The 72,089-nt window shown below is 42.0% G+C and overlaps 2 protein-coding genes across 2 annotated transcripts; both read right to left on the bottom strand.

Annotated features, from left to right (window-relative positions):
* Positions 1 to 13,347: 13,347 nt before the first annotated feature.
* On the bottom strand, positions 13,348 to 48,799 carry CDC5L (cell division cycle 5 like). The gene is made up of 16 exons (XM_082757783.1): positions 48,665 to 48,799; positions 45,161 to 45,264; positions 43,064 to 43,225; positions 42,411 to 42,538; positions 41,466 to 41,565; positions 41,000 to 41,218; positions 39,466 to 39,610; positions 38,799 to 38,987; positions 37,743 to 37,891; positions 34,973 to 35,135; positions 33,423 to 33,587; positions 32,008 to 32,088; positions 31,421 to 31,666; positions 28,594 to 28,791; positions 15,035 to 15,247; positions 13,348 to 13,852 (listed from the first exon to the last, which is right to left on the bottom strand). Exons 1-16 carry the CDS (start codon positions 48,707 to 48,709, stop codon positions 13,748 to 13,750), a joined length of 2,412 nt encoding a protein of 803 aa, XP_082613909.1. The 5' UTR covers positions 48,710 to 48,799; the 3' UTR covers positions 13,348 to 13,747.
* Positions 48,800 to 50,488: 1,689 nt separating this feature from the next.
* Positions 50,489 to 57,415, bottom strand: LOC309876496 (uncharacterized protein). The gene is made up of 3 exons (XM_082756847.1): positions 57,299 to 57,415; positions 56,268 to 56,894; positions 50,489 to 55,471 (listed from the first exon to the last, which is right to left on the bottom strand). Exons 1-3 carry the CDS (start codon positions 57,354 to 57,356, stop codon positions 52,869 to 52,871), a joined length of 3,288 nt encoding a protein of 1,095 aa, XP_082612973.1. The 5' UTR covers positions 57,357 to 57,415; the 3' UTR covers positions 50,489 to 52,868.
* Positions 57,416 to 72,089: the final 14,674 nt, after the last annotated feature.

Here is a 72,089-nt window from a genome sequence, read left to right as displayed (position 1 = left end):
AAAAATGTTCCTAGGAATTCAGAAACTTTACCAAACCGTTATACTGACTGCTTTCCAGATTCACTGTTTTGTTTTGTTTTGTTTTGTTTTTTTTCTCTCTCTTTCTTTTGGTTGCTTTAATTTAGTAGAGGAAGTGAAGGCAAATAGTTTAATCATAACCATCCCTAGGGGCAATTTAGAATCATTTTCTCATTAGTGCATATAATATGCAGTATAAGTAATGTTCAATCAGATGGCTGCTACAAAGGCCTGTGCAGACACTCCAATGAAATGCACTCCAGTGCTATGAATAGCTGAATGAGAATAATCTTGTCTTTTTGCATCTAGCCTCTTTGTTGGTGGGTGAATTGGATTTTTTCTTTCTTTTCTTCTCCCTCTCCTCCACCCCCTCTTTTTTTTTTTTTTTTTTTTTTTGATGGGGGTGGAAGATCAACCTTTGTTCCAAATATAAGTAAAATCAAATTATAAAAGTGGAGAGACTGCAAGACTATTTAGACTCCAGGGAATTTGAGCCAAAGGCAGGAAGCATTTGAAGGGGGATAAGAAAATAAAAACACAAGAGAACAGGAAATACGTGCTCCATAAAAATGAGTTAATTGGGAGACACGTCACACATCCACAACAAGGGTCCAACAGGAGAACTTGAGGATATCTGGGGGGAGGAAAGAGCTTCAAAAGCTCCTCCTCCCCCCAGATCTATTCAGCCTATGAAGCAACCCCTCCCCAACTTCATCACACCACCTGGTGTGGGTCAGGCTTTCTGCTGGATCATGGAAATGACCCCAGTTAAAAAGCAAGCCCTGAAGAACCAGGATGGTGGTTGCACATCCCTCCTGCAAAGCTGACACAGCATGGGATTACAGCCCACGTTTGTAGATGGGTAGGTAAGCAACATCAAAATGCCTAGCAGTTGGGTGGCCAGGAGGCTCCATGATCACCCCATTGCTCCTATCGTCAGGGACAGGCTGCTCAGTGACAGCTACATCCCATAACCGGGGGCTCGTTGACCATACTGACCATAATGGCAAGCCCAAAGAGCACTGCCTTTGATTTCAGCTGAGGAAAGTAAATATTTTGCTCTTTCTAGAGGAAGTTAGTAGGATTCCCGGTTGTGTGTCTCTCGCTTCATTTCCCGTTAGGCTTCATTTGGTGCTCAGGGTGGTACCTGCTGGCTTTGATGGACCCTTTCTGGCAGAAGGGCAAACTCTGGGTTTTCCTACTTTCCAGCTGGCTCCAGGGCGGTGGCTGGGATTAGATGTTGTCTCTTGGATATCAAAGTCTTTGCATAAAAATATGTGGCTTCATAGTGCCTTCACTGGCCTGTTTTTTATAGGCTGGAAGAGACACAAGTACTGCTCCCAGCATCCACAGAGATCAAAGGTATGAAATAGGACTCCATAGCAAGGGGTTTTGCAGATCATTTTTCAGGAGCATTCAATAACGGTTTGAACCTCCCAAGTTTCACTTAATTCTTCATAACTGAATAAAACCAAAAATTCAAAGTGAAACTCAACCCAGAAATCCACGTTCAGCTTGGTTTTGGATGGAAACCAAAGGAAATCATTTAATCCCAACATGGTTTCCACCAGAAGCTCGGTATTGGTCTGGGTTTGGTTGAAACTCAGCTTTTGCTTCCCTTTGCTGAACAGTTCATGTAAACTATGGGCTAAGAAGAAACAAATTCGGGAAATACTTGTGTATTTTCCTTTAACGGTTTTTAAAAATATCTTTTGAATTCTATCAAACACATCAGTTCCATGAATCTCCAGGAAATACATCAGTCCAAATGCTCTGTAAATTGAAAGTAAGAGAAATTTATCACTATTTCTCTTCCACACAAATACAGATATCCTAGCACTGGAAGAACTAGGAATATGTAGCCTGCAAACTTGTCCTATAGGAAGAGAAAAAAGGCAGCTCCAAAGTATATTCTGTCTAGATAACAATGAAATGCCTAGACAATGTGATAAACTAGTTTTTCCTCTCATTTTTCCAATGTCTGGAGGAAGCAAAAGCATCACTCTTACTGCTACAGCAGGCTTGGAGGATATTTTCTGGACTCATAAAAATGAGGGGCTTATACCAATGTCCTGTTATACAAGAGGTTCTGCGTGGTTAAAGACAAATCTAGCTATTGTCTTATCTCGTGGGTCATTGCAAGAAAAACTATTAAATATGATGGGACCGTTCAGACAGTGTGCTAATAGTGACTAGTGGGTATTGAAAATAGATGTTTCTTATTTTAGGATATATAAATCCCATGAGAGACTGTCATACTATGGCAAGTTTACTAGACAGGCTTGTCTAGCTCATATCCTCTAGACCATGAGAACATGATGTTTCATAGCAAAGGACAGAAAACCATAATTTATACTTATGGGATGAGCAGTCCTGTGCAGAAGTATTTTGTTAAGCCAGCAATTAGGGGTTGCCTGAACTCTGAAGTATTTGCTGCTTTGAGCTCATGGATGAATTGGTTTCGGTAGGTCTGCAATGCTACTGTAAATCAGTATTTCCCTTTAGGCGTGTTGGCTGACAAAAATACTTGTTGCCAGAGTTCGGGGTATGATAGTTACCCCATCGGGAGTGCTCGGCATCTGCAAGCTGTGCGCAAGGCAAACTCACACCTTGGAGGGATTTCATGGAAATTTCATGCTCACTGACTTTTGGGTTGTTTCTCCTCATATTCCTCATTAATATATTCCCCGCTAATAAATCCTTTCATTGCTCAACCAGCTCTGTAGAAGACAAAAGTACTGCTGGGGGAATGTTTGATTGCAACATTTTTTCTGTAAAAATAATTATAAGCCTATAAATTTGGAAGGAACTTGGCAGAGTTAAAGACTCCACAGGGATTGGGTGCTTCCTCGTTGGAGCCTCTTGAAACGACTCGGATTAATTTTGCCTTTGCAGTGGTTTGATTAGCTCTTGTTTCAAATGTGGTTGAGCTTCAAAACAGATTTCTGTCTGTGCAGCTAACCTGTGTAATAGCACTTGTTGCTCCGTTTCGCATAATTTGATATATTAAGTACAGTACATAAGCATATTTTAAAGACATGACATTAAAAAAAAAAAAAAAAAGATTAAAAATGTAGCCGTGCACACATGATGTTGTTGTGCTTCTCTCCTCTGACTGTTTGCAAGAACATGATGTGTTTTGGCCGGGCCATTGTCAAAACAGACGCAGATTAATTACCATGGCCATTTGTTCTGTTACAAAAAAAAAAAAAAAGATAAAAATAACTCATGAGTCATGACAACAGCGAATATTGTGGAGCCAAATCCTGCATCCTGTTTGCCATTTTCTAGCCTCAGCGGAGAAGAAAAGATGTGATTTTGAGAAATGATCTGGTGCTAACTATAGTACCTCTGCAGTGTTTACACAGCGAGGGAAGTCGATGTCTGGCATTGCCACGACATAGCGACAGCAGAGATGGTTTGGGAGGAAGGTGTCCTGCGGTGGGGTGCTGGATGGGGCTTGGAGGGCTCTGTACATCAGTAGATACAGCTGCAGGGCAGAGACGTAACCTTAAAATACTTCAGGACTCAGAAATGAAGGGAAAGCCATGGCTTTGCATGTCCTTCAGCACATCCTTGGCATTTATTAGTGTGGTCATTGGGTGTTGACCATGTGCTTAGGTGCTATGTGATGAGGACCTTCAGTCTTAAGGCGAACTTTGGACATGTTCCCCCATGAGGTAAGATAAATAAATAAAATAAAATAATAAATTAAATTAAATAACACAAATAAAAATGTTCTTGCCCATTTGTTGGTAGAACCTGATCCATTTAGAGCCTGCTGCCCTTGTGTCACCTCAAGGGCATGGATTTCACCTCTGAAGCATTTCCACAGCTATAGATGAATATCTTTGCAAGAAACCACTGTAGCCTCCCAAGGAATTTTGTCACCATCTTCCATGCAGTCAGCACTTCAAATCCACCAGTGGTGCTGCCCACAGAAATATCTCAACACTGCAGAAATGTCACAGAAACATCAGCCGATGGTTCCTCCTGCCACAGGCTCCTTATGCTGATGGAAAAGGAGGGACACAACGGTGGTCCTGCAGCTTAGTCCCAGGGGGATGGATTCCTGGTGAGTAGTGGGCTTGCCAAAACTTGGCTCTGGGAGTACAAACAAGCCCCACCTCCCCTTCTGCCTTCCACAAGAGAACGGCAACTTGCTAAATCAGCTCCAAGTCTTGGAATATGCTGTGAATGAAGATTTGGGTGCATGGAGGAAGAAATCTGTCAAATCTCAGGTACAGTGCACTAAGCCAATGTTCTGATAATACTGGCAGCAAAGGGAGCATTTAAAAATGCAGGCTAGACAAGCTTGACACAACCTAAAACCTTTAAACTGTGCTGGAAAAATAATTCACTGCAACGCTCCGTTTGGAGAGGTCTAGCTGTCTCGCAGCCGTAAATGATCGTCTTTTAAGAGAGCTGAGTCTGTCACAGATTAATCACGCCGTCCTACCTGCTTGCACTGTGCCAGCATCTGCAGAGATGGTCATGGACTCAACTGATGCTCTCTTGCGAGGCAGACACGAGCCAGCACAGGTCTGGGGGCTGCACGTGATAGCAGGTTGATGGACAAGGTAGCTCTGCAGTCCATGGGGAAGGATGCTCAGCCACAATAAAGGCTCCTATCACCTTACCACTCTCGGGGGCAGCATCTGTCCCTCCCCTGCTGCTGCAGCCCCACTTTCCATCACGCAGTTGCAGATGCAGGTGGTGAATGAGCAGCATGTTGGACCAGGGGGGCTGTAATGTTTGGCTGGTGGGATGCTCCCTCGTATCACCGATTCCCAAGTGTTAGCAGGGGCCAGGGCCAATTGTTAATGTAGTTAAATAGGAGGCTGAAATTAATAAAAATATGCCTGTACTCCACCTTAGGGGTAGAAATAGACATGTTTAGTTTCCTGGCATGGATGCGTCCATGCACTGCAAGCAGGACCCTGCACCCAGCAGGCATTGAGCAGCCACAGGCTCTGCAGTCAGGTCCAAGAAATGCTTTTTTTATTTTTATTTTTTTTTATTTCCATTTAACAGTCACTGGATATATTAAAGAGCCATCAAGGAAAAGACAAGCCCCATAAGAGTCTCCTGAGCTCTCCCTTGCAGTGCTTCTGTCTGCCTCATCTGGGGAAGGAGGGAGATGAGCTCAGTGCCTTGCTGCAAAATTGGGCAGCTCAGGGTCCAGGCAGTGCAGCTCAGCAGGGAGCTCTCGGGATGAGGCTCTTCAAGCTAAGGGTGTCCCTGCTCTTGGTCTTTATTGGGCCAAGTGCTCCACTGAGGAACTTGAGCCAGAGATGGCCAAAGACCAAACATGTCACCTGAGTTCCATCATCTCTGGGAGCGTGGCAATGCCAGACAGAAGGCATTCGAGGTCAGCCCTGCACATGTGTCACAAGCAGAAAAGCATCAGGACATGCTTCTTTCTTTTTTAATTTCCCTGGCACACATCTCACATGTCAGGTCATTCCTTCACACATCTGCATGCGTGCAATTTGTTACAGCCCTCATCTCCCTCCCTTCCTCTTGCTTTGCCCCACAGCATCCTCCTTCCACCCTGGGGCTTGGAAGCCTCTGCAGGAAAACTGCTTCCAGCCGTGGGCTGTGACAGGCGCCCAGCTGCCATGCATCTGCTCTTGGGCTTCTGCTCCCCAGACTCACAGGATGGGTGGGAAAGGCTCACTCACAGGCTGCAGGCTGCCTCCAGAAGCAGTCACCCCCCTGGGAGTTTGGAGGTCACCTTTGGATGCTGCCAGCAGCAGGCACGGGACACTTCTGAAGGGCTAAATCAATTCACAGGAGGTGAGGGAAGGTGTCAGCAGGGTGGGTCAGGGCACTCATCCATGGTGTTAATGCAGGAAGGGTCTAGCAGCTGCTTTGGGGAATCTCCACAAGGATCTTGCATGTGCTGTGCCCATGCAGTGGGCAGCTCTGACTGTGGCTCCTGATTCTTCCCATCTGACTCCTTTTTTGACCCATTTCTGACTCAGGCTGGTTGGTTGCCACAAAATATCAAACCCTGAAGGAAGCTGTCCAAGCCTCCTTGAAGCACTCTCCGTGGATTTGGGCTATTACCATGATGGTTTTGGGTACTGTGGCCTCAGCAGATCAAAATGCTCCTCCCACAAGGCTAAAATCCCTGTGAACCCAGCTTCCTGAGGCAAGTTTCCTCTTGTGTTAAGAGCAACGCTCAGCAGGGTCAGACAGGTGGGGTGTCTGCTGCTCCTTGAAACCAGCACAGAGGTGCTGGATCGGTGCTCCTGAAGGAACCAGAAGCAGCCTGGGTGCAGTTTCTGGGATCAATGGGATGGCTTAAGTCCTTCAGATGGGACTTAGAGAGAATTTAGCTTCCAAAAAAAGCTTAAAAAAATATAATTAAAAAAAAATGCTCCTGTGAAAATGGCCCTGACCACATTCATTCTTACACTTAGAGTCTTTTGGAGGTCACAGTCTGTATCTCCACATCCCAAGGCAAGGAAAATGGGAAATTTCTCACTTGGAAAAATCTGTCCCTCAGAAATGTTTCTGCCCTGCTGGATGATCCTTCCCTGTAGGTAGGTAGGTGCCTCCCAACCCACCAGCATCCCTCCACCTCTCCTCACCAAGTCTCCGTCATCATTTGTGGTTATCTTTTATTCGGTGTTTTAGAGACGTGCGCCTGCCCAGCTCAGGCTTGCTCTGTGAACCCTTGTGCTTCTTTCTGGCTGATTCAGCACTTCTTTTAATCCCTGTCGCAGCCACCCCTCGCGTGACCGCCTCGGCTTGGCCGCGCTCCTGTGTTCACTCGTTAGACTGTTGGAAGAAGGGAAGGCAGGAAAACACTTGTGTGTTCTCTGCTGGGGCACAATCTGTGTCCTGTGGTCACTGAGTGACTGTAAAATTAAAACAGATCCTCACTGTTAACCCAAAGGCATCTGCAGTAAAGGAAAGGGAGCAAAAGGCAGTGCTGGAGGGGTTGTTTCGCTGCTAATAGTACATTACGGGAGCCACTAGGAGATTGGATTCACGACTCAGTCATTGCCCCCACAATTAAGCTCACCACCAGATTAATGTGATTTAGGACTAGGTGGGATATTTTATGTTGGTGCTAGATTCAAGGATGCTTTTTGTCTGGACTTCAGTAGCGTTGCCATTATTAAGGGTGACAGAATAAAATCCACAGGACGTGTTGTAGCAAGCCTGTGACACACATGAAATACAAGCCTTAATGTCCTTTCCTTCCCCAAGGTTTTCTAAAAAGCTCTTTACAAGGCTTTCTAAAAGACCCTCCTCTTGCTTTCTCCTTTTGTGAGGCAGAGGATGGGTAGCTAATCCCACCGTCCCAGCGAGAGACCAGGCAGGAGGCCCGAGACAAAAAATCCTGCCTTCACTGGAAATTAGGATGCCTGACAGAGGAGCACACAGCCCAAAGAGAAACTATGGAGCCAGGCAAGGAGGCAGGGTTTTGATACACCAGAACCCCCAAGGCTGGATTTAGACAGGTGAAGATAAAGCAGAAAGCTAAACCTTTGGATTTAAGCTGCAGAGCTGAGACCTGACAAACCCCCCTCTCCCACTGCTCTGGAGCCATGCTAAGCAGGCTTAGCATGGATGGGGAGGTTTTGTGTTCTCTTACTACAGCCAGTGGAGTAACTTCTGATCTCCGAGAGCTGGGGACGTAGACATTTAAGGAACTCCCTCCTCTTTTTCCACAGGACTTATTCCTCCTGAGTTTCATTGTGCTTTCCTCTAAACTTAAAGGGAGAAGAGCAGAATTGGATCTTTTCATCCAAAGCAGCAGGTAAAAAGGAATGAAAATCTTTGAGGGCAGTGTTGTAGCCAAGATGAATTACGGACATAAAAGAAGCATGACTTACAGGGAGAATATCTTTGAATAAAACATTTGGAAAAGGGAGATGAGATCTAATCAAAGAGCCTACCTACCCCCAAACCCTTGAAAATCTTTGGATGAAGCTCAGGCCAAGGAGGGACAGACCTGTTCTGTTCTGGAGACTGATTTGGCTGAGTCTGAATTAAGAAAGAAAAGAGGGGGAGACAATCTGCGGAATAATTTAGCTCCTATTTATAATCATTTTATGGTCTGCCATGCAGATCAATTAACGTAGTCAGTAAACTTGCTCTTTTAAGATCCGGCTACAGTGATGGTCCTGCCCAAGTCTTAAGATAATTCATGAATGTTAATAGATAAGAGAGAGACAGCTTTGAAATCAATGCTTTACATGTACACAGGGGCTAGACACTATCAAGATCAGTGCAATAATTAGTTAAAAAAAATCATAAGCTGAATGACTCCAGGGGTGCCTTTGTGTCTGAGGTTCAACCGGTGGATTCAGTCCCTTTAATCAGAATTAGTTCTGGAATAGATTTTGCTGGCCATTGAGCTAAAATGTAATCCTGGCTGGCTTGTTCAGCTTTATTAAGCACCTATGACTATTTTTCAAAAGAGGATCTTTTTCTTCTCCTGACAAAAAGGCTTATCAAATACAGACAGGAGAGGAGAGGAAATCTCAGCTTCATTGAAGTTGAAGCCAAATCTTCCATTGACTTCACTGGGGTCAGGATCTCACCTAAGGTGCACAACATGCTTTAAAAAGTTACTGGTGTGATAATTATACAAAATAAACCCCACGTTTCTTTTGAGGAGGAGGGAAGGGAGTGGGAGAAATGGGAGGAGAAGAAGAGGGGAATCTAACACACTCTTCTGTCTGATCCTATGAGGCATTTACCTGTAGCACATACTTGGCAAAAGATCTGATATATGAACTGGATAAATAAGAAAACAGTCTGTGTTTCCTTGCGTCACATGTCATAAATGCTTTCAATGTGCATAAATGATCTGAAAAGAGGTACTTGCATTTCCTTTGAGGAATCTTTAAGGAATCTGAATACATCAGAACCACAGTTGTAACGTGGAAACCTGAAAGTGATCTAATGAGGCAGACCCTGTCTGAGCTGATACGTGAAAAACTTTTGACTGACTTGAAAGCAAGATCTTTCTAACCCTGACACTAAGGCATCTCTTAATAAAGTATAAGAAAATTGACAAAACACCTCCAACAACAGGCAAATAAACCCTCTAAGAGGAATCCCAGGAGCTGCAGAAGCAATGCTGTGAAGTGCCCACTTCTGTATCTATTCACCTATCGTAGCACTCACAGTTGCAAGCAAGGTAGTAGGAATTGGTTAGAGACGTTTTTTTTTTAATTGCCAAGAAACTAACGAGCTAGCTGGAAGGAAGAGGAGAGGAAACCTAACAGCAGTGCTTGCCTGCAGCCAATATTGAGGTTCCTCTTTTTAACCCCTTCTACTCCTTTTCACTTCAAAGTCATTAAAGGACCTGGTTCAACATTGACCATATTAAATTTTTTAAGTGATGGGACGACTGCATGTACTTCAGTGGAGCTATAGGGATGGATTGGCTTACATATACTTTAAGCATGTGCTTTATGTTCTTTTCTGAGTCAGGGTCTGATCTTGCTCCCGTGGGAGCTAATGAAAGCACAAGTCTTCGAGACAAGCAGAACCACATCTTCTGTTGTTAGTAAGCAAAGATCCAAGCTGCAGTCCTGGACAGGCAGAAAATACAAGTCTGGAATCAGTTATAAGGACACTTTGCTTTTAGATGAGTATCTGGCTATTTTTCAACACGCATTTCACTAAACGAAGAAAATGGGGGAAATGCTATTTGATACTTCACTTTAAAACCCTGCTTGGAAGACAGGTGTTGCTTTGAACCCGCAGCATGGAAGATAACTGCAAGCTGGATTCCTAAGATGAATGTGAGGCAGATTAAGTCCAGACCACAATAATGTCATCTTCTCCAGCAGCATCACTGTCCTGGGAGATCGAGGGCAAGCCAAAGTTCACACACTAGTTTAAGACGCTGCTAGCTAGTTTGCAGCCAAAACAAAAAGTTCAATCATGGGTTTTGATGCCTTTTATTTAGAAATCTATGGTCGGGCTGTGCTTGCAAAATGCATTAAGTCTCCAGCGTTTACCATCAGGGGTTCAGATACAGTAAATCACTTAAAGTGCCTGATTGTGGGCAGTTGCCTCACATTAGCTACTTGGAGCACTGCAGTCCCTGTTTCAGGCACTTGAATCAGACAAAGACGTGGCACAGCCTCTGAAAGAGGCAATTCTGCCCCACTTCCACGTTTGTTTGCACTCTCAACCTTGAAAGCTGGCCCAGCTGGTGTCCGTGCAGTGGATTGGACAAGTGAGCTGGATTAACACATTTTAAGCCAAACATGCTCCAATGCTTGTCTCAAGCAAAGGAGAGTGCACAAGCAGAGAGGGCAAATACAAGATGTTCGGTCTGTTGGCACCCTGAAGTCCCTGCTGAAGATAGCCAGGGAACTACAGCGAGTCTTGGCCATTGCTGGCTGGAGTGACTAATTACAATGTCAAAACAGGGCTCGTTTTCCTGGAAATCTGCCATGTTTTGGAGGGCTGCCTCCAGCTCTGTTAGATGTCTCACAGGGAACTTAGAAAAGTCTCCCCCTTTACTTCAGCCCCTTTTTTTTTTTTTTTTTTTTTCTAGTTGCTATCTGCAGGGTATGGAGGAGACACTCAGCTGTTACAATTTATGCTGCCCCATTAACTCTGCCAGGTACCTGCTTCCAACTGCACTGAAGTGAGCGGCAGTCTTATCAACTCCCCTGACTTTGAAACAGGCTCCAGCTGCGGGATTGACCCAACATGTAAACGCCAAGTCTGATTCCAGGAAGGGAAGAAAATCATCGGCTCGAAATTCTTTAAAGACTTGCAGATAGATCTTGGCATGCTGAAAGGCAACGAAGGAATTTCTCAGGGAGAACGTTAAATAATTCGCAAAATTGTTAACACACACACAACACAACCCCCATCCCACCTCTGCCACTCCATCGGGTTATGCTTTCCCCACTGCAGTAAACCATTAACTAGCTCGCGCTGTTCATGGTTAAACTTACTATTGTTCTTGGAAACAAAGACCAAATTAGTAGCTAAACTCATAAGGTTGAAATAAAAAATTGTTTCTGAGGTGTGCTGGTTACTCTGCTGTCCACCGAACATCTGTGTCCAATAACCAGGCGTTTTAGAAAGAGATTCAGGGAGCATTGTTTGGGATATAAACTGGGGCTAAGTCCAAGAAGGGGATCTAGAAAGCCCGAGCTCCATCCCTGCCTGCTGTTGGAAGCACTGGTGGCTGTTAGCACCCAGCTTTGGTCAGATAAATTTCCCAAGTGCTCCAATTTGGGTTACCACGCCAGAATTCCTTGATCTAAGGGTGTCCTGGCCAGGTGCTGCTCCACTCCCATCTCTACAGCACCCCTGTGATATTTTGGGGGCTAATTCAGCAGATTTCAGCCTCCTTGCTGACACCTTCAAGGCAGGTGAAAAAGCCAAAGCAAGATACAATCAAACTTTGAGGCAGGAGACCTCATTCAATTATCTTTGTTTCACTGTGGAGATAAGCAGAAATTTCAGGACAAAACCTCTGACTACAGACAGGGAAAACCACAAACTTGCTTAAGCATAACCTACCGGAGAAAATTCCTGCAGGTACCTTTCAAATATAGCAACATCAGAGATCCTTGATTGTAGCAGGTATGCATTTCAGGAAGGAAAAGTCTTCTGTGACTTATCAGTCCTTCTGAATTTGCTTCTGAGTATTTGCTAGGGCAGAATGTTTGAATACCTGTCCAGCTCTGAAGCTGTCAAAAGTACAAGAGACATCAAAGATGCTCAGCTGCAGCCTTAAAAAGAAAGAAATAATTGCAGTTGTGGTATTGGTAAACCTACAAGGGTTTTTTCCTTAATATTTCTAGCTACCACACAACCACAAGAACTGTCATGATATGCATTTATGTAATTTTTCCTTTTGGGTATAACCCATCCAAGCTAAAATACCCCATATGCTGGAAGATTGATGCCTAATACTTTTCTCCAGATGTGCTCTGGTTTAGTTAAAATATTTAACACGTTTTTAGAAGTATGCAGTCTGTAATTGCATTAATACTTCACAAGAACGATATCCTGGTGAGTAAGGGGAAAGACATTCTGAGGCTGGCTGTATGACCTGCTCCCGTCACTGATCAGTAGAAATGAGACAGGTTGCACTTAAAAAAAAATAATAATAATTAAAAAAAACCTCCAAGATTGTCTTTGATCACTGGACCATTCTGGATGGCATTTAAGCAGCTACACATCCACAACTCTGGCTGTTCATGTGTGCAACTTGATGTATTAAATTGCTGAATTCTGTGCTGTGAGTACACAATTTTGCCTTTTTCCCTATGCATTTCTTCAAACAATTGCTCAAAACACCAGAAGTATGAGTTGAAAGACTAATCCTTAAAAAGGGACAAACACTTCCACAAAAATAAAACCTGAAAGCAATCCTCTAAATTAGACGCTTGACTGGCAAATTCTAATATTAAAAGCATTAGGAATAATTGGTAACATTCTGAAAAACCCAATTTCTAACTTCAGCGTGTTCTGGACAAGCAGTACTTAGAAAAATCTGGGTAAGGTTTAGAATACTATGTGTGTGAACAGAAAAAGATCCATCCACCCCCTTCAGTAAAGCCATCCTTAATATTCAGAATAAAGTCAAAGTAGCAAGAAAATGAAATTCTGTTGAGATGTGGTCACAGAGGAGAGGAGGAGTAAATAGGGAACTTTTCCCCACCCCACTCCCAGGCTGCTCTGGGCAGCAAAGCACACTGCCGAGCCCACTCTCAAGGAGCAACAAGAAATAGTGCCAAGGACCTCAAGAGTGCTACCTATTGGATCAGGATGCACTCCAAAAACCCCTACACAATGTGCAACGTCTTGAGAGGTGGTATGGATGTGGCTGCAGTACTAAATTGTACAATATTCAGCCCTAGAACTCAGGTCAGCCAGCACAGCATGGACAGATCCAGGCCATCAGGCTATCAGGGCTGGCTACACACCTCCTGCTTATTAATGTCTGTCCCTGGCCCACCCTAATTCACAAACCATGTCCCACAGATGCTTGAAGATGCTGGATGATCACAGCCAGGAAGGAGCAAAGGACAATTTTAAGAACTGTACAGAACAAGCAACTGATTACTACTGCAATGGCAAGCCAAAGCACAGTGCAGTTACGCTTACTGTCAGTATGAGCATGTGAATATCCTGATATAAAAACTAAAGTTTTGTTGCAGGCACGGAACTGCAAGCACTTTTACATGGACCAAAATTACTCTCCATAGGTCCTACCTGTTAAAATGACAATTCAGGGGAAGGAAGGAGGAATGGGGATGGAGCACAACTGTGGAAGAACAATAAATTATCAGAAACATGAAAGAGACCTGGGCTGGGGGAGGACTCCGTTTCAGTTAAGACAAGCATTTTATTTCATAATTATTTTTAACATTCCAGGTTTATTCAAGAGACATGACTCTCAGGCATGTTATCTCATACGTCTTAAGACTGATAAAACACTAGGAATGATGTGACAATCCCAGCAAATGAAGACATGGCTAAAATCATATCAGAGTGACTTCTTTTAATAAAACTTTGGACATTTTGATCCAATGTTTTTTTAATCCTGGACAAGGCCATTCATATCGAGAGCATTTGAAATAGTCCATCAAAGGAACAAAAGTTGACAAGATACAAACAGCAGACCACACTTGATTTCTGTGACTGACGGCAAAAGCTGCTGGAGAAGTATCTGTACACTTTAAAAATGTTACATCAGCGACAAAAGAAATTTTGTGCTTTAATACTTTGCTTGAAAAGTCTCTTTATCCAACATGAAATCAGCAAATCTCTGCTGGAGCTCCTTTTCTCTCTCCTGCTGCCGCTGCACATCTTCTTTTAGACACTGAAAGGAAAACAAACAACCAGTCACGTGCCTGAAGATCATTAGCAAAGGTTGCATTTTAGTTCCTTCACAGGAAGCTGAGGTAGAAGAATGCTGAAATTACTTTAAAAACTGGAACAGTTAATATGAAGTATCAAGAATCATGGCCATCTTACTTCAGCATCCTGTTTTTGACCGCAGCTAATACAAAATGCTTCAAAAGGGGAGATTTCAAATTAGAAACCAGCCGCAAGCAGTGCCCTGTATTTAAGAGTTATCTATTGATTCCTCTCCTTCCTGAGTTTGTCCTGAACCTTTTTTTAGGTAACCTTCCTCATTAACACAGCATCCTGCAACAAGGGCTTGTTCCACTAATGATGCAGCGTGTGAATGAGAACTACTGCTCGTTCTGAAACTGCCAGCTGCTAGTTCATGGGATATCCCTTCACTCTTTGAGGCTGCTCCTTCCTTCTCAAAACCATACTGACCAGCTAGAGCCAGTAGGGCAGGCTGCTGTTACTCAGCAGCATTGGTCCAGATCACCAAATGCAGAGCTAGTGGCAGGACTCATGGCAAAGAGCCTGAGCTCCGAGGATGGCTCAGAACTAAAATTACACTATGGCTGCTCAGCTTCTGAAACTGAGAGCTGTGATGTCGAAAGCCAGTTCCAAAATGGGGTTCTTGCCAATTTATAACAGTTCAGCTATCTGCAAGTCTGGTAATAACAACACAGCTTAAGGGAGGAACACAATCGACATGTGAAAAGAAAGGAAAGTCTCCAGTACTCTGAACTAGCATTTGGTCAGCTGATTTTCAAGGTAATAGGAGGCTTTGCACAACTTTCCAACCTACCCTGAGTTCTGACAGTAATTAAAACCAAAACAAGCCGAATTAAGATAGACATGGAACCTCTGCTGATACATATTGCAGAAGATTAATAAAATATACCACATTAGAAATAAAATAAAAAGAAAATGAAAGTACACACTAGTAGATTAGTCCCAGCTTGTAACATGTCACAGAATCTTTGATATTGAAGTGAACAGCAGAGTTTTTTTTTGGTTACAAGTATAATTTAAGACTACCAGTAAAAACTTGGTACAAACTCAGGCTGTTAACTTCAGAGTCTGTGCATTGTAAAAAAAAACATCTTTTCCACAATGTCTGCATTTGATCTAAGGTATCACATTTATGCAATCTCACCTCCAGTCTCCTTGGGATAGCAGCATCTTCATGTTTCTTCAGCTCCTCAAAAGTACGTAGCTCCAGATGAGCCTGTTCAATTTGGTCCCACAAATCATTCAACTGTTTGATGAGGCCCATTGCTCGAGACTGATAACCACCAAGCAAAATCTTCAGCTTCTTTTCCATCTTGGCAGCCCTCTTTGCTTCAGTTGTCATATGACCTCTGTTTATCTGTCAGAACGAAACCAGGAATTGTTTTAATTATCCAGAATCCAAAAGTTAAAGAAAAAAGAGGTAGTAAAAATCTGCAGAACACTGTATTGAGCTGGAGTTCTTTGATTTCTGTTAACAGATCATACACTGCGCATTTTACAACAACCTAGAAGAGATTTATGGATTAAAACATGTACAATGCATGTAGCTAATTGAAGATGAAGACCACTAACCATAACAGAGGGTGATTACACGGTATGAGTAAGGTTTTATAGACAGGAATTGTTGCAGTTGTGAGCTCAGTGGGCAGCCAAGACACACAACAGCTTGGTATGCCACCTCCCAGTCACACAGGAGATCTGTGCTTTAGTAAAGGCAAACTAAATGAAGAGAGTGTTTTCTTTTTAAATTATATTCTTTATCTGCAAAACCAGACATCTTTCAGTCCTTCTACCCCAACAGGATTAATCTAAATCATATTTTGCAGAGAAAAAGAGGCAATCAGGAGCCTGAATGCAGCTCTGGATCCATCTTTTTGTTGTAGAAAACCACAATGGAAATGTTCACACTGATCCTGTTGATGAACGAATGGCCATGTCAGGACACAGAAGCACCAGAAGGAACCATGGAAGAACCATCAGAACAGCAACTAAGTTCTACCACCTATCTGCATGTGCTTTCTTAGGAACGCCAGATCAGGAGACAAAGGACTAAGAGTAAATCCTGATGATTTGCAGAGGTGGGACAGGATGGAGATGCCAACCACTGCTGGCTTCTAAAGGTATGAAAGACATAAAATATAAAAAAAAAAAAAAAAAATCAACACTAATGAAAAAACACCTCGGCAACCCCCAAAAAAACCCAGTGACATGATTAGAAGTCAATAGCTGGTATCCCTTCACTCCTGCTAGCATCGTAAGGCATCCCAGGAAAGAAGACTGCTGGCATTCAGATGTCTGGGTAGCTGAATGCTGGACTGATGACTCCAGTACACATCTTTTGTTTTGTGTTTGGGACTATGTGAGTATGAGACTGCAAAGAAGTGAAATTGGTTTGGGTTTAAAATAAAGTCACCTCACCTATCTGCGAGATCTCCCATTCAGATTTACTGCAGAACCATAATGCTGCAACCTTATTCCCTCCTCCGACATACTGAAAACCTGGTAACTCCTCGGTGGCCTCTCAAGTAACACTGCTTTTTCACAGGGCTTTTCCCTTAAGAATCTCAGAGCAAGAAGGTAAGATTATCTTTAGCGAGCAGACGAGCACTGAGATAGCACAATGAATCAGCTGCCTAAGGTCAGTGGCAAAAGCCAGAAGCAAAACCCCACAATTTACAAGCCAATACCGTACACAACAGATGTGAAGTAATGAAATTAAAATGTGGTATCAAAACCACAAAGCAAGTGGCATGTTAGAAGTGAAACTCTCCTTCCTGTATCATTCTGGTAAGTGCTGCCTGGTGCATCCTGGATTTCAAAGTCTTGATTTCCCCATAGTTTTCCCAAAGGACTCCACGTCAGTCCTCTAAAGCCGTAATCCAGAGTTGAGATTTGAAACTGACAAGTGATAAAAGTTATAAAATTCTGCCACCTGGGATACAATGCAAATAAGCCAGTGTGATCATGTTAACATGCTGTAAGTGTTTCATTCAACATTTAAAAATAGAAAAGGCACCGGAGCCCTTTGCATATTTTTATACTTGCATTCAGTTGGGCAAGGTTAAATGGGCAGGCAAAGAAAAAGCTATGGGCAGTTTTGAAGCCTGATAGACAGCACCAAAGAGATCCTTAACTCTTCATACACAGAATATACCTCTGCAAAGCTGGGGGGAGGTGCAGCTTTTCACATCTCTGCACAGGGACATAAGGGCTCCTGGTCATTCTTTTATGCTACCTTCTTAAAAATATTAAAAACATAAAAACAGTTCACACTTCTCAGAAAGAAAAAAAAAAAAAAAAGATTCCAAACTCAACAAGAAGATTCTGGGCTTCTCACATTTTGATTTTCGCCACAGTAACAAGTATACTAGCACAGGAGATGAAGAAAAAATGCTTCACATTCTCAACTGTTAGAACACAAGTCTACCTCAGAAACACAGTGGCTAAAGTAACTATCCTTGCCTCATTTCCTTTAGAAATCAAATGAATTACCATTGATCAATGAGAAAGTGGAAGTTTTTCTCTGCTTTGAACCCCACACACCATGCGTTACCCAACATATCATCTTTCTACCTTCAAAACTAAATCCTTTGTGGAAAAACTACTTTATAATCTGTCCAGGACTGTGTGTCCAGGACTGTGTGTCCAGGACTGTGTGTCCAGGACTGTCTGATGCTACTGAAGTATGCTTTATTACGCAGCTTCACGTTTCTTTAAAATGCTTCGCTCCTTAACAATTTATTCACTTGTTGAAAGCAGGTTTAGTACGTGGTACAGTGATAAACAAAGTGAATGGTAAAGAGAGAAAACTGTTAATGGGGGAGTGAAAGAGAATTTTGACCTTCTAGGCTGCCTAGTTTGCTCCTGGGGAGACTGCTACACTTTTCAGATTTTGTTTGCAATGTAGTCTTTCAGTATGCCCAAGGTGCTTTAAGCATACAGAAAGGCGCCTCTTTTTCAATATTTATACAAATCTAGAGAAAATTAAATAAATAGATTAGGGATTTGTGAGGATACTCTCCGATGGAAAAGTATGAAAGCTTTAAATGTCTTCACTGGTAAATAATATGCCATTACTGCAACAACAAATACAGCTGGGCGGCAAATGAACTGCTTTCCAATTACTGCTCCTCGATGAAAAACGCGTGCTGAGAATTCTTGGTATTTAGAGATTATGGAAGAGATGGATGCACAGGCAAAGAGAATTTTGTTTATAACAGAGATCTAATGTAACCCAGATTGCCCCACATTGTTTCACAGTGTTAGAAATGATAGAGTACTCTTGGTGTGAAATGGAACTCCAATCAGAATGTCATCATCCTAGAATAGGTTAAAAAACAAACCATTTAGAAAAGTTCCCCTGCCTTCTTAAACGAAGATCTCTCAACAACCCAATTTTCTAACCCAATGTTAAGCACTGAGTACCTGAGGACATGAAACACAGTTAAAGCAATACCTCCATTGTACAGAAAAGAGATTAGAGCAGGGCATCAAGGTCAGAAGCTGTAACTTATCTGCAATTTTCACCAGCAGTGGCAGTACTGGGTTGGTCTTGCACTTCTACACACTTCAGCTGGGACTCCCCTTGCCTGGCTTTGGATATTCCCATCTCAGCATGGCACCCAAGCTCCTACCATATTCAGGAGAGAAACTGGCAGGTCTTGGGCACAGCTCCCCTGATACACAGCCTCAGAAGAGGACTGAAGTGATGCCACCACAGTCCTTACTCCTCTCTGCTGACTAGGAGAGGAGCATGGGCTGCCTGCCCCAACACAAATACCCAAGGCCAGGTAGATCAATCCCACCCTAAATGCCTACTGCTTTAATCAACGAGTTATGATAAAGCGTTCTTTCTCCAAGAAAAACAAAAACCAGATCAAATCAAATGCTTGTTAAAATATCACACCCTGATGATTTAAGGATTCTGAAGTTTTCAGACACTGGGAGTTGGATGTAATATTTCCAAGTTTTTTCTGGATACACATTCTTGCTTTTATCTACTACAGCTCCTTAGGTTGTACACTGCTATTCAGCCCTTGTTTTTCTGGTCAATTCCTTGTCTATCTTGGATTATCACAGGCCATGGGCCTCACTGCTGTGTTAAAAAGAAAAAAAAAATCCTCTCAAGTTTTGAAAACCAGAAATAACAGCCCTTTCTTCCTCCCCTACTTACAGAGAAATGTGAACACTCACCACCTTTCCTCCTCTCTCCCAACTACAAGATTTTAGGACCTACTACAAAAAGGTCAAAAGGAGGTCTCAGCTTTTGTAACAAATACTATTTATTAAAAATTGCTGACTTCTGCATTAATTCCAATAACTGCATATAATTTTAGTTCAAGCTTCGTAAAATTTTAAGGCTCAGATACCCAGCTAAAAATTCCAAGCAGTTATGAAGAGGTGTGTTTAAACAGTAGTCTACATTATTTGCTTAAAGCTAAGAAATGGATTTCAGTAAAATCTGACAACCGTTTCCCTCATGAACCTAGCAGAAAATGTAAAGACATTTCAAAGATTTCTCCACTTCATTATTTATTTTGTACGACTTCTTTGCCAGCTTTGGCTTGGTTGACTTTTGTACCAGCTTTAGCAAAACGGGAATAGCAAATACAGACACGGGATAAAATGGTGCCCGATCTTAGGGGAAGTGCCTTCCCCTTCATGCTCAGTAAGACCTGAACTAGAAAACAGTGTCCAGTTTTTAACACTGGATCAGAGATCAAAGAAAGTTCAAAACAGAGTAAAAGATGTATTCACAGGTTCATAAAACCATCATCTGGAAAGGGAGACTGTCTGAAAAATAATTTTTTTTTCGTCTAACAGCAACATAGAAAATGGCAGAAGACACAACAACACATTTTAGATATCCAGAAGATCTTTGTGAAATTAGTCTGGTTTTATGTCCACTTAGAAAGGAGAAAGGATTTGAATCTGGCAATGAAATTTGAGATAGATTAGTTTTAAGGTTTAACCAAGGACAACAAAGAACAGGGAAAGACTGCGTATGAGAACAAGCATCCACCAGGAAAGATTTAGGAAAAAAACTCCGATGAAGGTAGGGCTCAAACACGTTTAAAACACATTTTTACACTTCCTCGTCTCGCCAAGTCTACCAAGGCAAAGTCTACCCTTCTCAGTTCAAAGGATGTTTTTTTTTTTCCCTTTATTGTTTTGCTTTCATTCCATTAAACTTGAAGCCTCCTGCAATCCCTAAACAGCAGCAAGCACTCCTGTATTCTGCTTGATAGTGCCTGATGGACAAAAAAAGCCGAAAGAAAATTGCTCTATGTTCTTACCAGAGCCATAGTCAAAAGTAAACCAACTTATCCCATGACCTTGGAGAATCAACACATCACCCTAAAGCTGGTTAGCTTGTGCAAAGAAATCTTTTTCCAGTTCCTCCTGTGTGGAGGAACAGTGATATGGTTTAGTGGAGGACTGGTTAGTGTTAGGTCAGAGGTTGGACTCTGATCTTGAAGGTCTCTTCCAACCTAGATTATTCTGTGATTCTATACAGGAATACTCCCAACACTGCTCTAACTTCCTGCCTCTCCTCAGACCCACAAACAACCCTCCCATGCTCACTTCTGCTGGTGGGAGCTGGATCAACTTAATTTAAATAGCAGGGTTTGTGAACTTGCCTTGTTTTGACTTGGTAAGCCAGAGCAGCTGAAAGGAGTTAACGAGCAGCAAGATGAAGAGATGAATGCCATGTCATGCTGAGCAGCTTTTGACAGCATTTCACATTATCCCTGAGCCAATGATGACTGTAATGCCCTCTGCACACATTTGGGTGATCTGCCTTAACGAGCTCAAAAGGTACGCTCTACAATAGCACATTTTTTTAAAAAGTTAATTACTCTACTTAAAAATATTTTACTGTTTACTGGTCATTACCATTATGATTTACTGCTATCTGCAGAAGGCCATTCCATCCGCCCCCAGCTGAAACCAATAACCCGAGTGCATTCTCCATATGAACTGCTTCAGAAATCACAACACCTCACTTTCAAACATCACAACAGGAGTTGGTAGGGCTGTGGAGTGACAGTGCAGGGTATGTAAAGAGTAAGTGGTCCCACAGAAGTTTGTGGCACCCAACTATCTAGCTTTATAGGAAGTTACTATAGGAAGTTAAGGATAAGTTAGACACTGCTGATTTACAAGAACGATTTCAGAGATTTTTTTAGCTGCAAGCAAACATAGGTTACTGCAGCATCTGATAAGATAATAGGGCAGCGAGCACAATACAGTTAACATCAAAAAGCATCACTGCAAACCCAGCATTCTCGGACTGACCTCTTCCAGAGGCGAGGCAAAAAATCTTGTGGAAGCCCATACCACAAGCCATTAGAAGGCAGCCCTGGTCCCTCTTCGTACACAGCAGAAGCCCTGCGATGAGCTTACCACAGTCATTAGCGCTCCACTCCAGCAGCTACCACTACACGAGCATAAATGCAACAAGTTACTTCACAAGCAGCAACTCCCACTGGCACAACATCCACAGGCTCTGACACTGCTCCACATTTGGACAGGCTCTGCAGATGAGGTGGCTTGCACCAACAAACCATATCGATTTTTCCCTCTTTCTGTCAAAAATCAGTTTGCAAAAGTGATGGTGCGCAAAGACCTTTAGCAATGACGAGCTCTCTCAATGCTGAACTTTATTCCTCAGCACAGGGGTTCCCATTCTGAACTCCATTTTCACATGCAAAACCTGATTTCACCAGGCAATGCACAGGAAGTCAATTGTTTTAGGCACCAAGGAAAAATTTCCCCATACTAGGAGTAACTGGCCACAAAAAAGTAACTGCTACGCAGTTCAGGTTTATTTTTACAGAACTTTTTTCTACTCTCCATTTAAAATGTTTTGGCAGAACTGGACTGAGGACATGAAGTAAGCAAATGGAAAAAGGCTTTTTTCCACACACACAAGTTACCGAGCCCCCAAAACATGACCTTAGAAGAAAGGCAACCACAACATACCGGTCCAATTTGAAGACAAATTTCAGACGTAGGCAAGATCACAGAAATAAGAATATGAAGAACCCTCTTACTGGCAGTCATCTGCTTCCTTCCAAATGTCCTCAAGTAAGTCAACAGTAAGAAAATTGCTATAAAATCAAGTATTTGCATTTCTCTCTGAAAATAACAGTTTAGCAGCAAAAGCATAGTTCTATTTCTCAAAGCTGTTCAACTGGCAGCCTGAGCAATGTCACCTCTGTAAGCCTTTAAGTCCTAGAGAACAGCTAAATTTGAGTAAAACTACATCTGCCTTTTTCCTGCTTGCTCGTGGTGATGAAGGTTTCAGAGTGGGGTAGAGGTAGAAATGTAACTTGTGGGGAAATCCAAGGACTTAATAAGTCAATTTACCTAAAGGAAAGTTAAAAATGGTTTTTATTCCAGGCTTGCAACAAGCACAGATGCAAAGCTCCAGCTCCATTCAGCCAGCTGTAAATTGAAGATTACTTTCCAGGTATTACAAAGCACACCTAAGGCTTAGAGGTTTTACTCCGCGATTTCCAGTCACAGGTCTGCAAGTGCTTTGCAAACACACTTCACAGAGCTCCATAAGGTAGACATCAATTCTGTTCCAGTGACAGAGAAACCGAGGGAGACATTAAGAGCTAGGTTTGTTTCACTTATCTGAGGTGCCCTAAGGTGCCTCTGCAATCAAAAAAGAATAGGAACCCCATGAAGGAAATTCAACCCTCAGGCAGGCCAAGCTGATCTCAGGAGGAGCCTCGTCTCCCTACCAAAAACACAGGGAGCCTACGGCAACGGCAGCTTTGTTTGAGTTGGGAGGCTACAATGAGCTGTATTGAGTTGCAGCTCACAGAACTTGCTCAAAAATAGGCAACGAATAGCCACCTGCACGAGAAAGAGAGTGCATAATTTCTGGCTGCGTCCATTTATCTTCCCTGGCAGGGCATTTTTTTCTTGCTGTACACAGAATTTACCCTTGGCAACAGACAAACTTTTATTTATCGTATCATAGGTATGGAGGGTAATTTCATTACAGACCTCACAACTATTCCTAAATTCTGCAAGCAAAGATGTGATGTGCAATAGCCTAGGCTGATCTAATAACCAGCTGCTATGGAAAGGGGTCTGCTTCTTAACCTCAAAATAATTCGTTTTCTGACAGTTCAACAAACTGAATCAGGTTAATGCCAAGTTGCAGCAGCACTGGTACAAGATCAGAGGTAACAGCAGGGGGCTCAGGAAGAGAAGGGAGCAGCACTGATGGGTTTTGGCATGAGCTGAAACAGTGGAGCATCCTAGCTACAACACAAACTGCATGCTAACCACGCTGGTAAGTAGTTAGAAGTGTTTTCACACAGAGGTAAAGACAGTTCCTAAGAGATCTGCTATCCATCAGTGTTACCCAGGAAAAAAAAAAAAAAAAGTGTATTCCCTACAAAACTGCAACACTAAATAGATTTGCAACCTGATGAGCAAGTGCACATTAAGCAGAGATCAGGCACTGTAGTAGTGGTCTTGCATAAACAGCCGGATCTATCAAATTCTGAACAGCTTGACAGTGGAGACCACTGATAAGCCTCAAATGTGTTCCTCTGATGCCAACTACATTTCAACAAACCTTGTTTAAAGAAGAAGAAAACACTTCATAACAGCACCACAGTAGTACAAATGAGTATGTGTGACCATAAAAGCAGAGCACCCAGGGATTCCACCAGAGTTCGAGTATTTGAATTTTGAGTAACTTCTCAATTCCTAGTCTTACATATTCTTATTTTCTACAGGTGTTTCTAAGAAAACAGCACGACTGAAAATCCAAGACAAACTGCAGTCTTTAAAAGCACGTAAGCTAGAGATAAAAATAGAATCTCCAATAACCTAACAACTGATACACCTTGCAGTGCAGCACAATCCATAAATCTCCAGCTAAGATGCTGGTTTGCAATGAAAATTAATTCAGAGGACTTGGGCTGCGATCAAAAACTGCCTGCTTCGGTCTGGTGCATTACCAGCTCGTTCATGGGGACAATGCACACCGTAGTTACACAACCAGATATTGCAAATCCTGCTGTGGGATGGATATTTTACTATGCTTTGTGTACACAATGAACTAGTTTCCTCCTCTGTAGACTTTCATGAGGGATGATTTAGCAATCAACTGAAACGAGGACATAACTACCACAATGCTAAGAAAAATATTTGAATATTGCAAGCCAATATTATGAACTCCTTTCAAATACAAAGCAACACTGGTAGGAAGTTCCTGTGTTCTGAATTACAAAGGAAAGAACTAGTTTGTTAAACAGATGCCTCTACTGTCTCGTTGCACCTGATAAGCTTCCTAGCTTAACAAATATCCCAGGTAGGAATAGTTTGCTTTATAAACACGTTGCTTGGAGGAGAATTAAGTATGAGATGCTGCAGAGAAGTGGTTACTCAATGCTACTGTGCATGAGAAAACTCCAGTTCCTGAAAGGCCTAATCCTGCAGGGCAGCTAGCCTCGAACAAATGTGCTAGACCTCCAGAAATTGCTGCACAGATCAGAAAATCCCACCTGGATTCAAACAAATCTAAGCCATACCCCAACTCACAGCGAGGTCAAAGGGATTCACTTGCACAGACCTGAAGCACTTGCTGGTAAGGCGAAAGAGTTCACATACTAACATCTTCCCACTCTAAAGCTATGTAAGTAACACGTTCAAAGAGTCTAAAATCCTCAAACAAGAAGAGAAATGAGAAGTACAACCACGTGGCTGTACATTCCACTAGGAAAACCATCAGTGTATTGCGCCTTCCTGCTGCAGATGCCTGGACAGGGTATCCAGCCAAACGGAAGCCGTCCACAATTACTCCACTTCGCTTGCCCAAGACCATCAATAACAGCAAAAATCTGTTTGTGATATCACCATCAATTCCAGAGAGATAAATGTCATGTCAACATACACAATTCTGCCACCACTAAATCACTCAGGCAGCGAGAACAGGCCAATTAGAGGAAGACGAGCGTTTGTCCACACCATCAATCCAGCCAGTAATCTCTGAGCAATGAAGACAGTGCTAGAAATAAGCTGCCTTTTTTTTTTTTTTTAAACCCTCTCCAGAGGATCTGCAGGGTGTTAGCAGTCCCATATGGAAGTATTAGACAGTGACTACCCAATGTGCAGCTGTCTCCAGCAACTCCCACTGAACACCGCGGGTTTTTTCTACCAGACTCAGTCGGGAAGGGAACAGGCAGCCCCAGAAGCTGACCAGCATCAGTTTCTGCTGCTGACAGACTATTTTAGTTTCCATTCTTCTCTCAAAGGAAGTTAAGAGTACAAGCAAATATCTCAGGGTACTGAAAGGAGAGCTAATATCACTGCTTTTCGTTAAGGTTGTCAGATACTTCCCATTAAAAGAGCTGATACTGCTGATACTTCAACTGATACTGCTTTTAGACAATTTTACTCGGAAAAAAAAAACTCAAAATGAAGGTGAGTTTTGCCATTTCTGGAAACAGAGTAGAAAAAAATGTCATGCTTTTTTTTTTCCTGTTGTACACTCATTTCTTCATTAAGCTGCTACACTTTTGATTTATTATTAACTAAACTCAGCCAGTGACCTATGCTGAAGGGCCTTCTAAAACAGGTCAGGCAACAGAGCTGCACTGAATCGCAGTTTGCATACACTTGGGGAAATTTTCAGCTCAAATTTAACTCTGTCCACCTGCACTCAACAGCAGTGAAAAGCAAAGCAGGACTTCCACTGCACCTGTAGCCAGCTCTGCTGGCCCCAGCTCATGACTCGGCTGGGGTTTGGGGTATGTTGAAGGTAGCCACAAGCTTGCTCTCCCACCTTACTATCGGCACACCAAGCAATGACACCTTGCCTAGCAGAACTCAGAATTCCCAGCTAATCTGAAGCTGTTAGAGAATCACGGAGCCTTGTGATCGCAGCAAGTGATCATAGCCAGAGCTAGCCAGACTTTGTTCACTCTCCCTTCTGCGGAACCCCACTCGATGTTGGTAAGTGAATTAAAACAGTTTTTTCTTGACAGACCCTCCAATTCGTACTGCATTTCCTAGCTGACTACAGAGCAATGAGCAAACGCTCCAGGAGTTTGACAAAGAGATGATTTGATCTGTCTTTGCTTCAATACCCTCAGCAAGCATGCCACTGGCAACTCCTCATTCAAATATTGGGAGGAGATAGACTAACAGCACGAGGAAGCCCACACAGAAGTAACCAATTCAGACAATAATCTGCAGCATAAAGGCACTGGGCCACACACTGAACAATGAAGAGAAAACAAAATATTCAATAGTTACTCATTAAGCAAGCACCATCCATCCTGTGCAGTAAATGAGTCTGTGGAAAAAAAAATACTAGGCTGTAATCACAAAATTAAAGGCTGTCTCATAATGCATCTGCGTAGGCAAATCAAGGCTGCCAGAGGAAGGCTGCCTGTGCATTCCCTAACTTCAACCGCTTGACTTTGCGACTTTAATAATAACTCACTCTCCTAATGCAGTTTGGGGCGTAAAATATTGAAATTTCAAAAGCGTTCATACGCAAATTAGGTACAGCCCTCAGCGTGCTGGCTCGAGGCCAGCGCAGCCCCTGCTGCCCTGTAAGCTTGGGTGCTGCTGTGCTCAGTTTTTCTTCTTTTTTTTTTTTTTAATGGAAATGCAGCAGAGCAGAGCTCCGAAGGGAGCAGTGACCGGCTGGCAGCCTTCGGCAGGGCGATGGTGCTCTCTGCTGGGCAAGCAGCAGCACGACAGGGGCTTAGCATCACCACGGAGGTGAACGGCTCGTGGCCCAAATGGGAGGCTAACAACAGGGAAGACTACGCACGGACAAGTCACAACTAAAAGACTTCACAAAACACATGCTCTTTCTGTATTTCACGTGGGAACCAAGTGAACATTCAGCCTTTCTGATTTCCCTCTCATTTAATTTCTGTGGTAGTATCTGTTTGTACCTGTTTCTTCCAGCAACGGTAGCTATGTTGATGTTAAATAGAGAAGAACTTGTAAAAGGAAACTCAAATTTTTAACAAAAGGGAAAATAATTGCATACCTGCATAATTTTTTAGGCTAAAATGGTATTTTGGAGAACTGTTGATAATTTACTGCAAGTCTGAACAAACGTGTTTTGTGGGAAGAAACCATGTAAACCTAGCTTACCTTTTATCATAAAAGCTGCGTACATTTGCATTTTTAGTGGAGCATTTGGGTGACGGTCTAGAAATCAGCGTCAAAAGGTTTGAATTGCTCTTTTTTAGTTAGCACACTATACCTCTGATGATCTCTTCTCCACTAACACCCCTAACTGATCATACTGGGAAACTGCAAGCTCGCTCTTTGCTGTATGTGTAACACACACAGCACTGACAACTGCTGCTGAACCAAACAAAAGCCTCAAAACAAGAAATCACCCAGTCTCAGTAAACCCACTGTTGGCTTGGTGGAGTCCTACACTGTGTCACAAACCAGATCAAGAAGCTGCTCCAAGTAGTACAACCCATCTGCAAAACTCTTCTTTTTCCCCAGATGAGGGCTCTGATGGGATTTGGACGGGTGAGTAAATAGAGTGCATGTGTATTCCTTGTAGTTTACATTTCAAACAAGCTCTCAGAACCCTTTAACTGTGCAGTTACACTGCATTCTTCCTCCAAGAAACATGACAGAGGTTGGGAGAGCTCAAAATAGAGGAGCTCAGCAGAGCTGAAATGGAAGATAAACAAATTGGAGGATGAACATGTGAAACAGACTGTGAAGTAACTCAAAAAAAAGAGCAGCAACCCAGGAAGGGTAAACTCTATCCTAGGACACTTCATCAAATCTTAAAGCCTTGTTAAGGCTTGTGACTGCTGCATTTTGAATAAATGAGCACAAGCAAGTTGGCACTGGAGAATGCTGCCCTGTACAGCTCGGAAAGCAGCAGGAAGGTCTCGTTTCAGTTCTTGCCCCACTCGTACCAGTGCTCTCCCATAGTGCTCAGACTGCATGCAGGCACATCGGTGAGATGTTGCCATCTGACCTCTGTCATTCTGTGCTTGTAGGAAGTATCTGTGAAGCAAACACGACACCAAACTCAAGATTTGAGTTTTAAATCTAAACGTAAATAAGCCTTGTACTTCCTGGTAATGGAGAAACACAAACATCCACTCTTTTCATTTTGGGGGACCACTGGAATTGGCTGAACCTTCACGTATGTAATAGTCAATAGCAAAGTATGCCATAAACTTCCATTAATCAGAAAACAACTCTGGATTTGAAAACAACTTGTGAGAGGTTTGGGACAGAGGCTGTTTTAAAGCATCCTTCTCTGAAGTATCTTGTACTGCCCACTACCAGAGACAAAATGAAAAACCAGAGAGAGCTGGTATCTCATCCACTAATAGCAGAGATTAAGAAAACTGCAAACAAACTGCACGGAACTACATGAGAGCAAAGGCTGACCTTCTCTCCAGGTGAGAATAAAGGGGTGACATGAGCAGTCAGTCTTACAGCTAATAGTGCAAAGGGACATTGTGCAGGAGAATACTGTAAGAATACTTTGAGAAAAGGACAGAAGGCAATTTGAACACCTCAAGAACATCTATGAAGACCCTTAGAGAATTTCTTAACAACCTTTTCAAAGGAATCCCACCAAGAGACCTGAATTTATAAAGTGACCGATACCTCTTAAAAAAAAAAAAAAAAAAAAATGCAAAAGCAGAAAAAAATGACACTGACCTCAAGTCTCTTCTCAAGTGACTCTATCCTGTCTTTTTTGCTGGCCAAGTTAGCTCTTGTGTAGCGGCTCTGTCCAGGCAGATATAACACTTGGCTGTAACATTCCTCCCACACCTGGTTATAAGCTTCACTTGAGAGCTCTCCATGCCCCATTCCTTGCTTTACCACTTCCATCTCTTGTGCCAGTAGATCCTGTGCCTGTTGGAAATGATGAGAAATAAATTGCAGTTACAATACACAGGGTACAAGAAAATTCCTCTTGTTTTCAGTCCTTCAGCACACAATTCATGGGGGCAGTTTCTCTTTGCATACCAAAAGCTCACCATCAGGTTAAGCTAACTACAAAATCTAACACAGATGCTGTGGATTATAAATGAAACCCAGGCTAGAAGGCTACTCACAGCACAACTATCCCTCATTTTATATAATTTGGCCAAACCTGACATCACTCCGCTGTAGCTAATGAAAGCTATGGCACAACCAGATATTTCATCTTGCTGCAGAAGAACAGAGATAAAAGCAGGGACCTTGAGGGGAGGGAGAACTACACAGACAGAAGCAGCTGTTCTATGCAACAAAAATCACTTTTCATTTCCTTTTGCTTGCCCCTCTCCACACAGTGTGGAAAGTCAACTTTAAACATTAACGGATGAGCTGCGTAAGCTTTTATGCAGGAAAGGCTCCTCTAACAAGCGTACAGTGTTTGTAGAGAACTACTACTGAGCTAGGAGCTTTCTCCTCTTACCAGTTCAGTTTCCAAAGTACATCGCAATTAATGGGAAAGACCCGCGTTGTTTTCACAACTCATAATATTGACAAAGAATCTAACCCACAGAGCTACATAGGCACCAAGCTCTTCACGATTTATTTGCAACTAAACACCTAAACATGTTTGCTGATCTGGATTTCGTTGATTATAAGTGTGTCTCCACCCTTTCAACAGCATTTACAAGCATTCTGCTAATTTCTGTATCACCAGCAGATATCTCAGAGGAAGCCAACCTGTATTTTATAACAGCACATTGTCCAGGAAGCATGTATTTCAAAGCATTGCTAGGTTAAATCACTCCAGAGATACCAGGGAAAGACAAATTAATCACTTGTCCTGGACGGTCAAGTCAGATAAAGTAGAAGTACTCCAGCCACACCTGACAAAGCTGCAGCTTACATTAATGCACTTTTAATTAGCAGCTATTTGTACACTGTAACTACTTAGACTAGTTGTGACAGCAAAACAGTTCCACAGCTCACAACACTGCATTTAGCATCACTGCTAATCCTTCCCAAAAGAACACTATATACCAGGAAAAGAAAGGAGCATTTTTTGAAGGAATTTCAGTAGAAAATGCTCTAGAACAAAAAAAGGGAAAGCAAACAAACCCCAGACAGGGGTGCAGATAGGAATGCTACTTGGCCTGAATTTGATTTTAAACAAACAGGGAGTATTATTCTGAATGTCAGACAGCGAGTATGAAGAAAGAACTGCCCATCAGTTAAGAGAGAATAATTTCTAGGGACTCTGAAGGAAATTTCCAGACAAAAACTACTGGACTGTGTAACAAGTCCAAATGAAGTGACAGCAAACTCAGTTCTTGTTGTACTTCAAAACAAACAAGAGAAGGCACTCAGAGGCTGATCCTAAGGGAACAATTTGACATTGTCAGAACAGTGATATTCATGATCTAACTGCATTTTCCATCTTTAATTTCTCCTGCTAAGAAATCTGCAAGTGTAATCTTTCATTTAATAGCAAATTAAAGTACATACTGTCCAGTGTTTTTTTATTTTAGACTCTTGATTCACTGGTCAGCTATGGTCAAGGACACAGATCTAAAATCTGCTTGTTTATCTGTAGAGTCACTTTACAGTAATACAGGATTTAGGATCTGAGCTACCACAGCTTGTGTCAGACTACAAGTTACAGATAGCAGGAGTCTGTGCATAACAACACATGATTTGGTGGCATGTGATTTTGTCCTTTTCAATCATTTTTATTCCTGTAAGCATTTCGTAAAAGGTTACTGGCACAACTTCACAGGTGAAGCTCTTTGAAAGAGCTAACCACAGCCTTGTGTGTCTAAACTGTCTGTCACTTGGCAGCAAGCGCAACATCTGTAGATGTTTAAATAAATGAACAGCCCGAACTGGAAGCCTCGGTACAAGGATATTTAGCTTGGGATTACAATGCAGAAGAGGACAGAATGCCTAGACACTCTCATTTTGTCCACTGACAACCTGTTCTGCCTATTCAGCACTTTAACCAGGGGTGCTTTAAGATCAGTTGCCACAGCCCAGCAGGCTTTGCAAGAGGCACTGCTGTGCTGGATCAAGCCTGAGAAGCATCATTAAACAACCCTGTTTGCTGCTCCCAGTTATAAGCTAGCTACCACTGTCATACTTAGTCTGCACTGCTATGAAGAAAATAAATGCTTTGTAATCCTGGCTTAAAAGTCAACACAGGCAGCACGGGGAGGATACCACATGGGACTGAAGTGTCTGTACTTTAATATCACTTTATAGGTCAGGCAAAGTAGAATTTGATAAATGTGGAGGGCTTATAGCTCCTACTCTTACTTCAAATGATAAACAATCACAACACATTCAAAATTGTATCCAGAAGACTGTGTCTGTGGACAAATACATCATTATCATCCTGCTGAGTGTTGAGATGAACCTTAGCTCATAGAAAAAAAAAAAAACATACACTTAAGTTACCCTTACAGCTCTTCACACAATGCTCTGGAGATATCCCAACTCTGTACAATCTTGAATCCACTTTCTTTTCCTTTTTTTCAGGTCAGGGGTAATTAGGCTGTACAATTCTCACCTTCTTGAGATCCTCTTTGGAGAACTTCTCGTAAGGATTTTGTTCCAAGTAAGCCATATGTTCTGCATTGTTGGTTCCAAATCCTGGGCCTTTCCCCTTCTTACCACTAGACTGGTCTCCAAATGGATGGTGTAAAAGATCAAAATGAAGCATAGTAATCATCTCCTTCTTTATTAGCTCTTCACTTTTCTGCAAATCTGTTAGAGGTGGCTCCACATTCAAGGGTCTCAATATTGTTTCATTAACCTGCCCAAGAATAATAATAAAAAAAAATAAATCATAAACACCGTATTACCAAAGAGCACATTAAATTCATATACTTCTATTTAAACATGATTTTACATCAGTTAAACCACGTGAACAGGTGCCAGAAACCCTTGCTGCATGAAACAGATACAGCAACCCAAACCCAGTCGTATTTTCGGCTACAAGTATGAAATACCTTAGAACATTTTCAACATGAAAAGCTGAAATCAGCATAGTCAAATAAGGATTTCATTCTTTCATGATCTACCTAGGCTGTATGTCCTCCTACAATGGTTAAAACCTGCATTTTTTTCTTCAAAGTGAATTTTGTTTCCACTTACTTCTGAAGGACGTGGCAGATTTTTCTGAACAGCTTTGTGCATTCTCTTCAGTTCCTTCGCACGCTCTGCCTCTCGGAGAGCCTAGACAAACAAGCTAAATGTTACTCCAACTGCTGCAATACATTCGGATGCTTCTTACAAATACATGTGATAAAAAGAACTAATTCCTGCAGCAAAAGTTTCTTGAAGTACTAAAACACAGAGTAGGTCACACTTCACACGACATAATTTACTGCCACTCATGTTAACAAGACTACAGCAGACTGTGACAGAGATCCTAAAAAGCTATTTCAAGCCATCATATTTTCGTTCATCCCAAGCAGACTTAGTCCTTTATAAATTTTTCCACATCAGGTTTTACTTCTGCTCTAACTCTCCAAATAGGAAACCTGCTAGTAAGAGACTCTTAAATCTTTGTCCTCTTTTACGACGTACTTCAGTGAAACAATACTTGTGAACATATGAAAACATGAGATTTTTTTCTTACATACTGCTTTTTCTCCTTAAATTCTTCTTTTTTTTTTTTTTCCATATAAAATGAAAAGGAAATATTGCCTAAAACTTCAGGGATGATGACCAATACCTCCCATGTTCTGATCCTACACATGTCATGCCTCCATTTGAAAGGCAGTTTGCTATTATTTTAGTTGATATTAGAAATTGATTTTTTTCTCTATTCCACACACCTAAATTATCCATGTTTATGCAGACTTCTATTATTTTATTACATGCAATAGATGCCTATATGTGCACAATTTGTTCCTCTCCAAATGGGACGCTTTAGGATACACTTAACAGATATCAGAGCATAGTTTGTGTGGTCTTAATTATTTTGTTCACTTGTTAAAACAAACTATCACTTTCTCCAGGCTTTAATTCTGAAACAACAACAACAGAAACCCATTCACAACTTGGCTGCCTGAGTAATCCTGTCGTAACCCCCTACAAATGGGGAACAATTCACTCCTTAGTAGATCTCTGAGTGTTCCACCAGCCTGCCTGAATTTGTATCTATTTTATAAACAATAACTTTTAACCCTGAGCGTATAACCTGAAAATGAAAAATGCACAGTACTCACATGCTTAAAATTAAGCACATGCATCTGCTGAAAAATGCTTTTAATTATATTTTTATCTTTTGAGGGAACAAAAGGAGAAGGGAGGACATGCACACTTTTAAAGACTATCACAAAAAATAAGGCATGTTACCTACCATCAAAGAAAAAGGTTCAGAGAGAAAACTGATTCTGCTTGTATGTATGTTTTCTGTGCTGCCACCACAGTGAACAAGTACATTTTCCTGTTATTCTGTAGAAGCTGTACCACCTCCACTTAACATGTATGACACTATGAAACCATAAAATGAACGTATTTTGTTTTAAAGAAATAGCACTATCTGCATTACATACACCTACCTGCTTGCGGGCTTCTATATCAGCCGTATCTTCCACAAAGGCTTCATCTACTTCATGTTCCTCAAGTTCTTTTTCTGCATTTTCAGGTAAAACAATCTCAAAGTCGTTCTTTGGAGCAGGAAGGGACATGAGCCCGAGGCGCAGGTGTTCACGAGACTCTCTCTCCTATTGGAATATTATTAAGATGTGTTTCTGAATTCATGCATTGATGCACAGTATGACAAAATTCCATTTATCTGCATCAACAGATGTGAACAACACACAAGTAATACACAAATCAAATAAAAACAGAATTTGTGAGGTCTGACAAAAGGGGACACATTACTAATCCAGGCTAGCCTATATACCACTACCCAAAATTTATTCACATAACATACAGAGAAACTTTCTGATGCTAAAGGACAACTTTCAGCTTTCTTAAAGACAGGTACTGAAACATACAAATATATAAAGTATACAAAACAACAGCTTGGCGCCTTCCCCTCCCAGTAGTGTCAGTACAACCATGGAGACTCACATATTTGCCTTTCCAAAACTGAAAATATGTGAAAATGCATCCATACTGATGATGGATATGGGACTATTTGTAAGACTAACTAGAATTTTTATCACAGCAGTTGGTCACATATCTGTGGATTGCTGCACAGGACAAAAATGTCACAAACACCACCGGACCTGGAAGTCAGTGGAGTCCATACAGAAACCAAATCCCCTGTTCCCTTTCTTATGACAAAAAGGCTAATATAGAACCAAAATACAAATAAGCCTTGTCCTTTAAGCTGAAAGAAATTCTGAAGTCAAAGAGTTATTTCTGTGAGAAGAACATGCTAAAAATTCAAAGAGGATATTCTTAGCTAGGCCTAAAAAGAAACACGTCAATAGCTCTGGTGGGAGATATGCAAAGCCACCATTAGGGCTGCAGAATCAGCCACATAAAAGGAGTTCACAAGGTGCTACCCATTAGTTATATGCCCTTTTTATGCCAAGTCTAATTGGCAAGGTACATCTGGCTGCATCTCCAGGAAAGGAAACGTCTGTTGCCAAAGGTGATGAAAGAATCACGATGGACTCAGATTAATGAACATCTTAAAACCAAGTGCTCCTTATGGCAAAAATTAAACTCCTTCAGCTCAATATTGTCAACAAGACAAACTGATTAAAAGGCCCTGTAGGTAAACTGGGAAGCCAGGATGTTGAGGAATTTGAGGAATGAGTAGGACTGCAAGAAAACTGAATCTTTAGATATACTTCCTGCTCAGCTTCAAAGATAAAAGTAAGACTGAAACTTAACTACATCTTCTTTGATGAATAATTCTGGTGTGCTTTCACTAAACACAGTCAAAGCTGTTTTAACTAGCAGTATTTCTGTTCTTTCAAATAAATTCTTGACAGTATGACAATGCAAAGATTTGGTTTTATCAGATGATAAATACAGACCTGTAGACAAATGGTAGAAATAGTACTTGTTATAAAGTTCTGGTCAGAAGATGAGAAATTAAAAACCTGAAAGTTAAGAGAGCATTCACCTCCACTCCTTATACAGTTCTTACCAGTTGTTTTGCATAAGATGGGTCACTGTAGTCTGCCATCCCCTCTTCTGGGTTGATGTTCAATTTATCACGTAATGGAGTTCTACCAGGAGTTGTACCAACCACAGGCTTAGGAGTTAGTCCTCCACGAGGAGTTAAGCCTTCTTGTCCTTGAGAAGGTGTTCTAGAGGAAGTGCAAATACAACTTTGATTTGTTTTTTTTCCCCCAAAATATTTTTACTTTCAAACATCCGAGTGCTGCAGAAAGTTACACAATACAATTAACACATTCAATCCAGTTGTGTGTGTAAGGCTGTGAAAACATAATATGCAATTAAAAGAATCAAATAAGTTATTTAAACCTATCAACGTGTACACAAGGATCTTTCAGGCACATCAACACATTAGGAGAAGCTTTAGGAACTACATCAACTCCCAGCACTGCTTTTGAGGAGAGATTACCCAGTCGCCAGTCCTCATTCTGGGATACAGCAATCAGGATTTAATTGCAACCTCTGACCTCCCTACCACCTGGGGCAAGTCATTCACTCTGAATTCAGATGGCTTAACAGCTGTCCCATCTTACAACCTAATGAATTGCCCCAAAGACAGGTCTTTGCTTTAATTGATTATTGAAGAGATAATTGTATTATACCAATCATTTTTCAACACCCAAGTTTAGGCAAGATAGAGTAAGTTTTAGATTCTGTAGGCCTCAATTGCTACTTCTCTAGACTGACAAGAAATATTGTTTTCCATCCTACTGAACCTACTGCATGAAAGAGTGTGACTGTATCCAGGGCCATGTCTGTGCACTTTACAAGTTTTCTCTTGGCCACACAGTGTGAGAAACACAAAATTAAAAAAAAAAAAAATGGTAAGACACTGGTAAACATCCCAAAGAAAACAGGTTCAGGAAGGGGTAAAATTGGCATAAAAAAACCTACGCTATGGTACTCATCTGCACCTAAGTAAACATGTTCAGGCAGCAATGAAAACTGAATGTGCTGTAGAGAATAACCCTGGCAGAGACAAACAGGACAAGATGGTTTAATACATTATTTCCACTACTAGTAACTGTAATTCTGCAGTGCCAGTACGATGCCAGAACAGTGGATAAACAGTTGCATACAAGGCCTGACATGCTCTACTGGTCCTCTTCTAAGGGATACCACAGCGCCTTATTAACTGAGCATGGCTGTGAGTGGCCAGTGACAATTTCCTTTCACCTGAGGCTGTTCAGACTTTTATGAACTCCTTTAGAATAACAAATACAGACAGTAACATTTGCAGGATGATACCCACAAAAAAGCAGAAGAAAAATCATTTTGTGTTTTCAAATGACTGTTTCATAGGATATATTTATTTTGTTGATCATACTAGCAAAAAAAAAGCTTTATGATAACTTTTCAGGAGAAACAGTTTCTAGGTAAGTGGATAGCTTTTTTTCCAGTTGTCTCAGTTACACACAATGTTTAAATACCCATTAAATTTTTCAACATGTAAGATTCAACTTTATAATTCTTACTACTATGACCTGACACGATAAAATCTAATGGAAGGCAACAACTTCCATAAGGAGCTTACATCAAAATATTACAGATTTCATGACATCGTAGGAAAAATAGGTGTACCTAAATACTTCCTCTATTTGCCATTAGACAATGGCTCTACTTTACTACTCTGCTTAAAAAGTTAGAGCTTCCTTTTATTTATTGTTAACAACCTAGTGGATGTTTTTTCCCCTCTCAAGGTCTTGGATTTTCAAACTGATATGGAACTATGAATTATAGCAAGCCAAATGGACACAAAGCTACCATACTTACACGGGCAAATCTGAACTTCAGAAGCTAAGAACACACACAGAAAAACCCAAACCCCACACCGCAGAAGACAAACAGACAAAAAGAATCAGAATGTCTTTAGAATCAGAATGTTTTTTTGATATAAAATAACCCAAATGAGCAGCCAGATCACTCCGGGCCAAACCCTATATTCATTCTGCACTCCACTGACTCCAACAGATCATTTGTGTAGATCCAATTAAAAGAGCAGGGCTTTTGCATACAACTTTTAAATAACAAAATAAAGCTGCTTTTGAAAAGCTGCCATAAAGGTCTCTTTTATTTCATTCTCCGCTTTTCCTAACGGCACGGTACAAGTATAAATAGAACCTAAGTTGAAAAATTTGACAGACAAAACGTACAAAGTGTAATATTTTTTAGCTCTACGCTATTTGGCTTTTGTGGGATATATATTTATTCAGGACCCACTCTAAGAGCTAAACTAACAATTCCATACTATTTAGATTGGCAGTATAAGAAATATTTTATTTTGTATATATATGGCTTATAAAATATTTACCCCAGCTTTTCAAAAGTTCCAAGTGGGTTTGGCTAAGGGACCTCCCACACCTTCGGCTCAGAGGTAATACTTTGGAAAGGCTAGAATCCACACACAGAATGACATGCCATCTTACTATTTATACTTCTGTATTACTCCAGTATAACTTATATTGCTCCAGACCACAGAAGAGCTCATGTTGGACCAAAATTCCTTCAAACTATACATATACAGATGAAGATAATGTAGCTGAGCTTGCAAAAGATACAGAAAAGGAGAAAGTTGTTCAACACGAGACTGAAATAAAAGGGGGTTAGAGTTTGTTTTGCAGCACTGGTCATATCCTATTACTTCACACATTGACAGCCGCTTCCTTCGGTCCATCAGATACATGCTCAGCCAAGCACCCGTTACAAAAACACTTTTTTTTTTTTTTTTTTTTTTTTACCTGAAGGGTGTGGAAAGCACAGTATTTGGAGTCTGAACAACCTGCCTCTGGGGAGTTACCCCCGAAAAGTCACTTTCATGCAGTGGTGTGTTCAGACCTCCTTTCAGGGGGGTATCCACATTGGTGAGAGCCATCAGGTTCTGTGCTTCCTGTGGAACAGACAACACAGACGGTACATTAACCAAGACTTTCAGAGTCACTCTGCTATACATGTTTCACAGATTCATTAGCAATAAGAACAGCTGAAGGGCTATTTGAATATCAACCGGTTTGTAGAAAATGTTTAACCCTTTTTAACACCAGTACACTGGTTATTTACAAACCCTACAGTTCTGCTGAAAGCAATTTTAATCTTCATTGCCAGTCATATATGTTATCAATTAGAATTGCAAAAACGAGTGGGTTGACTGATGTTTCAAATTCCTTTGGTTTGTCAGACTACATAGATTTGCAAGATTCATTAGTGACTCAATATTCAAGTCATTATCAACATGTCCTTTCAGTTTTTTACAAAATAGCAGCAGTGATTTCATTTAGCCTTTTCCCCACATACAACAAAACATTACCTGGTGCTACTAGTTTTTAAAAGAACTGAGACATTCACACAATCACTGCAACACGAATGTAATTCAGAGTTGCACAGCTAGGGTTTTTAAGAATCCCCATCTTAAGTGTTTTTAAGCAAATGAAGTGCTAGAAAAATATTATTTTATTGTTTTAGTTAATTACTTTTGGTTAATTGAAAAAAAAAAAAAAAGCTGGATACCAAACTAAGTTGAAAAAAACATAAAATAAATTGTTTAAAGGATGCGAGTTACACAAAGAGAAACTATACAAGGTACCGGGAGAATGGTTAAAGCTAAACTTGCTAACAAACAACTGATCAGATAGAAGTGGGCCTGCATCTATGCCTTTCAGTGTGTCCTGCAGATCATGTAGCAGTTCAAACCCCAGTAACATACAACATCTAAGGAATGCTTTGGTGGTACTTACATTTTTTATTCAACTGACCACTGCACTAAACCCACAAGATTATTCTGTCCGTTTATACTCTACCTGCAGGATCCTGTCTTGTGCTGCTGGAGTTTTCGGAGTCCTCAAGGCTATGCTGTTGTTGGTCACATTGTATTCAGACAACAGAGTGCTGGAAGCTGAGTTTGTAATTCCAGATTCCTCAGCAGTCTGGCGTGCAATCTCACTCGCCTGGCCGACTTTTACAACTTCTTCAAGTTCTGTATCAGATATCTTTAAAAAGAAAACAACCACAAACACATTATCTTTAGAAAAACAAAATGCCTGTTGTACATCAGAAGGTACTTGACATTTGTTTTAAAAGCACTACAGAACAGTCTCCTCACACCATTACCCCCTTCCCAGGTGTGTACTACATTAGTGCCACCTGCATGCTGAAACCAACTAAAGAATAAAACTTCAGTTTCTAAAATATGGCCACAAGATACACCCCATTCCCATGCACAGAAGGTCCAAACACATAATACAACGCATCTCCCTTGACATCTCCCACCAACTCCACTTGAAAAAAATCACTCCAAGATCAATCTTCCACCTAGGCTTATGGGTTTTGATCAGGTTATGCCTTCCTGCAAAGAGAAAATCCCCAGGTATAGTAAGATGAATATGATCACAAGATCCAACTGACAGAACAGAAACTGCTGATTGGCACTGGGCGTTTAAGTTGGTTATTGATCAATGCGCTATTTACCTGAGGTGCTGGAAGCACTAATTTACTTCTTTTTTTTGTGAACTCTGACACCCCACTGGTCTGTAGAATAGCTGAAGGCAAGTCTGATTCTTTTTTCCGCTTCATATGCTGTTTGTCTTTTTTGCGCTCTCGTCCTTCCCTTTCACTATTAATACAGAGAAGAGAATCATTTTAGAACAGCTACAAAGTAAAACAAAGAACAAAAAGCCTGTACCCTAGCAAAAGCTGGATATGCTGAAATAAAGCATGTTTTGGGAAGAGTGAACTGACTTGTGGTGTACAAGTTAATTAGATACGGTCTACAGATCTTGCTGCAGAACCTACAACAACAGAGTGTAATGCTTCTGCATTACAGAACTAGGCAACAGGTGGTTGTTGCTTCAGCTACAATCAACAGGGTTATGAAGCAAGACAAAATGCCCATTCAGGAATTTACACAGTTAGAATCAGTGGGTCCTCTTCCTCCGGCAGCTGCTAAAGGAAGAATATTTTCTGTGGAATATGGGACCTAAGTTCTCAGCGTTTAATGAATATGGTATTTTCTTCATACAGCAATGGGGTCAACCTCTGAGATCATAACTTAGCAATACATAGCAGTTTGAACCTTCTACCAGATTCTCTAAACTAAAAGCCATACATAAAGAATTAAATATACCACAAGCTAATAAACCAAACTGCACGTAGTACTGGACCTACCCTCTCCATAAAAAGCACAGGGCAGGAGGAACAGGGAATGCAATTCCACAATTAAATACGTGCCATACTGCTGCTGCTGAAGATGTGCCTTTGACTTCTCAACTGAGCGGTTAGAGATTTGTGGCAGGGGAAGAAATTAAGCATTTAAGGAAATTCTACTTAAGATTATTAATTGAATTATTACACTATTTTCCTATCAAAAGTACTACTGCAATAAATACAAGTTACTCCTATAAGCAACATTAATAATGTTTTGACTTGGAGAAAGGACTGCAATATTATGAGTAATCTACTGCTACAAGAAAATGAACCTCAAATTCAAGATTTACATATAAATAGCGCCGATGTCTACAAGGTCTTCTATTCTCATGCAGAAAAGGTTAATAAGATCTTTTAGAAAGATTGAAAAAAAAAAAAGACAGATCATCTTTTTTTTTTTTTTCTGCACAAAAAAAGTGCAGAAAAAGACCTGCACTAACATCTGTCACGTGGAAAACATAACCCCTGCCCAAGTTCTATTTCAGACACTTCCAGGACCTAGTACGTTTCGTTATTATTTATTGTATTTATCTTTATATACTTAAATATATGCCAAATACATGCTTAGATATGTATAACATATGTATATTGTTTATAAATTTATACACTCTTGACTATACATTTTATATGTTTTGTATAAATATGTTATATATGATTTATTAATATATATAAAATGTACATAAAATATATATAAGCACATACATATGTATATAAACACATAAGCATACACATATTTTTTGTGTGTTTGTTGGTTTTTCCCTCAATACACTGTTCCCTCCCTAATGTAACACATACTTACGATCTTAATTCTCCATCCAGGTCTTGCTGACGTAGCTTTCTGAAATCTGCATCCAGAATCTGGTAGTTTTCCTCTGATGTATCATAAAAACCAGGTGCGGGTTTCTTTTCAAATGGAATTTCTGCATTATAATCCACACCTCTCTTCTTTTTCCTTTTTTTCTGTATCTCAATCCCAGCAGCTCGAAGTTCTCGTCTCTTCTGAAGAGCAGCAAGTCGTCTAAAGAAACAGTAATACTGTGATTTGAAGTGCCTACCCATAGGTGGCTCCTCTATCCCAAGAGCTGGTACTATCATCAACTGCTGGTGTGATAACGCTGCATATATGCATATGATGTGAGTGAGTTCTTGCCCTAGATAACAATGAAAAAGTCTGATTCTGCGATGACTTAAGCCTATGTATACATTCTATATGCTCCAGAGCCCACAAAAGAAGACCCAGCATCTAAAGCTAAGCACAAGCTTACCTAGCTTCTTCCAGCTGCTTCTCTCTCGCTTTTCGTTTAGCCTTCTTTCCCTGCGTATTAGCCAGACGAGCTCGAGCTTCAGACAGCATTTCAAGTTCATCTGCAATAGTGTAGATAAATACAATATACTTAAAAATAGCAGTAAGGGGAAATATGACATTAGGGTTAGAAAGCAACGTTTAAAAGCTGAATGAATCAATGTTTTCACAGGAACTGTGCATGATCACTAAACTTCAGTTTTCTTCAAGTTGTTCCAATATATTTTCTAATTAGCCTGATGAAGCAAAGATTTCAAGTTAAAACATCTACTGCTAAAAATAATTCAACTAATTTCTACAGCAAATAAAAATATATTTAGAAAGTGGCAAATTGACTGCACTAACAAAATGAAATAACTTCATTTGTGTCTACATCCATGAGTACTGTATTGGTTAATTTATTAATATCATTTCCAGCTAGATCCAAGGGTGCTGTATTTGTGAACCTATGACTGTTCAAAACCACCACTGGTCCATTCATACAATTTTATCAATGTGCAATTCTTAATTCCTAAAATTGTAATGTGCAAGGAAAAAAGCCACGCACTGTTGCACTTCAGTAGGGATTCAACCAGGAGGTATCAGCTGGTGGGAAAAGATGAAGATACAGAAATAACAATCATCATGGGAAGTGCAGTCGTTAAAGCAACAAAGAGGAAGTTGAGGCAAGAAATGACAAAAACAAATGAGAAGGCAGGAAGCCTACCAAAAAGAGGAGAAGATTGAAAAACAAGAAACAATTTGCCAGACACATAAATAAGATAAAATATATATGAAAAAGAAAAAAATATATATCTCTGAGGAGGAATTAAAAATAAGGCACAAAAAACTCCCAGGGTACAGAAGCTGAGCAAACAGAAAAAACAAGACATCAGATATCCATCAAAAGCAGTGAACAACTTCTTGCCTTCATCCATATCGATAGGATCTGGCCTGGCTGGTTTAGTTTCTGGATTTGGATCAATTTCTCCAGGTTTAAGTTTCCGAGGATCGTCGGCAGTTTCTTCCTCATTGTCTCTCTGAGCAGCTTTGTCCCTAAAAACACATTGCGTGTATGTCAGAACTGGCTTTGTATTCCCACAGGTGCATAGCAAGCAACCCTTTCTTAAATCTCCCCCAAAACAGATGAAAAATTAAGCTTGTACCATGTATTGTAATTAAACTTGTTATCTAATAATTGAAAAGATTTAGGAACATGGTAAATTTAGATAAATAACGTTAAATTAGATGAAAGGAACCAACCTAGTGTTATATTACAGCAATAAAATATTATATAAAATACAATACTGACAAAGCCGATGGTAGAAAACTTGGCTCTGGTAACCTTTAACAATGAGGACAAGAAATCAAACCTCGTGGGGGAAAAAAAAAAAAAAAAAGAACACTTGAGATGCCTCTTCCTTGAAATTAGACACACTAACTGAAAAGAAACAGTCCTTAAGGGCTTGCTTACAAAAGGACTGTCAACTTCGGCACCATGGGAGAAGCAAATGACATATCAATACAACAAATTCTGCACATTTTCCTGTAATGCACCTCCAGCAAAGCACTGTAACTCACAGCAGAAATTCATAGTGCTCCAAACACTGTGCAGCAGTTCTCCCAATAATTGGGGCAATAGTTCTCCACTGGGTTGGCATTAGCTTGGCCAGGTGCAACAGTTTTTCCTCTTCTTCCCGTGACCACTCTGTCTTTTTGATGCTTGGGTCTAGCCATTCGTACCTGTTCAAAAGTGAAAAAAACAAAATGAGATACAATTCCAAGTTATCCAATGATTTGTCTTGAATTAGTTTACAACAGTCTTTCCCCAAATCATCACAATGACATTTCAAAATCTTGTTATGCATATTTCATACGTTTGTTTTTTCTTCCTATACAGAAGGATATTTTACTACACAGTAATTTTATTTAAAAAACAATTATTTGAGCTTTAAAATGTATTTTTAATCCATTAATACAGACACTGACTCCTAATCCATTCCCCTGTTCTCTTCTAGCAAAGTAAGGAGACAGAAATTTAACTCGGAAAAAGGTAAAAATCTCAATAACTAAAGTTATCAGAAATAAGCTCATTTTGTATGGCTTTCAATGACTGTTTCACTCACCTTTAACTGTGCCAGTACAGTTAATTTAGGCAGAAATATTCCAATAAATATGTGTACTACTTCAGAAACTAAGCCAGATCAGCTGGATTTTGAAATGGGTTCATGCTGCACCTACTTGCATTAGTTTTAGGCTTCCGATTTCTGACATAAACTGAAATTTCACAGTGCAGTTTCTAAACATTCATCCTCAAGCCAAAACTGCCATTGTCAGAAAATTATCTGAAAGAGAGTTTAGTACCTGACAATTGTACTCAATGATCCTTGTGGGTCCCTTCCAACTCAGGATATTCCACTAATTTTAGGGCCGGTACTTTTCAATATTTTTATAAATGATCTGGATGTAGGAATAGAGGGTATTTTGAGCAAGTTTGCTGATGACACCAAACTTGGAGGAGTTGTGGACTCAAATGAGGGCGTAAAGGCCTTGCAGAGGGATCTGGACAGGTTGGAGAGCTGGGCGATCACCAACCGCATGAAGTTCAATAAGAGCAAGTGCCGGGTCCTGCACCTGGGACGGGGAAACCCTGGCTGCATGTACAGACTGGGCGATGAGACGCTGGAGAGCAGCCTAGAAGAGAGGGATCTGGGGGTCGTGATAGACAGCAAGTTGAATATGAGCCAGCAGTGTGCCCTGGCAGCCAGGAGGGCCAATCGTATCCTGGGGTGCATCAAGAACGGCATCGCTAGTAGGTCAAGGGAGGTGATTGTCCCGCTCTACTCTGCGCTGGTGCGGCCTCACCTCGAGTACTGTGTGCAGTTCTGGGCACCACAGTATAAAAAGGACATGAAACTGTTGGAAAGTGTCCAGAGGAGGGCTACGAAGATGGTGAAAGGCCTGGAGGGGAAGACGTACGAGGAACGGCTGAGGTCACTGGGCCTGTTCAGCCTGGAGAAGAGGAGGCTGAGGGGAGACCTCATCGCAGTCTACAACTTCCTCGTAAGGGGTTGTCAAGAGGCAGGAGACCTTTTCTCCATTAACACTTGTGACAGGACCCGCGGGAACGGGGTTAAGCTGAGGCAGGGGAAATTTAGGCTGGACGTCAGGAGGGGGTTCTTCACAGAGAGGGTGGTTGCACACTGGAACAGGCTCCCCAGGGAAGTGGTCACTGCACCGAGCCTGTCTGAATTTAAGAAGAGATTGGACTGTGAACTTAGGCACATGGTCTGAACTTTTGGGTAGACCTGTGCGGTGTCGAGAGTTGGACTTGATGATCCTTGGGGGTCCCTTCCAACTCAGGATATTCTATGATTCTATGAATTCTAATTTTACTTCATTGGAAATATGTGTTTTCATTTAAAACAAGTGATATGGAAAAAGAAATCATGTACACACTTAACATGATCCTGCATTTGCTGACGGTCACTGATGAAGTGAACATTTATACTTTTGTTCCCATTACCGTTACTCATCAGCGATTTGTAATATCTACAATAACAGAATCAAACAATCTTAAACTATTGTTCTATTGTGGACATAAATTCATCTGCAGTAGCTTCTAAATCGCCACTAATTACAAACCTCACATTCCAAGTCATGGCATATGTCACTTACCATCTGGCTTTGCACTGCTTTGCTGATTTCCTGTGCAGTAAGGAAGCAATACGAGACCACTGGTTTTTGCCATATTTCATCACAGCTGCTTTCAGAATTTCATCCTTAAAACAAAAACAATTCATATTGTCATGGATCGTGAGCACTCACAAAGCAGCAAGGCTGAGCTGAAGCAGCCAACACAGTGGGTTTCATGCAGCTGGCTGAGCCAGTGCAAACAGCATCGCTGCTGCTTTTCCACATTTTACTCTCCAGATGAATGAGGATTTGCATTCCAAAGGCCGCAGAAATCAATACAAGGGATGAAACTGACAGATTTCCAAAATGATTAGTTTCAGTGCTCTCTTTACGCACTTTTTTTCAAAGGTTCTGCATTTCTTCCTTTAGAACAGCAATAAAGAGGTAGAGAAGTGTTTGTCCTTTTGGTCATCGCACAACATTTGGGAAAAAAACAGATACCTCTAGGTGGCTTTTTTTAAATAACATCATAAAATTACCTTGTCCTCTTTTTATTTTGCACAGGTTAATGCAAATGGAATCTATCAATTGAATATGCTGTTATGTATAGATATGCTTCATGAAAATGAAGGAACCTTGTACTAAGTTTCTCTTTTCCAAGTAAATCTTAAAATACATCACTTCACTGTTTAGAGTGTTACACCCACAAGCGCTGATCCTGAAGCCCATAAACTTCTGGGGAAAAATAAATGGATTCAGCCTGGGAGCCAGGCTGCTCATATCCAACAAGCTGCTGGCACAGTTCTGGATTTCACAGTGTTGGGTACCCATTTTACATTCCAGAAGTCCCTCTCTCCCTTTCCCCAGATAAGCAGATTTGTGATTTTTTATGTCTTCAAAGGTCAGAAAGCAGAATTTTAAATGCCTCAAAGCTATTCTTATAGCCTTGTTCACCACAGATGTTTCTCTTCTATACTCATAGTTGTGTCCTGAATCTGTTCAGCTGCACAATGCAGATGCGAGCCATCAATGACAGATCCTCTGTCCAGCATAGACAGCTCTCAGAGCACACAGCAGCTATAATGATGAGGAGCTCTGGCTTGAGCTGCTACCCGAAACAATTCAGGTCATTTCTATGAAAAGCTCAAAATTACCACAATGTCTCTAAATCCTGTCTTGGTTATTGGATTTTACGTGGTGTCACATGGCATGCTGCAACCATACTGATGACATTAGCAGGCTTTCTGCAGTCACTGTCCTGATGATCTGGTATCCACTTAATCCCACTGTGAATATCCATAACGCTGTACATATAATTGAAATACTAATTTTTAAAAAATAAACACTAAAATGAGCTATTTCACCTCTGGTAAATAAAATATGGGTGAAACGATGATCTGTTTCTCTTTATAACACCAGAATTAGTCCATAATGGCTGAAATTAAGCCCAGGGTTAAGTGCACATGGCTATTCCTGTCCTCTGTAGGCCTCCAGTGTAGCAGCCTCCTGACATAGAGCTGGTACAGCACAAGGGCTTCAAGGCACATGAAGTACACAAAATAGTAATTTTCTGTTAATTTTTCTCACTGCTTTCTGGAACTATGCACATGTCTAGTGTTCAGAGTATACAGTGGCGCAGTTCTGGATTTTACAGTGTTGAGTACCTCCTTTTGAACGTGCCATCTAATAAATACATTTCACAGTCTTTATTTTTTGTTATTATTTCCTTACACTATCACTTGCAGTTCTGAAAGCAAGTGACATCAAAAATGGGAGAGAGTTTTGTTGGTTTTGGAGGGTATTTTGCTGTTTTTCATTTTCCTGAAGGACACACAGATCCCTGTGTACAAGACACTCGGGGCTGCAGATGACGATCCCATACACGTCCGCACCAATTCCATCTGAAGGGGTCTTCATGGGGAAGAGATTTCCATGCCCTTGCTTTCCCAGGGAACAAAACCCCTCCCTGTGCAGTACAGAACACGCTCTAGGGCCATCTTTCCAGGCTAAACAGGCCCACTAAATGGGCCTAGGAAAACAGAAGACTGAAGGGAGACCTCATCATTGTGTATAAATATCTGAGGGGAGGGTGTCGAGAGGATGGTGCCGGTCTCTTCTCAGTTGTAATCTCTTGTAGTAGCGTTCAGTGACAGGACAAGAGGCAACAGGCACAAACTGAAGCACAGGAGGTTCTGTCTCAATATGAGGGGGCACTTCTTTACTGTGAGGCTGATGAAGCACTGAGACAGGTTGCCCTGAGAGGTTGTGGAGTCTCCTTCTCTGGAGATATTCAAAACCCACCTGGATGCCATCCTGTGCAATGAGCTCAGGGTGACCCTGCTTGGCAGGGGGGTTGGACTAGGTGATCTTCAGAGGTCACAGAATCACAGCATGGCCAAGGTTGGAAGGGATCTCCAGAGATCATCTAGTCCAACCCCCCTGCTCAAGCAGGGTCATCTAGAGCATGTTATACCTATTACCCCTCATACCAATTGTATTTATTACCCTCATATTTATACCCATTATCCTCTATCCTATCATTGGACAGCACTGAGAAGAGTTGGGACCCATCCTCTTTACATGGTCCCCTCAGGTATTTATAGAGGTTGATAGGATCCCCTCTCAATCTCTGCTAAGCTAAACAGATGCAGCTCACTTAGTCTTTCCTCATAGTATAGATGCTCCAATCCTTTAATCGTCTTTGTAGCTCTATGCTGGACCATGTTCTACATTTCTCTGGTACTGGGGGAGCCCAGAACTGTACACAACATTCCAGGTGTGGCCTCACCAGTGCTGAGTGGAGGGGGAGGATCACCTCCCGTGACCTGCTGTCCACACTACTCCTGATGGGGATCCCACTGGCCTTCTTAGCAACAAGGGCACACTGCTGGCTTGTGGTTAACATGTCCACTAGGACGCCCAAAGCCCTCTCTGCAGGGCTGCTCTCCAGTAGGTCAGTCCCCAGTCTGCACTGGGTTGTTCCTCCCCACGTGCAGCACCCTGCACTTGCCCTCGCTGAACCTCAAGAGGTTCCTCTCCAACCTCGGCCATTCTGTGATGTCTGAAGACAACACAGCCCACACATATCCCTCAGCTACTGTGCGGGTGGTTCATCTGTGGGGCAGAGGCGACCCTACGCACGGCTGAGCTTCCTCCGCTCCCAGCACGCAGCCTTCGGGTTGCCCACAGGAGAGCTACGAAGGTGGTGAAGGGTCTAGAGGGGAAGGCATGTGAGGAGCAGCTGAGGTCCCTTGGTTTGCTCAATCCAGAGCAGAGCAGGCCGAGGGGAGGCCTCATGGCGGCCTGCAGCTCCCTCAGGAGGGGCGCGGAAGGGCAGGCGCTGAGCTCTGCTCTCTGGGGACATCCGAACAGCCGCCCCCCCGCCGCCGCCGCCGCCATGTTCCGCACCACGTGACCAGCCCCCTCCCGCCCCTCCGCCGGCGCCTGCGCAGTGCTGCCGCGCAGCCCCTCCCCCACACCGCTGAGGGCTGAGCCGTGAGGGGGGGACAGGGAGGATGGGGGGGGTTAAAGCAAACCGGGCCCTACCTCGGTGTTCCGCCACACGCCGCCCTTGATCATAATCCGCGGCATCTTGGCGGCGAAGAGGGGCCCGAGGGGCTTAGCGGAGAAACGAGCGGCGGGAGGGCAGCAGCGGCTGCGGCGGGGCCGGGCCTGCACCCAGCGCAGGCGCCGCTCGCCTTCTGCGCATGCGCGGAGCGGGGAGGGCGGGGGCTGCGCGGCGGAGGGGCTTGCACATGCGCACAGTGGCGGGAGAGGGGGAGCGGGGAGGGAAAGCGGGAGTTGGCGCTCGGCGCATGTGCACAGCGGTGCCCGCCCCCCCTCCCCCCCCCCGCGGGGGACTGCGCTCTGGCGGCCCTGAGGGGAGTTGAATGGGGGGGGGGGTGATTGGAGCGCCTCAGCCCTCAGCTCGTCGGGGCGGTTTCTGCTTTCTCTTCCCTTTTCTTTCTCCTCTGCTAAATAAATAAATAAATAAATAATAATTAAAAAAAAAAAAAAGAAAAGGCGTACGGGGAGGTCGTCAGCTCTCAAAGGATAAATTCCTTAAGTTGTGTCAAATTCCCGAAGGGATAAGGGGGCGGGGGGAGGAGGCAGCAGGTGGCCGGGTTTCACCGATGTTCATGGTGTAGGAGCAATTAGGACAAAAGAAATAAACACAAAACCAAAACAACCGCTATTTACATTGACGCACTGTAACCAAAACAAAAATTGAGGTAGCAAGGCATGGTGACATCCAGGTTTTAACTGCTATTAAAGCTTGCGTTCTGGCTTCCGACCACTTTTCTCAGGTCTTTCTGCCACAGTCCTTCACTCAAGTTATGAAGTGTCACTTCATTCACACCAGTTTCTGACCTCGAAGTAACTAACCCCTACAACCCAATCCCCCTGCAACAGGGGGACCAAGCCCCATGTCCCTCACTTCTCTTCTCCCTGTCAGCCTTTCAGCCTTCTACTACCACCCCAGATGTGTGAATTTTGTGGGGAAAATGTGTCATGGACAGGACAAAGTGTCCATCCTGCTGATGTCAGGGCAGTTCCTGCTGTCCCCCCTCACAGTTTCAGAGCTATACTTCTTTCCTCATGCTCCTTAGCAGGTATTCTTGCCACCTTCTTCCCCAAATTAATTTCTGTCAATAAATCCCCACACAAAGGAAATTATTAAAAACAGAGTAAAACGTATGCAAAGTGGTGTTGGTTCTAGGTGGGTGCTACATTATCCTTCTAGATATCCTTCTATCCTGGCTACAAAGGCTTTCAAACCCTCCAGAAGGGCTCAGACATTGGAAAAATGGCTTTACCAAGAAGTCCATGGAGAAGGATGGTTTCTTTACCAGATTGCAGTTACCAATGCTTGCAGAAGCAGCTGAAGTTCCAGTATCCCAAGGGTTGTAGTAAATAGAGTTTCATCAGTCACTAGTGGGTTCCCCAGGGCTCCATTTTATGCCCAGTTCTCTTCAATGTTTAAATAATCTGGATTCAGGAGTCAAGTAAATACTTGAATAAGTACTAAATAACTTTGCAGAATATACTGAATAAGGAGAAGCTGTTGACTTCCCCAGGGGCAGAGAGGCCTTGCAGAGATCTTGACAAAATAGAGCTGGGCAATCACCAACTGCATGAAGTTCAACAACTGCAAGGGCCAGATTCTGCTCCTGGAACAGGGCAGCTCTGATTGTATGTACAGACTGGGGGAGGAGAGACAGCATGGGGAAAGGCATCTCCATGCTGGAGGGAGCAGCATGGGGAAAGGGATTGGGGGGGTTCTAGCTGACAGCAAGTTGGATCTGAGCCAGCAGCATGTCCTGGCAGCCAGGAGGGCCAGAAAATTAAGCAAGTATTTTGGAACAAATAGAAAACTTCACAGGATGTTTTATGAGAGGCTCAGCTTCTTAAAAAAAAAAAAAAAAAAAAAAAAAAAAAAAAGTCTAGAAGGACACCTTTAGCTACAAATAATAATTTTAAAAGAAAACAAAAAAACAACATGGACAGCCAATGTCCTTATTTTAAAATGAATATGCCTTTGCATTCAAATACCTCTGACTTGACAATCATTTTCAATACCCAAACGTCCAATGCACTGCATCAAGAACAGAGGGGAAGCTCAGGATTCATGAAATACTTTACTGAATCTTTTATTAGAGGCAATCACCTGGAATATTTATTTTCTACAAACTCAAGTTCCATCTGAAAATGTCTTCTACTCCTTACTTGCAACTAAAAGAAACTTCTACTGTTAGCGAGCCTTTTTTAGAAAAATTTCTTTAGCAAATTTATCGCCCTTAAATTGGTCTCCTTCTTCTCTGTTGTACAACATACTTTTTAATAACTATTCTTCACCTTCAGCTTCCCTATCTCATATAATGTATGGGCTGCAATTCTCTTTACCATTTTTGTTTCTTCTTTGCACGTGTTCTTTTGAATTTTTCAAGTGATCAGAACCATACAGTAAGCCAGGTAAAAGTTCTTCCATGCCTGCATGATACCGTTAATATTTCCCAGAAACATTCATATTAAGATAGTGCTTTTCTTTCTCACAAGTGCATCAGCTGGATAGCTCAATCATTTTAAAATCTGAATCCTCCTCGTTTCCAAATAGTGACTTCCCAGCTTATAGTAAAAACATCTGCAATCACTGGGGTTCACAGACACAGATACTGACTTGTCTGACTACTGAAACTTGAGAACTGGATCACTTAATAAATACTTTTGTTGGTCTGGCCTTAAATACAGGCATCAATTCATGAGCTTCCATCCACTCTTGGAAAACTGTTTTCCTATGTCACCAGAAAGCTTTTTCAATATATTATCTGTATTTATAAAGAAAATCATAAACTTGAGCGAAGTAAAATAGCAGTGGCAATTTCATGTTTACATCATGTAAATTAAACTGTAAGCTTACTCTGCTGTTCTGTGGTCTGAGCTGCAGCATTAGGGAAAATAAGTATTATCCCAATTATTCAAGAATTATGAATTTTAAGAATTATGCAATAATTCCCAATATGCAATTCATTTTCTTTCCTTACACAAGAGGGTAACAGCGCTTTCATAAATCCCACTGAACGTACAGTCAGTGCTGTCTGCGCAGAAGTTTCTATCACCATACAATTCTGTAGTACAAGCATTTGCCTATATTTGAACACAGAGTGGAAGAAACATCCAGCTCAGCCTTCACCATAACATATAAAAGTGCCATTTGGCATGAGCAGTTCTTACATGTGGTATTACAGATATACAATAAAGTTCTTTAACAAAGTAAATTTTACAGTTCAAGCTAGGTGCTAAGGTTTGCAACGTAAATAGTGGTTTTTTGCAATATGTCACCAGAAAGGTTCTTTGAAAAGAACGTTATCTATTCTAAGAAACAGAACACAGCTGACTACCAGCCTGAGAAAAGCAAAGGCAGTTTATACCGAACTAATACTAGCCATCTACATAAAGCTTGTGAAGATTAACTTAAGGATTCTCAGTATCATAAAATATCTCATTCCAGGTATTACTACTTCTGTGAGACTACTCAGAGAATTACCCGGAGCAACTGCAGACTCAATGAGCTGCCTATTTCATATTTTACATATACACAAATGTACAGGAAACACCTTCCTATCCCTGTAACCTGTAAGGAGATTAAATGCATGTACCTGTAATTTTTTGAGACACTGATTTGTTCTCTTGCAGGTGTTACAGGAGAACCCGGTAGCAGGGAATAAAACTTAGAGCAGATGGGAGTAAGCCTCCAAACCTACTGACAATTCATAACTGAAAAATTATTACTATACAGCATAATGTGCACTTCCATCCCTCCCTTTAAATCCCTTCTTTCAGTTAAACAGGTTGTTTTGTTTTTTAAAGAAAATAAATGGAGCAAAGTAACTGTTTACACTGACGAATATAGGCCAAACCATAACTTTGACCTCTTGGAATATAAAGGTTACCCAGGAATGAAGAGGCACCTCCAAGTTCTTCTTCAGCACAACCTACACTAGAAACTAAAGCTCCCAGCAGAACCTAGAGCAAAGAAGCATCCCAAGTTTCACTCTCTTGACCAAAACACTGCACGCACCCGTTACCAGCCAGCATTTCAAATACAGCAGAGGAATGTACCACAATGAACAATTCTGAGACATGTACAGTTCTCAAGACCTGAGTGCCAGCTTGCAAATCTCAAGCTTATCTACCAAGGTCACGTTGCTGGTTATGTTCTTTGAGAAGCTTTTTGTCAGACACCACCACATTACAGAGCTGTAATGTTATGCTTGTACTTTTTTTTGTGCACTTTGGCATGCTTTTGGAAAGCTCTTTTATCTACCGTAGAAAAGTCACACTTTCTGCAATACAGCTTCAAGTGAGTCAGCACGTGGCGCTTCAGGTGGCTCGACGTGCGGAAAGCGACGCCACACTGCATGCACTCGAACGGCTTCTCCCCTGTATGAATTCTTAAGTGCTGCTTCAGGTTGCTGTTGTGGACCGTGGTATAGCCACACTCTTCACACGTGTATGTTTTGACAGGGAGAGGTTTTTGCTCGTAGAGACACACAGCAGAGGAGCTTTCGCTAACCGAGTGCAAAGCCAGGTGCCGTTTCAAGGACAGCCATTTGTCTGTGGAGTAGTCACACTTCCTGCACTTGAGGTGCTCCATATTAAAATGGATCACTGTGTGTCGCTTCAGGTGACTGGAGGTGCGGAACTCCTTTTGGCAAACGCTGCAGCTGTAAGGTTTCTCACCTGTGTGAGTCCTTACGTGTAGTTTAAGGTTGCTTAAAATGTAAGTGGCATAGTCACACTCTGCACACTGATAGAATTGGGGCTCACTCTGTGCTAGCAAATCATTTCCTTCATCCCTCTGGATAGCTGTCTGCTCTCCATAGACTTCCGAACCAAACATGTAATGGACGCTGCTTGAACCCTCCAAGGAACCAAAATTTCCTTCTGGACACAGACCTATGTGCATTTCAGGATGCAATCCAAGATTCTCCTCTAAACGGCTATCCATGTAGAGGCAACGACCAAATTCATACTGATTCTCTACATGAAGAAGCCTGTGTCTCTGCAAATGGTTTGAAGTTTTAAATGTCTTATTGCATTCTTGGCACACAAATGGTCCTCTATCTGCGTGCATTTTGAGGTGCAGCTTAAAGTTGCTATGAACAGCAGTAGCATAATCACAGAATTGGCACTGGTACGTTTTAAACGTAGACAACCTGGAAGGCCACATATCCTCAGATGTATAATATGCAGCATCTTCATCATCTTCAGCTTGCCAATCATCATCTTTGAATTGCCACTGAGAGTAATCAGGGTTGAACAGAGGGTCTTCTTTGCAAACTACAGTGTCCATTTCGTATGAATCCAGAACTTCTGATCTACTCCCAAAAATAGGTAAAGTGTTGCTTCCACAGCTACTTTCAGGAAATATGCTTCCAGAGTACATTTTCTTATCGTCCTGCACATCATCTGCCTGCTCAAAGTCTACTTCTGAAGCCAGCATTTTACACATTCCCCCAGTGAGACTATTATCTTTCTCAGAAGCACAGTTCTGGGAATCGCTGTCAAATTCAAACACTTCGCTTTTATATTCATTGCTCTGATTCGTATAACCACTATCGGTCACCTTAAACTGTTTGTGAAATTTCTTATGAAAGCTGAGATGTCTTCTCGTGTAAAACACGATGTTACACTCATCACACGTGTAACTCTTTGAAGGTCTTCGACTTCTCTTTCTTTCACGTACAAAGCCGAGCTGTGGCCCTTGGCACGCTCCTTCGCCTGCGTGCAATCTTCTGTGCCTCTTTAACCCGCTGGTGCTCGTGAATGCTGACTGGCAGAATTCACATGAGTACGGTTTAGCCCCTGTATGTATGTAGCTGTGCCTCACCATGCTTGCAAAATATAATGAGAAAAAGGTACAGAACCTGCACTTGTACAGCTCATAGCCAGCGTGCCAGTACATGTGATTTAACATGTAGGATAAGCTAATGCAGGTGTAATCACACTGGGGACACTGGTAAGGTGGTCTCTCTTGATGCCCCTTCATGTGATGAACAAAAATCCTGGGATTTGATGAACCAAAAAGACAAAGTCTGCAGGAAAAAATAACTGGAACGCCCAGAGATGTCAAGTCCTTTTCAATTTTGATGAAAAACTTCTCGTATTTGCTTTCTTTTTTCTTGGTCTCTGATTTTCGTTCTTCCGTTCTTCTTTGTCTACCTTTTCTAGCATTCATTCTATTTTTTCTTGCCTTTTGCAACCTATTCATTTTCTTATGAAACTTGATGTGGTTCTTCAGGTTGACAGAAAAGAAAAAGGTTCTTTTACAAAAGCAGCATTTATGAATTTTTTTATCTTTATGAGCTGAATGAATGTGTCTCTTCAGAAGTGCAGCGCACGTATATACAGAACTACAAAACCTGCATTTAAAATTTATTTTTTCATGCTTATTTATAGAGCAAGATGCTTTAGAAAAAGGTTTGATGTTCATACTGGGCCATGCTAAACCTTCTTGCTGGCCTTGTATTTCATTTGGGCTTTCATGAGGAGAAACAATATATCGTTGCTGATGTCTTTTTTTAGAAAATGGTGTTAAGGACTTATAAACATGCTCTTCGGTTGCATTTGATTCAGCAGAAATAGAAGCATTCATCTCCAAGTCCCCTAAATCTTTCACCAATTCTTCTGAAGTAGGGGAATATCTATTAGCAAACGGAGCAGGATGACTCTGGGTAGGTTCCGGTTCTTCTTTCAAGACATGTTCCAAAACTGAACTCAGGGCTTCAAATTCACTTCTCTTACTTGCTTTGTCATTAGCTTCATTACTTCCATTCAATGAAGAATCAGTATCTACAGGGATAAAAAGTCATACGCATGACATATCATACAACAACCGACGTTCAGAATTAATTGGTAGCAATAATCCCAAATAGCCTAACATATATCACCTTGCTATACATGCACACCATTCACCTTCATTTTCCTATCTTTACTTCTCTTCTTATGTCTCTCCCCACTTGACCACAGCCTTCCTCCAATGTTTAAAACGTTTGAAGAGAAGAAATCCTTGTTGGATTCTTATTGGAAGGAAATCCTTCTTTCACTTCATCTTTTCACTCTTTGTTTCCTCAAAGCTCTGAATTTCACAAGACAAACGTAATCTACGCAGACTTTTTGCAGAGCCTTATGCCAGAATTGCTGTCAAAGCTCTGCCACTCAACTGCACTAGGGCTCAGTTCTTCAAATAGCCGTTTGCACAGTGCACACGATGCCCCTTTTGCTATCCTGTCTGTCAAGAGTACAAGTAGTCCTGCTATTTCTTTATGCCTTTTCTAGTACCTGAGAGGAAAATAAGTAGTATCCCAAGCTTATATTTTCAGATCTTTTTCCCCCTTTTGTCTCAGGCAGCCCTTTCACAAAGTGTGGCAGAGTGACACAGTACCAATTTCGTTCCACTATTTTTCACATCAGTCCATAAAAGAACCATGCATACTCCAGTCTTTTCCTGCTGCATATGATAAAAATCTATATTAGAACGATTAATCTAAAATAAATTATTTTGAATTATTCCTGTTTTGCCACCCATTTCAGGCTTGAGATTTACTGGATTTCTTCAACCCCTGCACTAATATTATTAACCAGTTACCTTCCACTTTAACAGTTGCCTCCATCTCCGTGGGGATTTCCAGTTGTTTCTCTTGGCTTCCAGCAGAAAGAACATTTGCAACATCAGCACCTTCTTCTTCATCTCTGCACACTGCTGCTAATGCCAACTGCTCACAGGTGTTGACAGTCACATCTCCACCCTCACTGTCAGCTGCCGAGAAGAGAGGAATCTTCTGACAAGCATCATTATCAACACATTCTTTCTGGTCACTGGTTTCATTTATCTCATTAAGGTCTGTTTTGCGAGGTGACATCGGCAATACATTCTGATTGCACTTATCTTTGTTTGTGTCACACTGATCACTTCGGGATAGCGTCAACTCATTACACAAACTCTCATCAATCCGTTTTTCTTCAGGGTATTGCTGCAAATAAGGATAATTGTATGGAACCTCTTTTCCTTCTGAAACGCTTAAACCACTACTGGCATCTGAAGGCGCTGGGTCACTTTCTAGGAGAACGTTGGTACTGAAGCCTGCCTCCTGTTTATCCTCCTCCTTCAGCTCAGGAACAGCCACTGATTGCTCCTCAGCCTCGTTATAGAGACAATCCTCATCGCTCAGTACTAAGATTGTTATCGGGAGCATGACTTCAAAGACATCCGACTCTGAAGAGAGAAACACACAGCGTTAAGACTACTTTTGAAAGAAGCAAACAACTTTCACGGCACAGATCTCCACGCTGCAGCCCCCCCATGGGTGGAGGAGCCCCCGGTGGAGCAGGTGGATGTGGCCTGGAGGAGGCTGCGGCCCATGGAGAGCCCCCACAGGAGCAGGCCCCGGGCCGGAGCTGCAGCCCATGGAAAGGAGTCCACACAGGAGCAGGGGTCTGGGGGGAGCCGTGGGGGTCCCGTGCTGGAGCAGTTTGCTCCTGACAGACCCACAGCACCGCGCTGCGCACGCGCACTCCCGTTCCGCCGCCATATTCCGTCCCCCTATCTCCCGTCCCCTCAGCCCAGCGCATCCCGCCCCGCCTCGCCAGCCGCTCCGCACCCCCTTACACAGCACGTACCGCTCTCCACCGCCGGACCGAGTCCCGCCGGGCCCAGCCCCGCCGGCTCCGCCGCCATCCCCGGGCCCAGCCCGAGCCCAGCCCCCTCCGCGATGCCAGCGAGCAAGCCCCGCTCGACCTCCATTACGGCCCGACTGCGCATGCGCACAGCGCGAAATTTCCGGGAGGGGAGGGGGAGGAGGTGGGGGGTGGCGTCGGCTGATTGGAGGGAGCCGCGTGGGGGCGTGGCCTCCGGAGTGAGGCGTGGGTTGGGGGCGTGGTTTGGGTTTGGGGGCGGGGCCTAATTGTGGCGGCCTGCCCGCCGCCCTGAGGGGGCTGCGCCCCCGCACCAAAATGGTTGCCTGAGGGGGTTGGTGTTGGGCAGTGCCTGCCCGCGGGGACCTCAAATGTTTTGTAACATCTACCCCCGTCTGTTCTGTGAGAAAAGGCAGCAAAGGAAATAAATCGAGTTAAAAAGCAGTTCAGTAGTGAAATCAGTCACCTTTACCCTAAAAACATATCAACATACATATATCACGATAACGTATCAGCTGAGCTGTCAGGTCCTGCTGGCAGCAAACCCTCAGTCCCTTGTGAATGCTAACGGGTACATAACCATGCAGACTGGTTTTCCTGTACGTGCTGGTAGCTTTTATTCTAGAAGCCCACACTTAAGGTGGCTTGTCCTGAAGGCAGGGCTGCAGCCTCCTGTTCACAGACGGTGAGGTGAAACTCCAGCTCAGTTAACAACAAACGGCTGAAATACCTGCCTTTCTTCAGCCACTGTAGGCAATATTCCAACCCGTAAGTTCAGTCTGCGCGGTGCAGGTGGCATGGTGATATTTTCAAATAGGAGTGACAAAGCCTCTGGGCTCTGCCAAAAATAAATAAATAATAAAAAATAAAGAAAACTCTTATTTAGATTAGGCAAAGGTGAGAGGAATATTGTGTAATGAATCTCTTACACAGTTAGAAGATTTGTGAGAAACAGCTGCCAGGATGGGCTGGATGTCTTGCCTGGACTTTTGCCTGTCACAGCAATCCATAGGACAACCTTCTTTTCTTCCTATGGGGGAAAAACAAACAAAAAAAATATTACCAGAGTCTTCCTGCCAGAACCGGCTGAATCGCCACAAGAGGGCTCTGCGGCCACGAGTTCAGTCTAAGGCTCTGCAACGAAAAAACAAAATGAAAATACATGGGAGATCGCAAATAATCTTGTCCCCATTTAGCCAGTCCTGTGGAAAGGGAGGCAAATAATATATGAATTTCAAATAGAAAGTAAGGAGGAAAAATACATCACATCAGTTGTGATTATCAAAGCTAAGAGGTAATAACCCACACACTTGTTCTTCCCATTCACAGCTGTCCCAAAATGCACAAAACCCAGCTGTGAAAAAGAGACTAACCTGCAGGAGATCCACTGTGAATAGGATTACTTTTTGGGCTATGAGTCGTGTCTGAATTCTCAGTGATGTGTATGTACACTGATATCTCACAGAGATTTGTGTGTCTCAGATGTTTGCTGAATCGTTTTTCCTGAGCTTATCCCAAACTTGCATTTTAAAAGCACAGCAGTTAACAGCCGAAAGGGGTATTTGTCACAACACAGACAGCTGATGCTTCTTGTAACCTGGGTCTGCATCTGAGGAAAGAAAGAAAATGAGGAGAAAAAAAAAAAAAAAAAAAAAACTTAACTGGGAATATTCTGGCTCATATATTCTCCCTGAAGGGAGATTAATACCTATTTCAATTATTTTTTTTCTTTTTTTTTTTTTTAAACAAAGAGGAGGTGGGATACACATGGCCCGTGGCATTTTTATCTGTTTGCATCGTACCTTGCTTTGCAGAGCACTGTCTAATTGCAGCAAACTGAATGCTGCTGCTGTCTAAACATTATTATTGCACTATTTAGGTTGCACTCGCCACCTCCTATTTCCTGCTCCTGCTTCCATTTCTAGGAGTGGCTGTGTGTTGTTAGCACTCACACAGGTACTGGCCCAACCTGACGTTTGTAAATGCTGGCAGGTGGCAACTACAAGTCTCGTCCTAGGCATTAAAATGTACTGTTTAAAACCTCAAGACAAATATGGTCAGCTGGAGGCACTTTCAGATCATCATCATCATAAAAAAAAAAAAAAAAAAAAAAAAAAAAAGATGATTTGGGAAATAAATTATTCATCTATCAGCTAATGTAAAAAGGGAAAAATTCTCCCTAGAAGGGTTGGTCAGAAGGGTTGTATCAGCTGTTTTAGGACTGTGAGCCAGGGCTAGCAGCTTTTGGGGATCCAGGGTGTTGTAATAACAAACGGAGACTTAGTAACTAAATAGATTAATTTATTGTAAAAACCTGTTGGGTTGTTTTTCTCCTTTTCAAACTTTTTTTTTTTTCTTCTTCTCCTCCAAACAGCCTCAATAAACTCCGTTCCAGAGGGAAGAGAAAAAAACACATCAGTGAGGAGCTAGTCATTGGCAAAGAAATGAGCAGCACTTAGGGATGGTGCCTTCTAACACCAAATGCCCACAGAGTGATGCAGCAGGGAGTGGAAGTCACATCAAGCCCCACTGCACTCTTCACAGAATCACGGAATGGATGAGGTTGGAAGGGATCTCTGGAGATCAACTGGTCCAACGCCCTGCTCAAGCAGGGCCCCCTAGAGCATGTGGATGTGCCTGATGATCAAAGGGGAGATGGGAAAAGGAGCTGTGCTGGGAGGAGCTCAGTGCCAGCACACTGGACAACATAGCTGTCAAACTAAGTCTCCTCTGAGCACATGGAAACTGATTTTTCCAGGGGCTCAGCTATGTCGCGTTTTGGAGAACATCATGAAAACAGCCAAAGAAGCAACATTGTCCCCAAGGTCACAATGTGGCTAGATGTCATGTTTCTGCTTCAAAGCACAGACATGCTAGAGCTTTTCAGCAGTAGTATCGGACTGATTGTTTTTTTTTTTGTTGTTTGTTTGTTTGTTTTTTGTTTTTAATACACAAAATAAGGTACTTCTCAATATTGATCTTAAAAATAACTAAATAGTGTTAAGTGAGACTTTCTGAAAAAAAAAAAAAAAACATAAATGTGAAGTAAATGTTGTAAAGGAAATTTCAACTTGAAGTTAAAGGTTAGCAAGATTTTACTGTGGAAATTGTGAGGAAATCTTACTATAGGATATTGGTACCTCTGCCTATGGTAATAATTTGAAAGCCAAATACTAAAATGCTGACAGTTTAACAGAGAGTAATGAGCCATCACTTGTCAAAAATAATATTGTAGGAAAAGGTCAGCTGTTTTGAAAAGCAAATTCCTGTGGATTGACAAGGGTAATCATAAAAATAAGTGTACTGCTGCTTAATTGTCAGTTGCTGGGTACTCCACAACTGAAGGAAAGTATGTTTGTTTAATGGAAAGAATTCAGTGACTTACCATCTGTTTGAAGTTTTCTGCGGTGGAGCATGAGAGACGAAAAGACGCGTTTTGCAGACAAGATGCAACCAGCTCTGTGGGTGGAGTTCAGGTCATCATTAAGACACACTGAGGCTCAGTCCAGTTGTCTGCATGTTGGTGCCTTGACCTGTTTGAGAAGCCCTGCTCCTGCTGCTGGTCTTTAGTGTCATACCAGCCAACCCTGTGACAATGTCCCTCCTATCCTAGGAAATTTGAAGTACTTGGACATTTAAAATGGTGCTAGAAGCCCTGGTATGAACTGGCTCAAGACTTTAAAATGAGATTGAGCTGCACTACTTGTCTACAAGTATACCAGATGTCTAAGCTCCTATTGTAGTCAGCAGACCCTATGGAATAATTCAGCCAGTCAGTCACTACAGACATGGTTCAGTTACCTAAACGGGGTATTTAGTACCGTTTGAGGTGCCACGGGGCAAATGAGACATCTGCATGGGCTGACAGATATGACAGATCCGATGGGGGCATGAGCCCTTCTGGAACAACATCTGTAGATCAAGGAAGATAAACGAGGGCATCTCAAATGGCCTCAGACACATTTATTTAGGCAATGCAGCCAGGCTGCTGCATTTGATCAGCTGAGTCTCTCTCTAGACTCCATCGATAACATTGACTGGAGGCTTAGGTCAGTTGGCTCAACATGAAAAACAACAGCAAGTTCCTTTAGTTTTAATCTGTCCCTAATGGATTTAAAATAACTTTAAACGTTCACATTTATTTTGTTAACTGGAGGGCTTTTGGCATGGGCTGATCATGTCCAAATTATGAAGTTCTCTTGCCCTTTGAAACTAGGTGGCCAGATCTCAGCGAGTGTTTGGAAATTGTCCGTCCATCTGCCTGTCTGCCAGGCTACACCAACAGGTTAAACAGTACCAGCCACCTGCATAGGCTGCAGAACTCAAGCTATATATACTGTAAATAGTCAGCAAGATACTGGCCTGGCTTGGATCCAGGCAAATTAAAAATCTCCTAAGCAATTCCTTGGCACAATTTGGGAGTTAGCATCATCCAGGGACAATTTCCCAGTACAAAGAGTAAGACAGGGAAACAAACAAGGAGAATTACCAGAGAAGATTCATTTCCTTAGTAAATCAGGAGAAAAACTCTAGCACCAGAGAAGTCATTGAGAATCAGGATTAACCAGGATTATTACCAAATAAATTGGAAGCATGTCAGTCAGAAAAGCATCCACTTTTTTCTTCTCTTTTGTCCATGCTTATAATAATGTGTTACCTCACCTATCTACCTTTCCATAAGGCATTGTTTAAACTAGACACCTCAGGCTCTCCTTATGGGTATAAAGAAATAGGCACCCCACTGTGTAATGCAGCTGACCTTTAGATTTCTACATTAAAAGCAGCTGAGTTTTTCACCTGGAAATTACCTGTTATAGAGTCTAAAGGGAGTCTAGACCAGCTTAGAGGGCTCCCATCCAAACCTACCTCTGCAATTTCCTGAGAGGCTTCTATCTGTAAACTTAGGCCACTAATCACAAAAATCCTCATCATCAGCAACTAAACAGACCCGTTCAGCACAAAAAAAAACTCCAGAGTTAAGACCTTTGTTTTGGGCTTCAAAAAGGATATGTCATTTGACTACACAAAAAAGTATTTTGTCTGACTACAACTCACTGATAACTATTATTTTTTTTGTTTGCTTCAAAATCCTGCTTGAAAATTTCCTCTAGAACCTGACCAATATGCTATTTAGATGTGGCTTTCAGAATTTTAGTTGGCGTGGTTACTTTTCTGCAGTTGAGGGGAACATCTCGATTGAAAACAAAATGTTTTTTTCATGTTTTTTTGCAACTTTGTTGTGTAGTCTGCAGCGGCTTCATAATCATAACAAAAATCAACTATAATATTCACATTGTCAGGAGTGAAAATGATGAATAATGATGGAAAAGGAGAAGCTTGTTATGTTTGCAACTTTTTCCCTAGGTAAACATGTCAGGTCTGTTGTAGCCTGTTTCTGTAATTCCCTTCCAGCTTAGATTATTCCATCTGAAAATAGTTTAGGTTATACTTTTAATAATGGAAAAATACAGGGAGGGCTTTTTATGTGATACAAAAACTCTCTCTTGTATTATTTTTCCCCTGCATGTTGCAGAGTACCAAGTCTGACTGCAAGCAAATTTCATAAATGGAATGACAACATACTTTTTATTTTTTTCCCCCCATCAGTTTGGTTTGCATAAGTGACAGTTACACAGCACGTCAGAAGTGATTGAGGCTTTCACCAAGTGGCATGGACTTCTCATTAGAGCAGAACGATTACTAGGGTGACTTATCAGTCAAAAGGCATTATATTTGCCATGGCTATGTTGTAATTAAACATGGATCACAACCCACAAGCAAGAATTGGTCTGGTAAAAAGAATAAATTTCATGTAATGCTGAGTTGAAGGAGCTTTTCAAGGAAAGGGTCTAGGATGAAACTTGTTTGGCCCATATGATTTCCCTGAACTGTCCCAAGGCCCTCCCTTGTGCTTTCCCAGAGACCCACATGCAATATGCTATAGGAAAACACTTAGTTCTTTCCCTGGCATAAAAACAAAACAAACCAAAAAAACAGAACTTTTTTTTTTTTTCTTTTGTGTTTCCACAGGGTCATTTGCTGTGCCTGCATTTTAGCACATACTCCATAAGCAGCAAAGTTCACACTGACACACTTCTCCCTAGCTAAAGTACTAAGAATCACTGTAATGCACTTGGAAGCAAAACAAAACATCTTTGTATTACACAGACTTCTCATTGAAGATGTTACAAAAGAGGGATCTCATTTTAGAGATGGAGAAATGAAAACAGAAAGGACTTTCCTATCTAAACAGGAAAACCTGGAACACGGTTCTTCTGTCCCGTTCTACAGCCCATGCTATCTCCTTGCACCAGTCCCCTTGCCTCATCCTGCAAGGCTGTGCATAAGAGAGAAATTTTACTTACTGCCTCTCATTAAAAAAAGAAATAATTCTGCTCTTTCACATGTTAAATAGAGTTTTTAGGCAACACTGAGAGAAAAACTAATTTTCACCTTACCTAAAAATCCAAACTAGGCTCGTTTTTCATCAGTCTTTATTCATGCCTTGTCTTTTTTTACCTTATAGAGTCGTTGAACACAAATGTTCAATTCTTATCCCAGAGGAAGCTGCATTTCCCTAATAGTTGGTACGAGTCCATACATCTCAGATAAGTCTGTTAAGTTCACAAAGTCCTTGGAGATTTCCAAATACCGCTATTATGGAAATAACCATTGTTGTTCTTGTTTTTAATAGCTGCTGACAATCATGAATATTTTGAGGACAAGTGCCAAGTTAGAAGCTGTGTTCCTGAATAGACCTTTTAAACTACATAAGGACTCTATTACAAGTTTGGGGTCATTTTTTGAGAAGCTTTATGTTGATTTGTCTGGACTCCGAGAAACATCTGGTGGAAGCAAATCAGGCTTACACAACAAAGACTGGCAGTCATCCATACATGTCTCCTTGTGGAGTCAGTTTATAGCTTTCACAGAATCACAGGACGGTCAAGATTGGAAGGGACCTCTGGAGATCATCTTGTCCAACCCCCTGGTTATGTTGAAGATGTTCTATGCTTCATCTTTGCAGGGCTTTATGGAATTTACTTGAGCTGCCTGAAACTGAACATTTCCATTTCATGACAAATGTTGAAACTTCACAATGTATTTTTACTGTCAGGATGAAAAAGACCCCACATGAATAAAAAACTTTGTGCCCATTTAGAAAAGTGTTGCTTTAAAAATAACACATACACAGATATGTATTCACATGCATGGAAAAAATCACTGCAAAATGAAATGGTTGATTCAAAACTTATTTTTCTTTTTATCTTTGGATTAGCTCTTTATTTCTTGATGTAGCAGTACTAGTGGTCCAGTATGTGGCTTATCTTATCACATTGAGATGAGATCCTGTCAGGATATACTCCAGATAAAGATGTTATTATGGGGTAATGGATTGGGTAATTCTGAATATTGTGGATGGAATTCAGCTGCAGTTTTAGGATGTCTTCGTTATGTAGTGTCTAGATGGGATCTGCTGATCAAATTTCTGCTATCACGAGGGATTCTGTTCTCATGAGGGTTCTTTAAAGACAGAGAGACCTGGGTCTGTTCAGCCTGGAGAAAAGAAGACTGAGAGGGGATCTTATCAATGTTTACAAATATCTGAAGTGTGGAAGACAGAGGGATTTGGCCAACCTCTTTTCAGTGGTTTGTGAGGACAGGACAAGGGGCAAAGGCCACAAAATGGAGCCCAGGAAGTTCCGCCCCAAGATGCAAAAGAACTTCATGGTGAGGGTGACAGAACACTGGGATGGGCTGCCCAGGGAGGTTGTGGAGTCTCCTTCTCTGGAGATATCCAAGGCCTGTCTGGACGCCTACCTGGGCAGCCTGCTCTAGGGAACTGCTTTGGCATTGGGGTTGGACCCGATGGTCTCTTGAGGTCCCTTCCAACCCCTACAATTCCGTGATTCTGCGATTTTCTACAGCCAACAGAGTCTGGGTGTAATCCAAGTCACTCGAAAGCAGATACCTACTCTTAGGCAGATGAATTGCTTTCCAGTTTCTATTGCCTGTTCTGGTTACTGGTTCCATTGTTACTGGTTCTCCAGTAACCATAATGGGAGCCTAGACTATATTGTGTACAAGTACATTTAGGTTTGAAGCAGGTACGAAATGCACTGCTTACCAGTGGGGTAGGAGCTTGCTGAGAAGAAAATAATGGCAAAAATATGAAGCCTCTTGTCGATTTAATATTATTATTTTGGAATATACCTGAGGCCATTTTGGACCAATTATCCAGATTATGAAACCCTGAGCAAGGCTATCTTGTCACTAAAGAAATTTGTCATATTTTTAAGTTGTTAAGTTGCTATTGAGGACAAAACTCTGCAGTTTCTGCAAAGCAAAGCTGACTCAGATTAGTTAACCAAGACTGAAAACTACCTGAACCTGTCCCTGCTAAGATCTTGTGTTGACTTAGCCATTTGATTTAGCAATCACATATAAAAACACAACATTTTTGAAGCTTGTCTAATGAAGATGCTTGGAGTGAAATTCTTTATACCACATGTCAATGTCTGAATCTGAGAAAATTACCCCAGGCTCCCTTTATTGTCAATTGAAAGAAAAAGGCATTTAGAGTGTGAGTCATCTGACCTATTTTAGATGTCCATTTTGGAGTGATGAGTTGCAGATGAAATGCTGCTTCTCTTCACTGAGTACCAGAGGAGCAGAGGGCAATTAGCTCAGATGTAGATGTCTAATGGGATTAGATGAACTCCTCCCATCCCCATTTCAGAGTACAATGAGGTTATGCTTTGCTCTATCAGCAAATTGCTTTATCACCCAACAAACACCATGGCCAATATGAGATCTGCTCCAAGACTAATCTGCATGGAGATGGGAGCAGCCACCGGAACTGGAGCTCCATCCCCACTTGAGAATGATTCACAGCTTGCTGAGGTCAACGGGAATCTTTCCATTTGCTTCAGCAGGCTCTGTGAGCCCTGGGGTTTAAGCATACATTAATTTAGCAGCTGGGTGCCACAATTTAAGATAACATCATTCTTCTGTTTTTTATTATTAATGTTTTGCCACTCTCGGAGCAGAGCTGGCAGAGCAAAGTGACTCATAGACTAGTACGGGGGCTCAGTCAGCCATAAAGGCTGGGTATATGTCAGCACAACAATCCCTTCCTGTAGTGCCTGAGTTTCTTCTGATTTGGTGGATCTAGTCCGCAGCCTTCATTATCACAGCAATCAATATTTAACCCCTCTGTCCATCTAATCCAAGGCTACCACTGGCCTGTGCTTTACAGAGAGCAGCTTCCCCATCCAGTCTCTGTGCTATCCCCTTCGTCAGAGACTCATCAGGCTGATCAGCTGGCTCACCAGAAACAGGAGTAAATTTGGGAGTCTGCTTTAAAATGCTTAGCTAGATCCTTGTTACGATCTGTGAAGGTCAGCCCTGCTCCAGCTGAAGGGAGATGAGATGATGCTTCTTCTGGAGGGTGTCTGTCCCTGGCAGTGCCATAAGGGGGGGTTAACTTTCTCCACAGCAGCCCACATGGTGCTGTGCTCTGCACTTGTAGCTTGAAGGGCATCGGTATCACACCAGTATTTTGGCTATTGCTGAACAGAGCTGGCACAACACCAAGGCTGGCTCTCCAACCCCACCTCCTACAAAGAGCAGTGGGTCTTTCGTTATGGAAGCATTGATCTTAATGAGCAATCACGACGTGTATTGAGGCCCCACTTTCCAAGACCTCTCTGTACATCTCTTGCTGATGAGAAGTAAAGAATATTTTTTCCTCCTTTTTCTTCTGCGTGGCTTTTGCTTTTTCCTTTCATTAAGCTACTCTTACCTCAAACCTGCAAGTTTTTTTGTTTGCTTGCCTGTTGTTTTTTTTTTTTTAATTGCTGTTTTGGGTGACTGTAGTTTACAGCACTGTAACCAGAATGTGAATCCATCATTAACTGCTTCCCCGTGTACAATCCTTCCAAATCCATTTATGCTTCCATCATTCAGCCACTTTGAAGCTACATCTGAGTAGCAAGTCTGAGGGATTAAATAAACTACCTCTGGTGATGAGGAGGCTGAAAGTGTCTTTGATAAGAATTCAATGTAAACAAAACTTTTCGGAATAAACTGCATGTTGTTCTTCTCTGCCAGACAGAGATGTTGCATATATAAGGGAGAACTGATAAGAGGAAATGTATCATTGAACTTCATTATTGAAGTCTGAAACTTCGTTAATCAACACTAAGTACCATGAAAGGGCATTGTAGCTTTTGGGGCAAGTGAAAACTTTGGAGAGATAATATGAAGGTTTAAGGATTTGTCTTAATTTTGTGGCATTGTGGGTTCTTTTGCAACACTTTTACTCACCCCACTACTTCAATCTTCCTTTTCAGTTTCTGGGAAAGATTGCTCTATCGTGGCTGGAGAATGCCTGAGAGAACATGCTATTGCCCTACTGGCAGAGCCTTACAGGTACCCACAATTTTCTGCCACAGCAAAGTAGAAAACCCATGTTCCCCCCGCTGTTCAAGCCAGTGTAATGTCTTTCACAGTCAAAATGGGATTATTCAAATACTGATAACAGCATTAGTCCTGATCTTGTTTCTTCAGGAAGAAATTGGTCATTTAAAACTCTTGGGAAAACAATGTTAAGGCTGCACAGCTAAAATACTTCTAATTTTAAATAGCAAGCAGGATTTGTTGCTGCTGTGAAGTCTGAGGAATTTCAGATTCTGGTAGTTGTGGAAACAAAAAGAACATACCAAGTTTAAAGCCTTAACTCAAGATACGAGACAGTTATGTTCCAACTCATCCTTTGCTATAGCTTTTTTATTATTATTATTATTATTATTATTTTTATTTTTTTTGCATTGAACAGCGTCTAGTTCAAACATGTCTAGTCACTTCAAACATGGCTGGTTTAAGACAGTTTTCTGGGTGCCCTGTAACATCAGAAGGCACTTCAAATAAGGAAATAGTGTCTGTCTTTTACCATTGACTTTAGACAAGGTCTGGAAGACCAGTTTGAATCATAGAATCACAGAGCCATTAGGGTTGGGAAAGGCCTCCAAGATCACCTGCTCCAACCATACCCCTACCACCAATGTCACCCACTAAACCATGTCCCCAAGCACCACGTCCAACCTCTCCTTGAACACCCCCAGGGACAGTGACTCCACCACCTCCCTGGGCAACCCGTCCCAGTGCCTGACTGCTCTTTCTGAGCAGAAATGTCTCCTCATTTCCCACCTGAACCTCCCCTGGCACAACTTGAGGCCATTCCCTCTAGTCCTATCACTGGTTACCTGTGAGAAGAGGCCGACCCCCAGCTCCCCACCCCTTCCTTTCAGGCAGTTGCAGAGAGCAATAAGGTCTGCCCTGAGCCTCCTCTTCTCCAGACCAAACACCCCCAGCGCCCTCAGCCGCTCCTCACAGGACTTGTGCTCCAGGCCCTTCACCAGCTTTGTAGCCCTTCTTTGGACACGCTTCAGGACCTCGACGTCCTTCTTCTAGTGAGGGGCCCAAAACTGAACACAGTACTCGAGGTGCAGCCTCACCAGAGCAGAATATAAAAAATGTAGGTGGTTATATTTAGCTGAAATAAATTCTGCTTCTAATGTTAGGGTTATAAAATCCATCTAAGTACATGTGACAGACGGATATTTTAATATATTCAGTTACAGGCAAAAACAGATTAATATTATGCTGTCAACTCCACGCACTAAAGTGGTCACAAGTTAGGATCACAGAAATGAGGAATGAAGAAAAAATCATAATTATGATTCTTTATTTACCTCATGGTTTTTGTGCCTGTTGTATTCACGGTGTCAGAGTTTTTCCTAATAACCATAACGGGTAAAGATGGCTTAAAATTTTCCCTTCTGAATGAATACAGAAATCCTCTCCTAATTGAGGAGATGGGGCCTACAAACAAGCAAACAAACGTGTTTGCAACACAGATTGAATAGCAAATGCTCATGGGGAGGGATTCTCCAAGAGACAAACATCTCTACTTCCAGATAAGCCAAAGGGTGGCGTGGTGGCCTCTGCTGCTCTGTGTAAATAGAACAAGTCATCAGCCCTTCTCCAAGCAGTAGTGGCATAGCACAGCTTGGATCTACAGGCCTAAACCTTCTTCCCTCCCAACAGAGGAGAGAAACTGCCTGCTACGAATGGTCTTGTCCACTGGCGGCCTTTGAACTGTGCCCAGACATTGCCTGAGAGAATGGTGATCTGCACAGGCTACAACGCTGCCCCACAGTGTGCTAGTGATTTAGTAGATACAAAAGGAGAAGAAAGCTTTCTTGACATCCATAGTTTAATTTGAGGGCATTAAGGCACAGAAAAAAATTCAATCACTTGCCGAACAGCAGACAGGAAGGCTGTGGCAAGGCAAGGAACTGAACCCAGCACTCCCTAGGGCCCTCACCACAAGACTGTTTTGTTTTTTGTCCCAGGCTAGGTTCATCTCTGGTTTTTCTCTGTAATTGACTGCAGAAAGCATTCACAGTTGCTGTTGCTGTTTTTAAGCACGGTCTACTACAGAATAACCAGAACCAGCATCTTAAGAGTGAGACAATATTTATTTTCTAGTGTACAGGAGATTACATAAACAGCAGAAGAATATATATACAGCACCTACCTGGAAATGCAGCAGTCTGTAGTGATGCCTGGCTTTACTGAGGCCTTTTATTTTCTTTCTAGTTTTTCACTGTGGAGAGTAATCAGAAAGGTATCCCAATATTAGCAAAGCATAGCTGAGCACTGTTTGAAGATGGAGGAAAAAGCTGAAAGTTTCTCCCTGCAAATACAGGGGTTATCCACTAAACATTTACATTACCCACTTTGGTTCCCACTTTTTTTTTTTTTTTTTTTCTAGTCAAGTGTCAGGAGCAATAACTAGAGCACCTGACTACAAATTGATAACACTTGATGGAATTATTTTTTGCAATTTAGGTGATCTCTTGCATCCCTGCAAAGGTTACTTCACACCATTGCAAAGAGGGAATGAAGTGCCAGGGAGTAAACCCTAAGGCACCTGCCAATGCAGAGTGTGGGGTATGCTCTCTGAAAGCAACATGCAGCTGCAGCTCAGTTAACTTGGAAAAGTCAAATAATTAAAATGTCAGTGCCCAGTATCTAATAATATCAAGAAAGTAATGCAATAGTTCCTGTTCTTTCCCTTGCAATTATCTGTGTCCTAGTCTTTGCTGTATTTCTTGCCAGTTTGAAGCTTGGCTGTTTTATACAGCAAGGATGAAACAGTGCTTGACTTGAAGGGGCACAAGGCCAAGAGAAGGAAGTTAGAGAGAATAGCTGTGACTTTTCCCACTCACATAAATATAACCTGAAGGCTGAAAAAGGGACCTGAGTATGATTTTGCAAATTTGATAAAGAGCCCAAAAGCGTTGGAGGGTCTTGAGGGTCCCGGTGCTTTCCCTGCTCAGGACACTCAAACTCACAGCCAAGCAATATCTTTCACAAGAAGTTAAGAGCTAAGGAAGTCGTCTTAGCAGTGGGTTTTGCTAGCATTTGCCAAGCAGGCAGCTGTACTGAATGCTATCCTTAACAGGGCCATTTTAAAAAGCACTCTTGGTGCTACCTTGGCTTATTGTAGAACAGAAGTTCCACCATTCCACCTAATAAGAGATTTGTTATCAATGTTTTTCTCTGTTGTGCCTCTGTTTTCCAGTCTTTCTGTCCTCTTTCTCTGTTGAACACCATGTTCCAGGTCAAACAAGGAAACCTGTCCTTTTCCATCCAAGAGAAGCATCTCCATGAATTTCCACTTATATTTTCCACTACAGTTTTTACAGGATTCAGTCTCTCAGCTATTTTTCTCTCTAAATAGTAGTTTGTAATCCTGGCATTTCTGAATTCCCAGTGTGGGTCCATTTAGAAATTAGTAACAGTAAAATTAGCCAAATCCTAATATGCAAGAAAATTGGCCGCCTTCTTAAAACTATTGTTGTTGCATTACAATGGTGCTGAGGGGCACAAGCCAATAACGGCACCGCATCATTACCCGACACCGATGAGAAATAGTAGGAGGTCAGTGAGACCTTGGATACTGTGCAGTCTCAGCGGATAAATCAGAGGCGGAGAGAGGAACGGAGTAACTCGATGAGTGTCACACAGTAGGCAACAGCAGGGCCGGAGCAGGACCTTCAAGTTCATCCATAGTGCCATGTAGTTGAGTTCCTCACCGTGCCCTTGAACCCTACCCCACTGTCTGTTTGCACTGGTGCCCCGCCATATATCACATCCCGGCATCATATCCCTGCTCTGCTGTATTCCTGCCTTTGTGGAGAAACCAGGAGGTGGAACAGAGGCAGGTATACCTCGGAGCTTCAGTCCTTACAGTGTTTGTAACCCCAGACAGGGTCCAGAGGCTCCAGGGTGTCAACATAACTAGTTTACACTGTTTGGGTACATTATATCAGTACGTTCTTCAGATCTGTTCCCAAAGGTAGTAAAAATACCTTGACCTCTTATCTCCCAGTCTGGTAAACTTTCCTTTGACTACTTTTAAATAAATATAACAAACTCACCTCAAAACAAATCCCTCTTCTCCCTCCTCCAGGAAAGCATGCAACACTACACAAGCAAGAATGCAGTAAATAGGCTCTACTGGAGAGAACATTGGGTGGATTTTACCCAATATCCTCATGCCTGTGTTCAAAAGGGTCTTCTATCATTTGCTATTATGTGTGGCCCTGTGTGCCAAACATCTGTTTGTGGCCATCAGAACCAGGGCCTGTTCTGTCCTGTGTCAATTCTGCCAGATGCTATTCCTGATATCAAAAATAAGGAA

The sequence above is a fragment of the Aythya marila genome (assembly GCF_965140915.1).
Source record: "Aythya marila genome assembly, chromosome: 3".
Taxonomy (NCBI): Eukaryota; Metazoa; Chordata; class Aves; order Anseriformes; family Anatidae; genus Aythya; species Aythya marila.
This window is presented reverse-complemented; position numbering and strand designations above follow the sequence as displayed.

Bases quoted from the DNA above. Each gene is read 5' to 3' on its own strand.
- CDC5L (XM_082757783.1), bottom strand. From the start codon at position 48,709: ATGCCGCGGATTATGATCAAGGGCGGCGTGTGGCGGAACACCGAG. The intron at 35,136-37,742 runs GTAAAAAAAAAA...CACTTCCTCTAG, and splicing joins GTGCTTTCCACACCCTTCAG to AACACCTTCTCAAGGACAAG. The intron at 31,667-32,007 runs GTAAGTGGAAAC...ATTCTTGGGCAG, and splicing joins ATCTGCCACGTCCTTCAGAA to GTTAATGAAACAATATTGAG.
- LOC309876496 (XM_082756847.1), bottom strand. From the start codon at position 57,356: ATGGCGGCGGAGCCGGCGGGGCTGGGCCCGGCGGGACTCGGTCCGGCG. The intron at 56,895-57,298 runs GTACGTGCTGTG...TTCTCTCTTCAG, and splicing joins CGGTCCGGCGGTGGAGAGCG to AGTCGGATGTCTTTGAAGTC. The intron at 55,472-56,267 runs GTAACTGGTTAA...TTATCCCTGTAG, and splicing joins GGCAACTGTTAAAGTGGAAG to ATACTGATTCTTCATTGAAT.